Source organism: Dipodomys merriami, unplaced genomic scaffold, assembly GCF_024711535.1.
Source record: "Dipodomys merriami isolate MVZ:Mamm:240054 unplaced genomic scaffold, mDipMer1.0.p SCAF_14, whole genome shotgun sequence".
NCBI classification, from domain to species: Eukaryota; Metazoa; Chordata; class Mammalia; order Rodentia; family Heteromyidae; genus Dipodomys; species Dipodomys merriami.
The window spans coordinates 19,545,084-19,606,031 of NW_027202715.1; the positions used below are offsets into that span (position 1 = coordinate 19,545,084).

General features: G+C 49.6%; 1 protein-coding gene across 1 annotated transcript; it reads right to left on the reverse strand.

Annotated features, from left to right (window-relative positions):
• Window positions 1–8,193: 8,193 nt before the first annotated feature.
• On the reverse strand, window positions 8,194–48,445 carry Tspan15 (tetraspanin 15). Its single transcript, XM_070020937.1, has 8 exons — window positions 48,245–48,445; window positions 22,036–22,221; window positions 20,268–20,342; window positions 14,763–14,858; window positions 12,862–12,978; window positions 10,708–10,755; window positions 9,402–9,518; window positions 8,194–8,990 (listed from the first exon to the last, which is right to left on the reverse strand). Exons 1-8 carry the CDS (start codon window positions 48,338–48,340, stop codon window positions 8,841–8,843), a joined length of 885 nt encoding a protein of 294 aa, XP_069877038.1. The 5' UTR covers window positions 48,341–48,445; the 3' UTR covers window positions 8,194–8,840.
• Between the last annotated feature and the right edge of the window lie 12,503 nt (window positions 48,446–60,948).

A 60,948-nucleotide genomic window follows, 5' to 3' on the forward strand; every position in this document is an offset into this window, starting at 1 on the left:
TTTTTTGAGAGAGGCTAGAAAATCAAATTTGTAAGTAAGCAAGCTATATTAGCAATAAGTTGGGGAAAATATTTTGTTTCGATTAAAACACTGTTTAGACCAAAGTCCCAGTGTACTTTACATCATTCTCTGGTCTATGGACAGAGCCTATAAATTACGGCCAGAAGGAATCATTACAACGTGCTATCCAGGATATTCCTTTTAGATGGGCACACAGAGGCTGGAATGTGGAAAAGAGAGTGGTAACGGGGCAATGGTCACACAGAAAGGGGACCTCCTGGGTACAGAATTCTATTCCCCTGCCCCTTCTGTGCCTTTGCCATCGCTTTCCTAGCTGAGGGGCTAACAAGGACAGACTGAGCAGGGAGGCCAAGGAGGGGAAATGGAGGCAGTCTGCCTTGCCTGCTTCACTTGAGGTATCTGCCATCCCCTGTGAGCACAGGGGTCCTATTCAGAGCACTTGTAAATTCCTCCTCACCGTTCCTACCTTTGCTCCTCACCCCACTTCAGGAGCCCAGGCAACCCCAAGGCCAGCCCACAAAGTAAATGCATCCCCTTCCACCCCAGACTCCTGGATTCTCTTATCTGGAATTGACAGGCAAGCCTCAGGTAAGGGCAGGGGCAGGCGGAGAATCTTCATAAATGTTCATTTTTACTTTATTTATTTATTTATTGCCATCCTGGGGATCAAACCCAGGGCCTCACACATGCTAGGCAAGTACCCAGCCACTAAGCTACCCTTTCATCCCTATGAATACTAGCAGGGTTTTAATGTTTTGTTTTGTTTTTTAAGTTTAGAGCTTTGATTTATAGAAATGTGTTATTCATGCTACCATTCAACCCTTTAAAGTCAACCATGTACATAACACTTAAATATTTTCTCAAAACTGATCACCTTAAATGACAACCTACAACCACAGTATCTTACTTCTACATGGCAGTTTCTACATCTAAAAGAGCACAGAATCCTACCTGTGTCACAAAATCTCATCTCCATGCAAATTTAAGAAAAGCAAACTGAGCGGGTGCTGATGGCTCATGCCTATAATCCTAGCTACTCAGGAACTGAGATCTGAGGACTGAGGTTCAAAGCCAGACTAGGCAGGAAAGTCCAAGAGACTCTTATCTCCAATTAACCAGCAGAAAACAGGAAGTGGTACTGTGCCTCTAAGTGGTAGAGTGTTAGCTTTGAGCAAAAAGAGCTCAGTCCCTGAGTTCAAGTTCCACAACAGAAAGAAAGAAAGAAAGAAAAAGAAAAAGAGAGAGAGAGAGAGAAAGAAAGACACGGGCTGGGAAGGTGGCTCAGTGGTGGAGTGCTTGCCTTGCATGCATGAGGCCCTGGGTTCCATTCCTCAGCACCACATAAGCAGAAAAAGCCGGAAGTGGCACTGTAGCTCTAGTGGTAGAGTGCTAGCTAGCCTTGAGCTGAAGAACTGAGGGACAGCGCCCAAGCCCAGAGTTCAGGCCCCACAACTGGCAAAAAGAAAGAAAGACAGAAAGACAGAAAGAAAGAAAAAAAGAAAGAAAGAAAGAAAGAAAGAAAGAGAGAGAGAGAGGGAGGGAGAGAGGGAGGGAGGGAGAGAGAGAGATAGAGAGAGAGAGGGAGGGAGGGAAGGAAAGAGGGAGGAAGAGAGAGAGAAAGAAAGAAAGAAAGAAAGAAAGAAAGAAAGAAAGAAAGAAAGAAAGAAAGAAAGAAAGAAAGAAAGAAAGCTAAAGAATATTATCAGACTCTATCCCCTGTGCCACACTCTCAGCTCCAAATGGAAGCTTTAGGCCGGCCCCCACCCCCTGAGACATTTAGCAAAAGTGAGAAGGCTGAGGAAGGAATGTGTGCTAGGGGACATGGCTAAATTTAAGCCCTGGGCAACCAAGAAATCACCACTCTGTGCTCTGGAATCTTCTGCTCCCATTTGATTCTCTCCCCAAGCCCAGGCCTCACCATGTCATTTCTGCTTTCAATCCTGAGGGCCCCTAATCACATGCTTGGAAATGCCTTCTCCCCCAACTCCCACCTCCTGTCCAGAGATCTAAGCTGATGGTGGTCTGTTGCAGGCAGATGCAATCTAAGAGGTTTGGAGAAGGTGAACAGAAAATAAATCACAAGTAGTAAAGTAGACCTCCATTTCCTAAAAGCTGCCAATTGCCCAGAGCATTAAGTCTCCATACTGAATCTATAGCCTGAAGCAAGAGGCCTAGCGTTTGGGGCTGTCTCTGCCTGCCAGTCCAACCTGTAGGCCTTGGGCACTCAAGGGGCCAACATTGCGAGCGCTAGAAGAGCTTCTCCTTGCCTACCCATGATTCCTCTCTGTAGAGCAAATTCCTACCTGTGGCAAACGGGCCACAGCCAACTGATCGGTAATGTAACTACACACAAAAGAATGAAGTTGAATCCTTACTTTATGGCATATACAAAAAGGTTAATTCAGAAAGGATCAAAGGCCTAAGTAGGAGGGATTAGACTATAAACCTCTAAGAAGAAAACACATGACTTTGGATCTAGAAACGGTTTCTTGGACATGACACCAAAAGCACAGATGACAACAACAACAAACAATGCACCTCAGCAAGCTTAAAAATCTTCTGTTTATCAAAGACTGCCGTCAATGAATGAAAAGAAAGTCACTGGAAATGAGAAGGTATTTGCTAATCATGTACCAGATAAGGGAAGATGATCTTATGTGAAGAGCTCCTACAACTCAACAGTAACAACAGCAATAACAAAATCCAATGGAAAAGTGGGCAAAGGCTTAGACTGACATTTTTGTGGCCACTCAGCCATGAGGTAATCCCCAACACCTCCAGTCCTTAGGGAAAGGCAAATCAAATGTAAATCAGAAGTACTATTACAATACTATTAAGATAGCTACCAACAAGGAAGGAAAATAACAAAGTACAGGTGAAGATGTGGAGAAACTGGAATCCTTGTGCATTTCCTTTTTTTGGTCTGTTGCAGGGCTTTAACTCAGCACCTAGGCACTGTCCCTGAGCTCTTTTGCTCCAGGCTAGTACTCTACCACTTCAAGCCACAGCGACACTTTTGCTTTTCTGGTGGTTAATTGAAGATAAGAGTCACGAGAGCTTTCCTGCCCAGGGTGGCTTTAAAACTGATCCTCAGATCTCATCCTCTGGATTAGCTAGGATTACAGGCACAATCCACCAGCTCTGGGCTCTTGTGCATTTCTGAGTGAAAATGTAAAAGAAGATGGCTACTATGGAAGATGGATTGCTCTTCAAAAGGCGAAATTGGGCATTGGTGGCTCACAACTAATCCTATCTACTCAGATCCAGAGGAGCTTAATTTGAAGGCAGTCTGAGAAGCCAAGTCTGTGAGACTTCATCTCCAAAATAGCCAGCATATAGTGGGGCTGGAGGCTTGGGTTATATGGTAGGGCACCAGCCAAGAAAGCAAGCAAAGTGAGCACAAGAACTTGAGTATGAAACTTGGTACTGGGGAAAAAGAAAAAAGTAAGGAAAAGAGAAATGGGAGGGAGGCAAATGGCAGTTTAGAAGAATCTGTCATTTTCATTACATGAATGAGAAGACTCCTTTGACAGAGAAGAGACTAGAGTTTGGAGAAAGTGAGGAAGAGAAGCAGATACCACAAAGGAGATGACAAGAAGACAGAAAAGCACAGGGGGACACACAGAGGACAGGAGTGAGGAGTTTAAAGTCCATCCTAGCTCTTTGTAGAGACAGAGGAATCTAAAGATACCATTACACAGTGAAAGAGATGGCCCTGCTGGCCGACTGCCAGTCCTAGCTGCAGGAAAAGCCCACACACCCTACAAGCCTTGATTTCAGTACAGTGATTTGTGAGGCTGCACCTACTCCAGTGTGGAAGGCCAGCCTTGGTGAAGAAAACAAATTCTGATGAGGATGCTGGGAAAGGGAACCCTTGCATGCTGTTGGTGGGAATGTAAATTCCACTGTGGAACTTAGTATGGAGGTTCTTAAAAAAAAATAGCTGGGCACACACTTGTGGCTTACATCTGTAATCCTAGTTATTGAGGAAGCTGAGATCTGAAGATTATGGTTCAAGGCCTGTCTGGGCAGGAAAGTCTGTGAGACTCTTATCTCCAATTAACCACCAGAAAACCACAAGTGGCGCTGTGGCTCAATGTGGCAGAGCACTAGCCTTGAGCAAAAGAGCTCAGAGACAGTTCCCAGACCCAGTTCAAGCTCCATGACTACCTTTATGACCATGCCTTACCACTCTTTGGTGGTTATCCAAAGGAATGTGAATCAACAGATATGAAAGATCCATGTTTATTGCATGCACATCCATGTTTATTGCAGCTCTGTTCACCATGACCAAATGGTGGGATCAGCCAACATGCCCAACAAGCAATGAATGAAGAAAGAAAATATGAAATGCCCATACCATGGACTATTATTCAGCCATAAAGAAAAATGGAGTCATGCCATTTGTAGAGAAGGGTGGAGCTGGAGATCATCAAGTTGATTGAGGTAAACTGAGTCAAATACCACAAGTTTTCACTCATTTGAGTAATGTAGTCTTTAATAATATATAATTAATGATATAGAATTAAATGATATATAAGTAATGATATAAGGATACACATACACATGCTTATATATACATATATACACACATAACTGTGGGACTCTTAGGGGCATGAGAGGGGAGAGGGAGAGAATGATAGAAGGTGAATAATATCGAAATACAGTGCATCTATGTATGATGACAGTAAAAGGACCCTCACTAAAAGCTGTTGAACAGAGGTGGCAGGAACAGGGAAAGAGAGCAACAGAGGGGATTTTCTGATTAAAATATAATTTATGCATCTGTGAAATACTGTGGTGAGTCGGTACAATTAATATGCACTAAAAGAGAATGGATGACAGGAGAGTAAACCCGGTTCTGTTGCGGTGGGTACCAGAAGGAAGGGGAGATTGAGAGAGGATGAATATGGCTGAAGTATTTTATATGATGCTATGAAAATAGAACAGTGAAACCTATTGAAGTTGCGCTTAAAAGTGGGGAATGAGGAAGAATGGCAGATGGGCTGCAGCTGATAGAGTACACTTTATATTTGTGTATAGAAATACAATGATTGGGTCCACCCGCTGAGCCTCTGGGGGTGGAGTGTACCTCATGTCCATCATATAACACCTGTTATCATTGCTACCCAGGAGGGGAGCCCACTCTGTGTGGGTGTAGGGAGAGGTGGGTGCTGAGCTCTGGAAGGTACTGGGAACCTTCCAGGCCTGGTCTCATGTCACCTTGAGAGGGACTTGGCCAAGGAAGGCCATCCTGCTGTCATAGGTGAACCACCAGCCTTCAAAGCCCGGGCATCCTGGCCATCCTGGTCTGCATTCTTGCAGCCTCCTTGCAGGCTTCTGTGGTTGCTGAATGGTCAAGGGCACCCTCTGGTGGTCACATGATGCCACCACTAACGCAAGCTGGCTGAAGGACTTCAATCCAGGACGGGACAAGGAGGTAGCAAAGAACTTTAAAAAGATGGCCTTTGTAGTCACTCACATGCAGAGTGGCTGAAGTTCTGGTTCTTTCATTTGTTCTCCTAAAGATATTACTTAAGCAAGTCACCTGTGTTAAGCCCCTAGGTCCTCACCTGCAAAAATTGTAGCAAAGCTTCTGCCTCTGGCTGACAACTCAAGTTGATAAAGAATAAAATGTAGCTGGGCGCAGGTGGCTCACACTTGTAATCCTAGCTACTCAAGAGGCTGAGATCTGAGGATTGCAGTTTAAAGCCAGCCCAGGCAGGAAAGTCTGTGAGACGCTTATCTCTAATTAACCACCAGAAAATGGGAAGTGGCGTTGTGGCTCAAGTGGTAGAGTGCTTACCTTGAGCTGAATTGCTGAGACAGCACCTGGGCCCAGAGTTCAAGCCCCATGACCAATTAAAAAAAAAGAATAAAATGTGTTAAACAGTATCAGGCACAGAGTGACTGATAGTAACCAACAGGATGACCTTGTTTCCATTGCTGTCCATATTGGGACAGTGAGGATGGAAATGATTCACTGTATACTTCACAGAATGGTTTCATTTATCTATTTATTTATTCATTTTTTTCATTTATTTATTTATATTGCTTGGGGGGGCTTGAACTCTGGGCCTGGGCGCTGTTCCTCAGCTCTTCAAGGCTAGTGCTCTACCACTTGAGCTACAGTGCCACTTCTGGTTTTCTGGTGGTTTATTGGAGATAAGAGTTTCACAGACTTTCCTGCCTGGGCTGGCTTTGAACCATGATCCTCAGATCTCAGCCTCCTGAGTAGCTAGGATTACAGGGGTGAGCCACCAGCACCCTGCTCAGAATGGTCTTTCAGGCAACAGTCAGTTATTCAGCAACTATTCGATGTAGATGCCCACAGTCTTTTTTATTTTACTTTTGTGCTGGTGCTGTGGCTTGGTCTCAAGGCCTGGGTGTTGCCCCTTAGCTTTTTCTCCCAAGGCTGGTGCTCTACCACTTAAGCCAAAGCTCCACTTCTGTGGAGTTAACTGGAAATAAGAGTCTCAAGGACTTTCCTGCTCTGGCTGGCTTCAAACCTCTATCCTCAGATCTCATCCTGAATAACTAGGATTACAGGTATGAGCCATGGGCACCTGTGCTTACAGAATTTTTGACTCCCTCACCTTATAGTCAGTTCTCTATAGAGTTCCAGGTAGGAGATACACCCCAGCTGGTGCTCAGACTGAGGGAGCGGAGGCTGGCCTGTATCAGGCAGACAGCACCCACTAGTGTTCATATGCTGCCAGGTCACCCTCCTGCTCATTTCTTGTCTTCCTGGGTTTTCAGGTCTATGGTGTGGGAAGCCAGGATCCCAAGCCACAGACGTTTCCCAGAGCAAAGGATTAGAAAGACCAAGATTCTGGGATTTCTAGCAGCGTCTTTCGACATTCAACTGAATTAGTTGGTCTGGCTTCAGTTTCCATTTTCAAAATGGGTGATTATAAAATAAATTTCTCTGAATACACAGGTGAAGCCCAGAGGGGATGGGGAGGAAAATGTGAAAGGATTAGAGTTGGATAATTTCTGGTGAGATGTACCATAGGAGCTCAAAATGGAGTGGATCCATACAGGGAGCTGTGGACAGGAGCAGGAGTCCAGGATGAAGCTGCCGGGTTGGTACAGCAAACTCAGTCCCACACTCCCTCCCTCCCCCTGTGGGGACCTCAGCCACTTGATGCCCTCAAAGGCAGCTGTCCTCCCCACTCTAGGCACAGAGAGAATCCTGAGAGAATAGCCAAAGCCATCAACCAGGGCCTAAGGCTGGCCTTGTGTCCAGGTCAAAAAGGGAACCAGACAGGCTAATCAGCAGCTGTGATGGAATCCAGGCATGCCTGATCTTCCTCACCTAATAACATGGGTGTACACAAGACAATAGCGAGGGTAGAGAGTGCAGAGGCGCTCTGTGACCAGCCCTATGCTATGGTAAGTTGCTGAACCATCCCATGCCTCAGTTTCCCCATCAATAAAATGGAGAGAATAAGATTTGCATCAGCTGTGAGGATTAGAGGAATGAAAACCTATGCTAAAGGTTTGGATGGGTCCCGGACCCAAAATGTACTTGGTCTTTTTTGCCCTTGTAGCATTATCCCATTTTTTTTGAAATCCCATCCCTCTGTCCTTCCTAACACATTGCACTTAAGTGTGCACACAGGTCAGACCAGGCACCTGGACATTAACTTCTCGGAGTCAGGAAGTCCCATCTGAAGATTGAGTTCTTAGGCTTTGGGGCTCTTGTTATTTATTTCTATCATCTTGGCTACTAAGAATCTCAAGGAATATCTAGAAATCAAGTTCAGGAGCAAGGGAGCACAGGTAAACCAATTCCTGCAATGCCTATCATCTCCAGCAGAGGGCAGTCGGCACCAAGCTTGTCTGGGCACCAGCCTGGGTAGAAGCAGCGCACAGATGCTTTCTAAACTCACAGATGGAAGAATTTCTTGGCACAGCTCTTCCCTAGACCCTTGGCTCTCCTAATTGCTGGAAGTGGGATCTCATGCCACACATCCACCTCAGTTTTCTAAAATAGATATTATCATCTCTGCCCACAGCTCTGAGGTATTCCCTGCCTCAGTATCCCAAATTGTACCCTTTCATCCCAGGGTGATCCTTCAATCCTTGAGCCAATAAGGGGCTTTACAAGTCCAGTCGAGGCCTTGCTCACCCCTTCCCAACAAAGCAGCATGAATGGAAGACCAAAAATAAAAATCATCGCTTTATTGTTTAGTGAGCTGACTTGGAGGGACAGGCAGAAGTGGGGCATGGAGAGAAATGTCCAGTTTTGAGCCACCCCAAACTCCTGTTATTGTGTATAAAACATGAATGTTACAAAACTTGTATAGAAAATAGGTCATCAAAGCAGCAGCCCTGGAAAAGGGCTCAAGGCACCTGGGAGGCTGAGAAACGGCCCAACCTGGTCGCAGGTGTGGCTGGGGTTCTGGGGGGCCAGGGGCTGCACCCTGGCCTTCTGGACCCATGGGTCAAACACACTCTCCCCCCACCCCTACTTAATAAATCACTGCAAAACTGTCCCCAAAAGGAACACAACTACCAGTCAAGGCACTGCCAGAAAGAAAATGGGCTGAGCTGAGCCCTGAGCAACCCTTCCCTGTGGCCCAGGCCCGGGGAGCAGGGACACCCTTGTTTCCAAGGCCTTGCAGTGTGGACCCAAGAAGCATCCCTGTTGGGAGACTCAGACTGCCCTCTGTGGGTCATCTCACACAGGTGCATCCGGCCTGGGCTTTGGTCTGTGGTAGGGCAGAGGGGCCTCAGCGTGGTCCTGTCCAGCTGCAGTGGACTGGGAGGTGCTGTCCTTCCAGATCTTTCTGGAGCCACTGTTCCAGTCCATGCTAGCTGGGGTAGCACAAGCAGCATCCGGTGCCCGAGGCCTCCACACCAGGCTTGGCGCCAGGGCCCAGGAGCCCATCGGTGACAGAGTACTCCGTGATGATGTCCTCCACTCGGGTGATGTAGAGGAGTGTCAGCAGCACCCCCAGGAACTGAGAGGGAGCAGAATCAGTGAGGGCCTGCTGGGCGTTGGGGCAGCCCTCCTCAGGAGTCTCCAGCCCCTGGAAGCCCAAGCAGCCCAGCAGAGGGAGCCCTAGGAAGTCCCCACGGTGCAGACCACCTCTGCCCCTCCCAGGAGACCCCAGAGATCACCCCATATCCCACCAGCCAGGAGCCAGCCCCTAGAGTGGGACTCTGCTGCCACCTCAGCCTGTGATGGGACCTTGGGCAAGGCATTTTAGCTTGCCCAGCTTCAGTTTCTTCTTCTGTAAAATGGACATGATGACCACACTCACCTCATGGAGAAGATCAGAGATAGAGCCCATGAAGAAGGTAGTGATAAAAGCCAACAGTGCCCTTAGTCCTGTCCCTCCCGCCCTCAGCCCTCCAGGCCTTCTGCCCACCTGCGGGAGCAGGATGCCTAGCAGGAGGCCCGCCATGATGGTGTAGTTGTCCATGAACCAGATGAGCACGGCGTTGGTGCATCCGCGCACGTGGATCACGTTCTGCACACTGAGGCGCTGCACAGGAGGGCACTGTCAGCTCGCCGGGCTGTCACGGCCCTGCCCAGCCCCTCACCTGCACTGGCCGTCACCGCCCTGCCCAGCCCCTCACCTGCACTGGCCATCACCCGCCCTGCCCAGCCCCTCACCTGCACTGGCCGTCACCTGCCCTGCCCAGCCCCTCACCTGCACTGGCCGTCACCACCCTGCCCAGCCCCTCACATGCACTGACCGTCACCCGCCCTGTCCAGCCCCTCACCTGCACTGGCCGTCACCACCCTGCCCAGCCCCTCACCTGCACTGGCCGTCACCCGCCCTGCCCAGCCCCTCACCTGCACTGGCCGTCACCCGCCCTGCCCAGCCCCTCACCTGCACTAGGCCATCACCGCCCTGCCCAGCCCCTCACCTGCACTGGCCGTCACCGCCCTGCCCAGCCCCTCACCTGCACTGGGCCCTCTCATTGTATGGGGCCTGGGAAGATGGCCCTAGACCATGGTTCTTCTAACACTGCTCTTAGCGAGCACTGGTGACATGGATAAATAGAGCATTGAGGATTTATAGCACAAAACGGCTCCCATGGGTTGAGAATGGTGCTAGGCTAAATCTCAGAGCTGTAGCAAAGATCACCTACTGGGACCCAGCCCCCAGAGAGAGAGAGAGAGAAGAAAGGCCTTGAACTAACTGTGCATTTCTAATAAGGTCTGAGTGGGATGTAGGTAAGGCTGGACCACATTCGCAATTTTGTAAATCACAGCTCAGAGACATCTCAGACCACCATCATTTTAACTTTCTCCCCACCCTCCAACACCTTCAGGACTTTCTTTCCTCTGGAAACTGCAGGGTCCCAGGCAAAGAGAAGTGCATGCTTCTTTTTGGGGGGGAGGGTCCGGTCGTGGGCCTGAATTCTGGGCCTGGGCGCTGTCCCTCAGCTCTTCAGCTCAAAGCTAGCGCTCTACCACTTAAGCCACAGCGCCACTTCTGGCTTTTTTCTTTTTGCTTATGTGGTGCTGAGGAATCGAACCCAGGGCCTCAGGCATGCAAGGCAAGCGCTCTACCACTGAGCCACCTTCCCAGCCTACAGGCTTCTTAAGGACAAAATGAAGCTGGCACTGCACAGGGCTGACCACTGGTGGGCAGGCCCAGGGCTGGTGCCAGGCATACCCTGGCAGGTCTGCCCCTCCCTGGGGTTGGGGCAGGAAGACTTTACCTCCTTGTCAATGGTTTTGTAGCCACACATGGTGTTGATGACATCTGTCTGAAACAGAAATGCATCATTGCTGATTACCCGGTGAGCAGATGAGAACACTGAGGCCGCTGTGCACTGTGTGTCTGGTGTGGGTGCTGCCAAGCTTCCCACACAGGCAGCATTTGTTTTGTTGTTGTTGTTTTGTTGTTGTTGTTAGAGAATAAAACCCAGGTGAGTTTGCTTTTTTTTTTTTTTTTGGTCGGTCATGGGGCCTGAACTCTGGGCCTGGGCGCTGTCCCTCAGCTCTTCAGCTCAAGGCGAGTGCTCTACCACTTGAGCCACAGCACCACTGCTGGCTTTTTTCTGCTTATGTGGTGCTGAGGAATCAAACCCAGGGCCTCGTGCATGCAAGGCAAGCGCTCTACCCCAGAGCCACCTTTCCAGCCTGAGCCTGCCTTTGAGCAGGCTCTGAGAGCCGTGAGGCACCATGGGGAGGCAGTGGTCTAGGAACCCAGAGAAGTGGGCACTGCCAGCCTCTGGCTGGGACTCCCCCAAGCCCCCCCCCCGCTGCCTCCCCCTCCCCCTCCCCCACCCCCACCCCCACCCCCACCCCGAGCCATTCGCTCTCTGCTGACGTGGCTCCTGCCAGGGCTGGAGTGGACCGCTTTACTCCACTGGCTCTTAGGCAGGGTCCCAGATGTGGTTTACCTGATGGCACAGCTGGGCTCCTGGCCACACTTTCTGCCCCTGCCACAGTAGCCTGGCCATCAGGGGGAGCCAAGAAAGCTCCCTGGAGGGAGAGCTACAGGGCTGGGGAGGAGATTTGTGCTGTCATCTGCTGGTTATGTTAGTTCAGGCACAAGGACACCTGTGGCCGGGCCTAAACTCATCCCCAACAAGTCCCACCTCAGGTGGGAAAAGGCTAGCGGAGGCTCCTCCCATCTTTACCTGGGCCCTGTGAGGTAAGGTAAGGGTAGATTTAGGGTACAGCTTGTGATCCTTCAAAGCGAGTGAGGAATGAGGAGACCCAGGCAGGGCGTGGCATCGGGCATCGCTTCCCTTGCCACACAGAGCAGGGGGACAATGAAAGAAACGTCTCTGGTTCCTCATGCAAAGGCCTGGAATGAGCCCGCCTCATGGCAGCTTGGGACACAGTGCCGCAGTCACGTGTCACACATGTCAGCACATACTATGGCTGGGGTAACAAAGCTAACAGCCCCTGTCCCAGCCATGGGAAGAAAAGGAAGAGAAATGGAGGGGAAGGGCTTGGGCCATCACCGGGTTATTTAAATGTCAGGGCTTGGCGTGTGGAAGAACAACTTCCTCATTCCATTGGCCCTGGCCTCTTAGTTTGGTCCCTCCAGCACCTCAGCCCTAGGATCAGCCCCTGCAGACCTCTGGTAATCTGACTGTGCTGCAGCCCAGAGCACTCCCCTAAAACAGCAGCTGAGCTTGCACAGCCGCTCCGGCCCAGCACCCTGAGCTTGGCAGGGCTCCCGGCTCCAGGGCGAGGCCCCTGCCCACAGCTGCTCCACTTAGGTTTGGGCAGTGGGCAGGAGGGTGCAGACGTCAGAGACTCCATGACCGCTCCGGGCATGAACAATCACAAAGCTTCCTGCCCTGCCCCAACCCAGAGCCAGGCCATGTCTTCACACACTCGTTCCACACTCGGATGGGCAAACAATGAGCACACAGCCCAGCATGCCAAGTGACAGGGGAGGTGACCGTCAGGAGGCTGGTGCTGGGGAGAGGCGGAGGATGGCATTCACCTCATCAGATCCCTTCTTCCAAGCTGCAGATGCTCCCTGGGACTTCAAGGCCAAAGTCACCAGAGATGCCCCTAGCCCAGGCCGGGTTCTGCTTAGAGCTGATGCAGCCCCTCTGCTGGCTGGCCCAGGGCTCCAGACTGTGGCTCTGTACCAGCTGCCTGCTTTGCTACCAGCCCTGCCAACCATGGGCAAGACACCTGGTCAAGTGCCTCTGTTTCCTCATCTGTAAAGTGGGTACAGTTATAGCTCCTACCACATGGACCTGCTAAGGGCTGAGTTAACACAACCGTGCAGCCCGAGCTGGTTGCCCTTGGTGGGAGCCTTTCCTGAGCTCAGAAAGGCTTTGCCCCTGCCCACCCTGACCCCCACAGTCAACGTGGCCAGCAGTCCCCCCACCCCAAGCTACCTTGTTCCTGAGGCAGCAGGTGTAGGGCACCCCACAGGCCAGGGGTCCAGGGGCGCTGCAGTCATGGTACTGGTTTTTGCTCCAGTCTCGGTAGTCCTCCCCGCCGCAGCACTTGAACTAAGGAGGAAAACACGCAGGAGAGAGGAGCTGCTGCCACTGCCCAGGCCATGGCGGGCAGCGATGGTGCTTCTCTGACCACTGGAGCCCTCCTCTATCTCCTGACCCCTGGGATGGGGCAGCTGGGGAAAACAGACTTTACAGCCTCAGAGACCAGGTCCGGGGAGAGCTGATCACTGCTTTAGTCTGACCAGGGGACCCAGGCCCCTGCCCCAGGCTTTCTCATCTCTGCCCTCCACCCCTCCTTCCCGCCCCAGCTCCCGCTCCTGGGGGAGGGCGGCATGCAGCTCTGTGGAGGTGCTGATGCGTGTGGTGTGCTCCAGATGACAGGGGTGAGCAAAGGCAGCAGAGAGGCTAAGTACTTGATGAAAAGGCTTAGGAAGCTGGTACTGAGTCCCCAGACATGGAAAGAAGGAGAAAGCAATGGGGGCCTTTAGTTGGTGGGCCAGCAAAGACTGCTCTGGGGAGAGACCGTTTCATCTGACATCCAAATCAGAAAAAGCCAAACAGCCCGTGCGAGAGCCCTGTGTATTTCACCTGCCAGGTCAAGGGCAGCAGACACGTCTGGAGCAGAGTGAGCAAGAGTGGAGGCCTGAGGTAGGGAGGAAGCAGAGGAGTGTGTAAAGGTCCCAAGGCACAGGAAGTGGGGAACTGGGGTCAAACTCCAGGAGCAGCAAGTCCAGCAGGGACCGGAGGGGGCAGAAGCCACTCCCCTGAAGTCCCCACAGTGCCTTTTACCCATCAATGCCTTATGCACTCAAGGGGTATTTGCTCTGTTACCAGATAGACCCATGTTCAAATCCTCCTACCATACGCCCAGCTCAGTGCCAGCAGGCAAATGGATCAGCCTCTCCGGGCCTCACATGCTTATCTGTACAACAGGAGGAGCACTGGGCAGCTCTGCACGGCTGAGCCAGGATTACAAGGATGTGCAAACGTCCAGGGAGCATTAGTCACTTGTACCCCATCCCAAAGAAATGAAATCCCCCCTGCCAGCTAAAGGCTGTTTCCAATGAAAACATTTCTTCTGCTTTTCCAGCTGGAGTTGGCAGGCTGGCCCAGCACAAAGAGCCTTCCCCTGCTGCACCTGTTCTGCCCACAAGGCTGGGAGCCAAGGGCCATGAGGTGGTAAGAGCTGAGCCCCACCAAGGGCAGCACGGGGAGTCTGCTGAGTCCCCAGATCATGCCCCAGGACACGCTGCTTAGGATGACTGGGCCAACGGCCCAGACTGTCCTCACCCAGGAGAGTGCGAGACTACCCCACCCTGCCTGCCCTGCTTGAAGGGATCCCTTTTAAAAACCTCAGGGCAATGCCGGGGGAAGGGCTGGTACCCGCCCCGATACAGCTGGAGCCAGACCCTAAGCCTCAAACTCATGGCTGTGGAAGAACATGGGGGACTGAAGCAGCTCCTGGCACCTAGGGCCAGGCAATGCAGACTTGGGACTGAGGAAGGCCAGCCTGTCCCAGGCAGAGGACCCTGGCAACCTGGGGCCCAGCCCTTGCTCTCGGTGGGCTTGAGAGGGGGACTGTAACCTGGACAGGAAAGGTAGGGGCAAGTAAGGTAAGGCCGGGAACAGGAAAAGGACAGAGATCGGCTGTGAATTTGGGTCTGGGATTCCCCATTGTGCCAGATCAGCCATGACCCACCCTAACTCCCAGCCAGGCCAGCCACCTGCTTCCTGACCCTTTGCCCCCAGCCTCAAGCAGAGTCCTGATGACAGACTAAGGTCCTGTAGGCATAAGGCCCACCCCAAACCCAACCCCCCACCCCCATGCTTCTCACCTGCTTCTGAACGAAGTCCATGATGTTTTTGAAGTCCAGATCATCATAGTAGTTCTCGATTCCTCTTCGAATGTTCTCATTGAGGAAGTCAATGGTCTATTGAGGAGAAATCAGAGGCCACCTAGAGATGGCTGGCAGTCCACGCTGCTGCTGCACGCTCACCTGCACGTGGCCTCTCTCTCCACTCTCTACCCTGAACCTGAACACAGGACCTGCTCACATACCTCCCGGGCCTCCAATGCGCAGCACACACTGGCATCCTGCTGCGGGGTCCCAGCAGCAGCAACTCGGTCCCTCCCCCTTCCCCTTCACGGCCCAGGCCCTGCCTAGGGCCCCTGGCTCAAAGGCAGCTCCCCTCCGGGTTCCTGGCCTGTGTTCTCTCCCCACCCCCAGGGACAGACGTGAGTTGGAATCTTCCCTTTTGTGCTCCAGACCACTCTTCCCCCATTACTCTTCCACCATCTAACCCCCCCACCCCACCCCTGCATCCCCCCCACCCCCCTCACGCTCCCTGTTTTGAGGACACTGAGATTTGAACTCAAGGTCTCATGCTTGCTAGGCAGTTTTACCACTTGAGTCATCCCCCCTTCCCCTGCACAGATCCTTTTGCTTATTTTTCAAGTAGAGTTTCATTTTTGCCTAGGGCTAGCCTTGGAGCTAGGCCTTATGTTTGCCTTCCATGTAGTTGGGATTACAGGTATACACCACCAGACCTGGCTTGTTTTGTAGATAGGGTCTCACTAATTTATTTAATCTAGCTTGGCCTGCAACCATGATCCTCCCATCTCTACCTCCTTATAGCTGGGATTATAGGTATGCACCACCAGACCCGGCCTTCCAACCTTTATTTATGGAAGAGAAAACTGAGGGCCGAGGGGAAGGGGACCTGTAGAGCCTGGAGTAAGGGGCAGGGCAGGAAAGGCAGATGCCTGGCAGGCCAGGAATTCAGCCTGAAACCCTGCATGGACCACTCTCTCCAGCTCAGTGCCCTGACCCGCAGGCCAGGGGCAGGGATGAGCCCCACTGGGAAGAGCACTGGCCCCTGCCTCTCGCAGTCACACTGGCCTTTCTGGATCAACAGCCCGGCTGTTGTGCTGAGATGAGGCGCAGCGGGAAGGCGGGGGTGGCAGAGCAGGCTGCCCAGCTCCAGGCGCACAGGGACAATTGGAGCTTTCAGAGCAGAGGCCAAGGACCGGCAGAGCCTGGGGACAAAGGGACATTCTTGGCCCTGGTGCCAGAGAGAGGGGGCAGACAGGGCCCAGGGCAAGCGCCGTGGGTGCACTGGGATGGCAGCCCCCACCCCTTCCAGGCCCTTCGCCTCCCTCTGAGCCTCTATTCCCCACATGTCAAACAGCTCTGGAGACTTGCTAGATTGGAGGATCAAAGGCTGAGAGAGGTGAGAAGCCTCCAGGTCAAGGACAAACTCTCACAGCCACCAGGCCACCTGCAAAACCAAGAGGCTCTGTCTCACCGAGGTGTCACTTGAGGCTCAAGCCAATTGAAGTTACAAAAGTGTTTAGCCAAGTCCAGGCCTAGTCACTTGCATATTTAATCCCAGATTCTAGGAAGTTTGAGGCCAGCCTGGAGGAAGAATTAGTGAGACCTCCATCTCAACCAACAAGCCAGACATGATGGCTCGTATCTGTCAGCTCAGCCACACAGGAGGTTGAAGGTAGAGAGATCAAAACCTCAAGGCTCCTACGAGAACCTACCCACGCAATAACTAAAGCACCTCCAGGAGGCACACTGCTTGAAGCTTGATGATGTGGGAACAGCGTGGCACCAAAAGGAAGACCCTGGCTGAGGTGCCCACATGGGCTCCATGGGGCGCTCAGAGCTCACTGGGCACAGCCCTGCCTGGGCCTGGCCCCAGACACCAGGGTGGCGCTGTGGGAAGCTGCTGCCTGCCAGTCACACGGCCTGGGCAGAGCCAGGGGCTGCCTGGCCTCAGGCCTGCGTCCCCAGCAGCTGCAGGCCATTCCCAAGCTTGGATGCCTGCGCCTCTGGGTGATGAAGGGGCCAGCCCGCTGACCGGGGTGCGGCTGGGACACCAGGGCGGGGTCAGGCCTGCCACCGAGGAGGGGCAGAGAATGAGCTAAGCGCTCTGAGGGAGGTCGCCCAGGGCCACAGTCCCGCCCCACTCCCGACCCTCCCTGGGTCACCCGAGAGGGCGGCCCTGCCACCCCTGAGGCTCCCCAGCCTCTCCCCACCACAGAGTCCTCAAGACGTGCCAGGGGCAGGTACGGACTCCAGGGGAGGCCTGGGTGGGAGTTGTCCTTACTGCTAGAGGCCGGGAGCCTCTCAGAACCCACTGAGGAAAAGACACAGCCCCGGGCCATGGGCAGCAGCTGCTTTAGGGGGAGCCCATGGGTTGCACTGACCCATAGGAGTATGACACACAGGAGTGTGTACATTATGTACATGCACGTGTGTTGTGTGTGCACACGTGTGTTTCTAGGGAAGACAAGCAGGACACCGGTGGCTCCTGAGCTCTGATGCTGAGCTCTGAAGGGGGCAGTGCTGAGTGACAAAGTCCTGCGAGGTGTCCAGGCTGTGCCATTTGCTAACTGTGATGTATCTGCTAGCATCACCCTGTCCAGTTCCCCGCAGGGGGTGCGGGGGGGGCCCGTGAGAGGCACAGCGGGAAGAAGGAACGGCTGTAAGCCAGGTCACGCTGGGAGAGGCCGCTCCCGAGCGGCCCAGAATACCACCAGGCACCAGTGCTGGCCAGGCCTGGGATGATCACGTGGCCATGCTGAGTTCAGGAAGCCATGAGCAAGCACACAGCAAAGCCACAGGGCTGGCAGCACACTCTCAGCCTGCAGAAAGTGCAGAGCACGCCATTCGACTCTGCTTTTAGAAGATCTCATTTTTCCCACTTTGAGGCCCCTCAGGGAGGTCTTGGAAGTTGGCAGTGGATGAGGACTTGAAGAAGGGGGACTCCCATAGGCTAGGGGTAGACAGGGGAAGTCCTCTGGGGATGGAGGCATCCTGGGGCCCCTGACAGCTGCTCAAAGATCTCCATCGCTTCCCGGGCAGCCTGAGACGCTGGCTTGGCAAGCCAAGCCTCTGGCAGCTCAGCTGTCCCCCAGTCCAGTGGACCCCCTCGGAGGAGAGTGTCCAGCAGGGCCTCCTTCCTTCCTTGTGCCATGTGGTTGCTCATCCTATAGCAAGTAGGGAACTTGTCCTCATGGGCCTAGCCCTGAGAGAGGTGAAGAGAATCCGGGAGTCACCGCAGAAAGGCCCCTTGGAAATACTTTCCAGAGCAGAGCCTTTTTCCTACTAGGCCAATGCCTGCGGAGGGTCCCAGGAGCTTGAGGCTACCACCCTCCGTCCCCAGCAGCTCCACACAGAGGGCACACCTGGCGGTCCTGCTAGGCCAGTACAGAAGCTTCTCTACATGAGCGCCACTGGCAGCCTGGTTCCAGGGAAAGATGGATGTGTGCAGGTGCTCAGACAAGACAGCTAAGGTGCCACATGTTGTCTCCTGACCTCCAGATGGGCCCAGAACCAGCAAGAGCCAGAGCCAGGGGAGGATACCAGGCTGGGGCTCAGGACTGTGACTTCCTCCTGAGACTGACGAGAGAGGCCGCCCTGTCCCACCTGTCCTGCTGGTGGAGGCGGAGGGAAGGAGGCTCAGAAGACAGGATGGACGGATGGAGCAGCTTTAGCCCCGTGTCCACTGGGGTCCCTGCCCAGATGTACCTACCTCTAACACCCCTCATAGTCTCACAAGAACCCCCCAGATGAGAGCAGGATGGCAGCAGGGGTCGGGAGGTACAGGACAGGTGTGGGTTGCTCAGGTCCTCCTCACAGTCATGTCGTCCCCCCCACTCCTTGCTCTCTGATCTAGGTGGTGCCCCACCCCTGCCCCACAGCAAACTCTGCTCCCCGACATGCTCAGACTTAGAAAAGGCACTTCACCCAACCACTGGAAGGTTCCTCCTCAGCATGGTCTGGCTTTTCTGCTTAAGGCTAGTGCTCTACCACTTGAACTTTTCGGTGGTTAATTGGACTTTTCTGCTTGCGCTGGCTTCAAACTTCAATCCTAGGTAGGACTCCATTGATATGACAGGAACTGCCCCTCCCCTTGGGCTCACCCAATAGGAAGCAGACCCTGGGTCTCAGGGGTGTAACTACCTATGATTAGGTCTCACTACTGGAGGGCCCAGAAAAGCAGGCACTGTCCTTGCTTCCACCTGCTCGCACCCATGAAGAGTGGGGCAGGGACCAGACCCCACGCTGTTTGATGGCTCTGTCCAACCCAGGGACTGGGACGGCTATACTGCCTTAGACTCTACTTGCAAGAAGAAGGATGAGCTGCCCATAAATAACCCAGATGCCCAGTCCCCAAAGCAACTGCAAGGATAGGAGCCACACTGGCTAGGTGCATGGGTAGGTACGGGATCGGGGCAGGGGTGTATGTGGGGGGAACAGAAGCCTGGACTTCAGCACTGAGTCCCTGCCCAATACTCACCACTAACACCAAAGCAGAAGAAGACAAGGATAACAAGAAATGATGGAGTCCAGTGGAAAGTCAACCCCACCCCAATACTGGCTTCTATGGAAGCTTGGGCTAGGCCAGCCCTCTGCTATTTGAGTCATAATTCCCAGTCCTTTTTTGTTGTTGTTGTTGTTTGTTTGTTTGTTTTAGTGGATAGTGTACTAACTTTGCCAGGGCTGACCTTGGACTTTGAGCCTCCTATGTCCACTTTCCAAGTAGCTAGGGCCACTGATATGTACCATCAATACCCAATACATCTTTGACTTTTTGCCCAGGCTGGCCTTGAAATGATGCGATCTTCCTATCTCCACCTCCTGACTAGCTGGATTACAGGCATGAGCCACTGCAGCTGGATACAGAGTCATTACTTTAGACAATCTTCACCCAAACTCCATGAACTAGGAATCATGATCCTTGTAGACTATAAAATTGCCAAAACAGTGCCCTCTCATCCTCTCTCTTCCCTCACTCCTGTACCCAGCACACAGCTTAAGATGTATACCAAATCCTACCATCTCTACCCAGGCGGCCCCCCAAGCCACTGTCCCCTCCTCCCTGATCACCACCTCCTCCCAGCTGCCCTCCTAGGTTGCCCCTGCTCCCCTACCACCTGCACAGAATGAAGTGCACATGGGGTCATACCCTTTCCCCACACAGACCTTTCCATAGGCTTCTACTGTCCCCAAAAGCACCCTGAGCTCCTAACGAGCAGATTCGAGAAATGAAATGAATCCTGGGTCAGTCAATCAACCCATCTTCCGTCTCCTTCCCCATCATATACGCACACTGTCATCTACCAGCTCAGTCCTGCTCAGTGGTCCCTTCTGCCTACAGCCTGGCTGGCTGGATCTTTTACTATCCTTTACCATCCTCAAGGTCATCCTGCTTCACTGTCTCATTTGCTGGTTTAGTTGATCAGTGCAAGGTGCAAGCCCCAGGGGCACTGTCCACCTGCTCACACAGTGGGTGCCCAGTGCACAAGTAGCTGATGATGAACTCACCTGGTTCCGAAAGATCAAGGCCACTACGCCACCAATGAGTTCCATTATGAGGCAGATGCCAAGGACGTACATAAACTGGAAAACAAAATTCGGAGATTGGCCTGGAGAGAGTCAAGGAGGATGGCGGGGGGGGGGGGGGGGGGGTGTGTCATGTGCACAGGTCAGGAATGATAGGGAGAGTGGCTTCTATGGCTGGCTCCAGGCCAGCTGCTTTTCCTTCTTGAGGATACAGGACATGGACAGCTGTGTCCCAGAAGGCCTGTCTCTGGAACCAAGGGGCACGTTTGTCCCAGGGGCCCTCACCAAGGCCTGGGTATCTAAGCTATCTAAGCTGCCCTTCCTCCACCAGCAACTGGAGAACTGGGCCTGCTCCAGTGCAGCCTGGCTGGCAGTGTTCCAACACATGCAGAAATGGCTTTGCAGGCAGCCCCGAATGTGGGATGGGCACATCTAAGCTTAGCGATACGGCCAGTCCTTTATCAAAGAGCAAGCATCAGCTGGCCACCAATGGCTCATTCCTGTAACCCTAGCTACTTCGGAGGCTGAGATCTGAGAGATCCCTTCTGGGTTAAGGTCTTCCACCACAGGAAGTCAAGAGGGTAACCAAGGCTACTAAGCTGAAGTTTGAGAGTCATGGAACAGCCCAGCACTGATGGCTCATGCCTGTAAGCCTAGCTACTCAGAAGGCTGAGATCTGAGGATTAAGGTTTGAAGCCAACTTGGGCAAGAAAGTCTCGAAGACTCTCATCTCCAATTAACTGCTGACAAACTGGAAGTAGGGCTGTGGTAGAGCGGTAGAGAACTAGTCTTGCACAACAAAGCTCAGAGATAGTGCCCAGGCCTTGAGTCCAAACCCCAGGACACACTTTCTCTCCCTCCCTCCCTCCCTCCCTCCCTCCCTCCCTCCTTCCCTTCTTCCTTCCTTCCTTCCTTCTCTCTCTCTCTGTCTCTCTCTCTGTCTCTCTCTCTGTCTCTCTGTCTCTCTGTCTCTGTCTCTGTCTCTGTCTCTGTCTCTGTCTCTCTCTCTCTCTCTCTCTCTCTCTCTCTCTCTCTCTCTCTCTCTCTCTCTCTCTCTCTCTCACACACACACACACACACACACACACACACACACACACAGACTAAGCATCATCCATACTAATTCTGAGGCTGGAAGCTGGACTATGGGTTAGACTCTAAGGGTTTCTTGTATGAAGAGAGACAAGAAAGGCAGAACACACAGGAGAATGAAATGGATCTGGGCACCTGGCACCCCAATACAGGGGTACAAATTGGAGTGACTGTACCCTCTGACCCCAGGATGGATGCAAGCCTGGCCAGGCCCAGAGGGCCCTGAGCATGGCCAACACTTCCAGAAAATATGCCTTAAGATTAAAAGTATTAAAGAGACCTAGGATGGAGGTCTGTGGGAAGCACTCTCCTAGCAGCCCAGCATTGCAAGGCATGAGCACCATCAAGAAAGATGACCCAGCCTTGTCCAGCGGGCACTGTCTGAACCCATAGGTTTGCTGGCAGCAGGAGCTGATGGTTGCTCTCCTGAGTGTGGTTTCTCCTAAGGCAGCCAGCCAGAAGCCCAGATGAACAGTAATGGTAAGACAAGCAATATTCAAATTAGCTTGCATATGCAAATGTAGCTGTGTTCCCTCCACCATCTACAAAACACTCCACAGGGGTGTGAGAAAGAGTTCAGGACCCAAGCTGCCCAGGGCCCAGGGGCCCCACAGCCACCTCCCTCCTCCCAGCAGAGGGGTAGGCAGCCCTGACTCACCGCTTGGAGAAGACACAGGTTGTCCCGGAGGGAAGCCAGCACCCCAATAAAGGAGACGATGAACATGACGACTCCAAGGAGGATGAGGATGATGGCCGGAGCCAGGAAGGCACTTTCCAGTGTTTTGTACTTCTGTCGCTCAACCTCCGCGTAGATCCCCACAGATAGGACCAAACCCCCGATCAGCTACAGCAGAGGGCAGCGAGTGAGACAAGGGGTGGCAGGTCACCACTGATCTTCCTCAACGAGTTCATCTAGCCAGGCATGGTGGCTTTGTAATCCTGCTAGTCAGGAGGCAGAGATCTGGAGGACAGTGGTTTGAGTACAGGCTGGACAAAAAGTTAGCAAGATCCCATCTCATCAGCAAGCTGGACCTGGTGGCATATACCTGTCATTCCAGCCGTGAGTGGCATCATACAGGGGGGAGGAATGAGTAGGAGGATACTGATCCAGGCCAGCTTAGGCAAAAATAAATAAATAATATACAATAAAATAATATAAATAATAATAAAATAAATAATATAAAATATACACACATGAGTAATATATGTGTATACATATATGTGTATACACATATATGTGTGCGTCTGTGTGTATACATGACCCTATCTGAAAAAATAACTACAGAAAAGGGGGCTGGGAGTGTGACTTAAGTAGCAGAGCACCTGCCTAGTAAGCACAAGGCAATAAATTTAAACCCCAGGACCACACACACACACACACACACACACACACACACACACACACACACACACACACACACCATCTAGGACTCTGGCACCTGCCATGGGAGGCTCCCCCTGGGATCTATGCATGAGGGACTGTGTCATGGGCTGAACTGTGTTCTGCAAAAATCCTCTGCTAAATCCTAACCCTCCAGTACCTCAAAATGCGACTCTGGAGCTGGGGCCTTTAAAGTGGTAGTTAAGTTAAAATGAGGTCATTGAGGTGGCCCTGATCCAATGAAGCTGGTGTTCTTATAAGAAGAAACACATGAAGACCTGGGAGAAGATACCATGTACCAGCCAAGGGGAGAGGCCTCAGAAGAGACCAGCTATCAGCACCTTGAACTTGGACTTGAACTGTGAGCAAATGAAAGCCTGTTCTGTGGCCTAAGCCTCTCCATTCGTGGCACTTTGTATTACTGCAGCATTGATACAGACCCATGTCTCCTCTCACTTTAGAGGACAGCAGGCAGGGAAAAGGCCCAAGACCAGCGTTTGAATCCCAGCTCTGCCATATGCCTTGGTCTTGGGAAAGGCACTGACCACATGAGTCTGTGTTCTCATCTGAAAATGGGGGTGACCTTGCCCACTTCTGTCCTGCTCACCCCACAGTCTAAGGCTCTGCTTTGTCAAAGCTGAGAATGTCACATACCCCAATGTTCGGGTCACACAGGCAGGTCAGCTGAGGAAGCCGCAGGGAGGGGGAGAGACATTCACATGGCATGTACACAGGAACTGACTTTCAGTATGACATTAGGGAGGCTAAAAGTAGAACAGGAAGAACTGAAATGGAATTTTAGAAGAATTTCCTCATTATCAACTTTTCTACTAGCAAAAACACAGTATACAGCCAGGGTTGCTGGTGGCTCACACCTGTAATCCTAGCTACTTAGGAAGCTGACATCTAAGGATCGAGGTTTGAAGCCAGCCTGGCCAAAAAAATCCATGAGACTCTTATCTCCAATTAACCACCAAAAAGTCAGAAGTGGAGCTGTGATTCAAGTGATAGAGTGTTAGCCTTGAACAGAAAGCTCAGGGACAGTGCCCAGGAGCTGAGTTCAAGTCCTAAGACTGGCGTGCACGCACACACATGTGCACACGTGCACACACACACACACACACACACACACACACACACACACACACCAAAACAAACAAAACCAACATACACAGTTGTGTATGAAGAACCTGGGTTCTTCATAAACCCATGCACCACATGTGTTCACCCCAGGACGTTTGCATTCCCACTACTCAGATTCACTACTGACATCCAAATGGCTCACTCCTCTACCACCTTCTGTCTTTGCCCAATGGAGCTTTCTGGGGCCACCTTATTTAAAGTGTATTATTTAAGGGAGGCAGAGGCAGGAGGATCTGAATTGGAGACCAGCCTGGGCTGCATAGGGTAACACTGTCTCAAGTGTGAGTAGAGGGTGAGAAAGGGGGAGAAGGGAGAGTTGCTCCCAGTGAAATGCCTCAGTTCTTTTTCCTGTTTGATTTTCCTCCTTTGCATTTGTATTTTATTTATTTATTTATTTATTTATTTATTTATTTATTTATTTGCTGGCCCTGGGCTTGAGCTTGGGCTGGGTGCTGTCCCTGAGTTTCTTTTGCTCAAGACTAGGACTCAACCACTTGAGCCATAGCATCATTTCCAACTTTTTCTGAATAGCTTATGGGAGATAAGAGTCGAAGTCCGGATGGCTTCAAACTTCAGTCCTCAGATCTCAGCCTCCTGAGTAGCTAAGATGATAGGCATGAGCCACAGGCACCTTGCTCTCCTTGGCATTTCTGAGCATTTAGCATTTTACTTAATTGTTGGGATTTGGTTGTCTTCCCCCTGGGCAGCTCAGCTCCAGGCCCAGAGAGCTTTCCGGCTGTGCCGGGCATCCCCAGCACCTGGCAGTCCTGGCGCTGGGGAAGCACAGTGTTTACAGTCTGATAACAAACACGGGCTGGGCTTCCCACAGACCCCCGGGTTTGAGTCAGATGCTCTTTCCCTATTCTCTTGCCAGCAGCCTAAGGATTCCAGCTTTCCGGAAGGTGGGGAAGGTCATTCAATCACTGGACTTCACTGAGCTGAAGGCAGCACGGAGAGTATCCAAAAGTCCATGATGGGCTAAGGCCTAGTGGGGGATACGTGGGGGGGATGGGGTTGGCAAGGTGTGCCAGGGGCATGTGTTCTAGGTCCCCCACTGGGGACAGAGAGGCCACCTCACTTGGATCCCTCCCCAAGCATTCCACCGACCCTAACAGGCTCCCAGGAGCAGGTCTCCTTGCAAATCCTCTAGGCTTCTACAGAGAGCCAAGGAGGGCTGAAGAGCTGAAAACCACAGTGTCTGCTTCCTCCTGAGCACTGACAAGTGATAGGGAAAGTCACAAACAGAGCCCATGGCACACACTGACAGGATTACCAAGAAGCCGGCTCTCCTGCGTGCAGTGCCAGCTGTATGTCAAGGCTGTGCTGTTCTTCTGTGGGAAAAGATCATTCCCCTAGCTTTAAAAAGTTCATGGAGGTCTGGGAAGGTGGCTCAGTGGTAGAGTGCTTGCCTTGCATGCATGAGGCCCTAGATTTGATTCCTCGGCACACATAAGCAGAAAGAAAAAAGCCGGAAGTGGCACTGTGGCTCAAGTGGTAGAGCGCTAGCCTTGAGCTGCAGAGCTGAGGGACAGTGCCCAGGCCCAGAGTTCAGGCCCCACAACCGGAAAAAAAAAAAAAGTTCATGGAGCCCCATTCCCCACAGACTAGAAGGAACGCCTCTGTACACCTGTGGGCGGGGATGAGTAAGGGCGCCACAGACTCGGCTGCCAGCCACATGTTCACAAGCTGGCCATATTGGGGAAACTACAAGGGGAGGCATGGTAACAGAATTACCCACTTGGTGCATTTAAAAATGTGAGACAGTACATGTACATGTGCGTATGCACGCATGTGCACGGGCACACCCACACACATAGAAAAATACCTTACTCAGTAAACAGCAACCTCAAAAAAAAATCTACCTTTGAGAGAGAAGATTAACCAGAGGCTGATAAAATCATTGTTAAAATCTAACTTCATCTGTGATCTCCAGAACTGTGGGGAATCAGCCTTTAAAATGTCAACAGGATATAGTGGTGCATGCCTATAATCCTAGCACTCAGGAAACGGAGGCAGAGGACTGATGCCACATCGGAATTAATCCACCTGCCAGGAATTGCAAACTAACTAAACCCAAACCCTGAACAAAAGCCAGAGAGCCCTCCAGTTCAGACTAAAGATGACCTAAGGAGGTCTTAGTAATCTAAGATGCCTGGAGGCACAGAAGTCAGAGCCCAGGCCTGGAGTGAAGACAACACTCGAAGACTCAGCAGCTGGTGGGCAGCAGAGATGGTATTTCACACTTTTGCAAGTTCTCATGCCACCACTGATCTCAAACAGCTATTCCATCTTAGTATTTTCAGAGTTGATTCCCTGCGCTCTGGAGAGTTTGAGGTCTCCTGTAGTTGGAGGAGTCCTCTTCCCTGTATGTACGGACAGAGCCCCAACATGTCCCCCACCCTCCCTCCTTCCTGCACTATGATGCTCAGCTTTGGAAATCATGATTCCCCAAGCCCTGGAGCTGTCACTAGCTCCATCAGTTCAGTTGGCACAGAATGGCTCTCTGCAGCAAGGAAAGAGGTGGCTTCTCTTTCTGTAGGCTCCCCAGAGCCTTGGGACCACCACAGGACCAGCTCTTGGCAGAAAACCAAACTTCCCTGGGTCTGATCTCATTTCCCCCATTAGAAGGCATTGCCATTTCCTTGTTATGCAACCTAGTGACATTTCTAGGCCACAAAAACCATGAAAAAGGCACACAGGAGCCATGGTAGCTACTCCCCACCACTGTGGGCCATGTTGTCCTATCAGCCAAAGGTGCTATCACTCACCTTCCTCACACATGACTCTGCACACAGCACAGGCTGATCTGGGTTCCCTGTTCAAGTGTTCGGAGGGGCCATGGGCACAGGGAGTGCTGGCACGAACCTTCCCAAGAACGAACTTCAAACTTTCCAAATGGTATTTACATCTCTGATGACATCAGTTTATCCATCTGAGTAGAAGACTATCTATCAATGCCAATGTGCAGCCCCATCCACTCCTCTCTCTCTGCTAATTATAGCCCTTCCTTGGGCAGCAGGCCACCCAGCCCCAGCCCCAGTGCAGGAAGCAAATGGTCCATTTGTCAAGCAGGACAGCTTCAGCTAAACAGGCCTGGAAGCAGGGGCACATGCCACGCCCTTGTGAGGCCACAGAGAGAAAGAGTGTGCTGCTGGCATCCTGTGCCAGGCGCCAGAGCCCAGGCTTTGCAACCAGGCAGAGGAGCCCTGTCCACCCAAGCATGACCCAGGTTCCCTCAGAGTTCTGCAGCCTGGAACTCAACTCCCTCCTGGACAGGGTCAGGTCCAGCTCCTCAGTACTGCTAGGAAATGGAGGCCCTGTGTCAAACACCAGCACCTATGCATCCTTCAAAAAGCACCCAGCAAAGGCAAGTGTACACTTCACAGAGACCCAAAAGGTCTATTTTCACCCCGCCAGTCTCTTATTGTGTATTAACTACAGGGTCACCACAAGACTGGATATGGGGCAAGACGTGGGGAGGGCAGAAGAAGAGCCAGAAATGTCCATCAGGAGCCTTTGAGTTGGGATGGAAGAAAAGGCCACATCTTTCCTCTACCTTTACTACCTTTACTGTACCCTTACTGTAGTTGGATATCAAGTGCTCTCCAAAAGTCCACGTAGTAAAGGCTTACTCCCCAAAGTGGTGTTTATTGGGAGGCAGTAGCTCCTGTGGAAGGTGGGGCCTAGCGGGAGGAACTTAGGTCATTGGGAGTGTGCTCTTGAGGGAGAGAGGGGACCCTAGTTCCTTCTTGTTTCCACGCAGGTTGTGTTTATTCCTCCATGTGCCATTTACATGATATGGTACCTCACCAAATAACTGGGCCACTATCTACCAATAAACCTTTCCTCTTCATATGTTGATTGTCTCAGGCACATTACAGGAATAGAAAGCTGACTAACATAACTTGTAACTGAAGTGAGGGCCTGCATCTGTTTCTAGCTCTTCATGTCTTCTATTGGTCCTTCTGTCTGTCTCTAACAAACCTTCCTACTGTTGAGGATATAACCTTGTAACACATCCTGGCATCTGCCACTCACATCCCCCCTTCCTGTCTTCTTTGCAAGTCTCCTGCACAGTCCTGGATCTGGATTCTTCCATGTCTAGTTTCGAATCACCTTATCATCCTTCGTGAAAAACAAAACACTGAGGTTTGCTTGGGACCATATTGAATCTAGATTCAGCTGGAGAGAATTGACAGATCTTAATCAAATCTTCTGTCCTGTGAGCATAGGTTGGGGTTAGCCCTTTTGATGTATTACCTTTCTAATATACCTTTAAAAAAAGTGTGGGGGGGTCCTCACTAGTAGCCAAGGATGGCCTCAAATCCATGATGCACCTGTCTCAGCCTCCTGAGTGCTAGGATTTCAGACATGTTTCTTTGTCTTCCTTAATAACATGGCTCTCTACCTCCCTCAAGCTATCTTATGTAGTCTGGCAGCTAGAAAAAGCCTCCTAGAAGTGTTCTGTGGCTGTCTGAGAAGGCCTTGAGGTAGGCCCCTGTGTGGGAGCATGGCCTTTGGAAAACAAGCCTCTCTAGGAAGCAGAGTGGGCCTTCCATCTGCTTTCAACCCCTCCTGTGGGCAGAGACTCACACATACAGCACATTCCAGGCTGTGAGGGAGCTGTGCTGGGAGGTTTACAAGCCTGGGTCATCCAGTCTAGCCAGAGCAGATAGGAATTTCTAATCAGGAGCAACCACAACCCAGGGAGCACTAGGGCTGTGTGCTGAGCTGCTAGAATCCCTGCTTGGACAGAATGTGGGCAACCAGGTGGGACTAGCATAAAAGATAAAAGATCGGGATGTGGAGGCAAGATACAGAGCCATTATGTCCTTCGGGGAGACCAGGGCAGAACCATTTAGTGAGCCTGACAGAGGCGTGGGGTCTGGCTGTGCACCTGGGCCCCTGTATGTGACTGGTGGAATGAGCTGGAGGAATGACATAGCTTCAGAGGCTGCTAAGCCCAAAGAAGGAGCTCTGCGGGATCCCATTCTGGCACAGAGCCCTGGAAGCATAAGAACAGAGTGACTCATGTTCAATGTAAAAACCATGGAAACCGAGCTGGGAAGAAGAGGAGTTAAGAGCAAAATCACCTCCACCCAATGCCCTCTTCTCCCAGGTTTCCCCTCCATCGCTCTCCAGACTCTGTCTCCCTTGCCACCCATGAGTTTGAACCATGACCCACTGAGCCTGCCTCCCTCACGGGAGGCCCAAGACCCTCATGGGTCTTGGTGTCAGCTAACTATATTCTCAGCCTTGGCCTTGGTGAGGGTTCTTGCACCTAGCCTGTGGGTAGGCTGATGGGTGTGGCTTAGGACACCCAACAAGAGGGGAATGGTTACTTCCTCCTAGGAGACAAGGGAGAACCATTTGAATAAGTCTGGAAGGATGCATCAAGTTTGACTTCATGAGCCTGTTTTATAAGACCCACACACAGAACATCCAAGGTACTTAGGTATAGTAGATCTGTGGGAAAAAACCAAAATGTTAGCCTTGGGATGGAGGTTAGACTTGGGTATAGGGGCCATGTAAGGGTGAATCTCCTATGGACTGGATCATAAGGATTTGGGAGGTAGTCAGGCATGTTGGGCATGCCTATAACCTAGCATCAGAGGAAGAGGCAGGAGGACCTACTGAGAAGCTAGCCTGGATTTTATAGCAAGTCTAAGGCCAAATAGTGAGACTCTGTCTCAAAACCAACCAAACAACAACAACAACAACAACAAAACTTTAAGTAACTGACAAGTATCATCTATAAAAACAAGAGCTCTAGAGTTCCCCCAGTTTTTATGCTCTCAAATCTCCTTTCAGTCTTTTCCAGGAAAAAAAAATCCAGGAACAGTGGTATATGTCTGTAATTCCAGCTACTCAGGAAGGAAAGGTCAGGAGGACTTTAGTTTGAGGCCAGGGTAAAACATTTGTGAGAACTCCCTCCATTTCAATCAGTAGCTAGGGGTGCTGGTATTCACTTTTCATCTCAGTTATGGGAAGTATAAGTAGGAAGATCTTTGTCCAGGCCACCAACCAGAGCACAAAAGACAAGACTCTACTTCAAAAAATAACCAGAGCTGGGCTGGAGACTCAAGTGGTAGATTACCTGCCTAGAAAGCTCAAAGCCTTGAATGCAAACCTAAGTGTCACACATACACACAAAAATAATAAATACTAAATAAGTAAAGGTAATAAGAAGAGGAAGGGCTGAAGGGGAGGGCAGGGTATCATGTCACTAGCTCTCAAGTGACAGTGTCATTAGTGAGGCCAGCTGCACTCTCCGTCAGCATCCCACCAATCTAGTGCCAAATCAAAGTCTCCACACCACTCTCCACCATGTGCGCTGAGAGATGGATGGTGGGTAAGTGTTATTGTACCTAGGAGAGTGATCTTCAGCTCATGGGACCCCAGAAAGGAGCCCCACAGCTCCTTGGACTCCATTTTAAAGCTGCAGTTTTCAGAACCAAAGACATAGCAAAACAGAATCCATGAAAGTTCTGGCTCTGGTGGGGCGCACATTCTACTCAGGAGGAAGTACATAAATAAAAACATACAATGTATTATAAATGCGCCAGTGGAAAACCAAGAAGGCGGCCAGGGCTGCTAGGATCATGGCCAAGAAAGGTGCTACTTAGGTGAAGAGGGGCCCAAGGCACATTGTTAATAGGAATTAACATCTGAGCAGGTCCTCAGGGCTTGGAATGGGCTGGTCCATTTGAGGAATAGCAGGAGGAGAGGGTTAATAGAAAGGGGGAGCATTGAAGATGGGGTGCAGGTTAGGTGACACTTTGGGGCAATAGGGAATATCGGCTTTTGCTCTAGAAGGTGGTAGGCACTGGGGTCTGTATGAAGTCAGCTGATGCAATTAGGATTCTTTTTCTAGTGACAGTTCTGGGTCTTGAACTCAGGGCCTGGTCACTCTCTCTTAGGCTTTTTCACTGAAGGCTGGCTGGTGCTTTGCCATTTGAGCCACACCTCTACTTCCAGTTTTCTGGTGCTTAGTTGGAGATAAGAGTCTCAGAGACTTTTCTGGCTTAGCTAGCTTCCAACTGTAATCCTCGTTCCCCAGCCTCCCTAGTAGTTAGGATTACAGGCATGAGCCACAGCAGCTGGCACAAATTTTGACTGTAAAATGAAGTGCTTAGTCTAGAGGACAGAGGTACAGAAAGAAGACAGTTGGAAGCTTCTGTGTCATCACCCACATGCAAGGTGGTGGCAGCTGAGACAGAGGATGGGAACAGATAAACTGTTACACTTTGAGGTTGGAATAGGGAGAGAACTGAAGTCATATGGTCAGGGAATCAGGCACTCAGATGTTTGGTCACCAACAGAATATCCACACGGCCCTATGTCACCCTCAGCCTATGCATTCACTATCCTGGAAAAGGTACCCACATGAGGTAGAGAGCTGATGTTCAGGGTACCCTGGCCAGGCTGCATCTGGCTTCAAATGTGATGCCCTACCTCCTTCTGCACCCCTGGGGAGATGCTTTTGCTGGAAACCAACAGCCTGGGCCTAATTAGCAGAAACCCACACAGCAAATCCAGATGGTTTACATACATGGAGGCTTCAAAGGACTCAGAGGAAGTGGAGCAGGACTAGATGTGGGGAGATTAAAGGGATGCAGAACAACTAAAAGTGATTTGAGAACTTTCCCCTGTGTCCCCTAGCAGGTAAAGTACAAAAGCGAATGTGGGGAATACCACCTATGCCAACACCCAAGTCTGACTCTGGCCATAGCTGGCTGGCCCACAGGTAAACTCCATTCTCATTCTGTCTTCCTAGAGTTAGCATCAGATCCTGAAAGTTCAAGGGTTCAGTACCACAAGATGGCCCCACCTTGAACTACCAGTCATAAGTCCAGGTCTCAAAGTTCAACCCTGAACCAATCCTATAAACCCTGGTTCCCATGACCTCATGTTCATTTCTCCCATGCCAGCTTGACTTTGAAACTATTGGCTGGGAGAGTTCTTGCGCAACTTGGAGTCTATCTAGTAGGAAAGAAGGGGCCCAACCCACATAGGCATCAGAGGCGCAGAACAAGGAGAGGCTGCCTTATACACCAGTAGTGCCCTGGCATGGCCTGGCATGGCCATGTCTGTGCGCAGGCAGCCGGCAGTAGCCCTGGGTCCTGAAGCTCTTGGGTATATCTCCTCCCAGCGTCCCGATTAGGGCCCAGCATGAACAGTTGAACCTGCAGTCCAGGACAATGGGCTTCCATTGGGAGCGGCGGCCCATGGGGGCCCAAGCTCCATAGGGCTTTCAGGGCCTAGGAAGCCTTTCCGTATATGCTGTCTTCCTGTCCCTCCACAAGAGGAGGACAAGACCTAGCAGGTCTTATCAGATGAGGCATAATGCAGGTAGGGACCATGATACAGTCCCCGCAGGAATCTGAACCTTTGACATCTGGGGCTCCTTCTGTCAAAAGGAAACTGGCTGTAGTGAAAAGACTGTGATACTCTTTTCTAATGCACAAGAGACATTTGGGGATAACTGAAGCACTTTTACTAAACTGGCCATTTTCTTAGGCATAAAAATGGTGTGGTCATATCCAAGAACATTTTGGGTTGTTGTTGTTAAGAAACATATCTTTAAGAAACATATCTTGAGATATGTTTCTTTAAAGAAAGATACTTTTGTAAGAAATATACTATGCCAGGCACCAGTGGCTCATGTCTATAATCCTCGCTACTTGGGAGGCTGAGATCTGAGGATTGTGGTTTGAAGCCAGCCTAGGCAAGAAAGTCTATAAGCATCTTATCTTCAATAAACTACCCCCATCATAAAAAGCCCAAAGTGGAAGTGTGGCTCAAGTGGAAGAATACTAGCCTGGAGAAAAAGAAGCTCAAGTACAGACAACCCCCCAGACCCTGAGTTCATGCCCCAGGACTGGCACACACAAAAAAAGCAAAAAAAAAAAAAAAAAAAATGAAGAAAGAAACATATCTTAAGATATGAGGTGAATTGTTCTAGTATCTTCTCCTTCCTCTGTGATGGCCAGAGTTGACTCCAGATGGTAATGAACTGGTCCAGAGCATCATTCTTTTGCCTTTTCCATTAGAGTGTTTCACAAGCAAGGTAAGAAAGCAAGTCTGAGCCTGTAATCCTAGCTACTTAGGAGGCTGAGATCTGAGGATCATGGTTCAAAGTCAGCCCCCCCACCCCTCCACAGGAAAGGCCATGAGACTATTATCTCCAATAAACCACTCAGAAAACTAGAAGTGGTGCTATGGCTTGCCTTGAGCTGAAGAGCTGAAGGACAGCGCCCAGGCCCACGACCAGCAACAACAAAAAAAGAAAGTCTGGTGTTTCCCAACAAGCCAGGTTATAGCTGAGCTGTCTTCCTGTTAGTGGCTGGCAGAGAGGTGTGGGAGGCCTAAGCTGGGTGTCCTTGCCTGGCCTGGCATTAATATCCAAACCAGGTATTTCACCAACTGCTAACGGGAGTTAAATATGAGCTACAATGGGAACCTACCTATTATACATCCAAGTGAAGTACTAGGAAACAGGATGCCCAGAGTTTTAGAACATGTGCCTTATTATGCAAGGGAAGACACAGAGAATACTAGGGGAAGAGGGGTGGGGAGGATGGCAGGGGAGGATGGCAGAGGAGGATGGCTTAGCCTCTTAGATCTTTCCTTCTCTGCATTAAGAAAATTAGGATGCGGGCATTGCTGACTCATGCCTGTAATCCTAGCAATGCAGGAGGCTGAGATCTGAGGATCACGGTTCAAAGCCATCCTGGGCATGCATGAAACTCTGTGAGACTCATCTCCAATATAAATCACCCAAAATCTGGAAGTGGTGCTGTGGCTCAAGTGGTAGAATGCTAGCCTTGAGCAAAAGAAGCTCAGGGACAGCGCCCAGGTCCAGAGTTCAAGCCCCAGGACCAGGACCAAACCAAAAGAAAAAAATTAGGATGAGAACACACATACAACAAACCAACATGATGGTGAAACCCCAATGCTGAGAGAAGAGGGAAAGACCCTGGTGTGTCCACCTGAGGGCTGGGTCGTTGTGACAATGCAAAGAGGGTGGCTAGCTGGAAACACTCCATCACTTAAAAGCTGTACAATGCTAGGCAGCCCTTGACCCTCTCCATTGACATCCAGGAAATGCATGGTCAATTTTTTCAGTCAGCAGAGCATAGATTGTGGCCCAAATACCCTAGATAAGATGGAGGCACACCCACTGGTAACATCCATATATCTCTTCACATATCTCAGTGTGGGCCAGCTACCTGTACCATTATTGACCTGATAGTTTTCTTTGTTGTTGTTGTTGTTGGTCATGGGGCTTGAACTCTGGGCCTGGACACTGTCCCTCAGCTCTTCAGCTCAAGGCCCTTCCACTTGAGCCATAGTGCCACTTCCGGTTTTCTGAGTGGTTTATTGAGATAAGAGCCTCACGGCCTTTCCTGCCCAGGCTGGCTTTGAACCATAATCCTCAGATCTCAGCCTCCTAAGTAGCTAGGGTTACAGGCGTGAGCCACCTGCGCCTGGCCTGATAGTTTTCTTTAAATGACTTTTTTGAAAATAAATATGCTTCTGCCCTAACCAAATATATAATATGTATACTATACTTAATATACACATACTTGAATTTAATGTTCTCCATCTATCAGGAATAAGGAGTCGATAGAAGCTGATCTGTCCCAACCCCCTCAGCTTGCAGATGGAACTGTGCTGCCCAGAGAGAGGCTGTTGGTCATTCCCCAAGGTCTCACAGTGAATTAGCCACTGAATAGCAGCTGTGACCCAGTTCTCCAGCCTCTCAGGCCAATGCTGTCTCCACTAGAACCCCCATCCTCTCATCAGGAAGGAGAGTTCTCACGCCCTGCCTATCCTCTCCAAAAGAAAAGAGAAAGAAAAGAACATCTTCTGCAGGACAGTGACGCCGGCTCCATTTCCTCCTTCCTGCATCTTCAGGGAGTTCAAGAGGACCTGGGCCAAGGGGCCTCTGACTCTTGGCGTTGGGAAACCCCTTCCTTTCCCACACTGGCAGCAGTCAGCCCACTTCCTGGAGGGGGTGGGGTAGGGAGTGAGGGGTGGCTCCTCTCCAGCAGAACCTGAGGGGATCAGAGGGCCTCAGATGCCAAGAAAGTGATTGACAAATGACTGAAAAACTAGATTAACAAGCAAACAACTCCTCTAAAAAGGAAAATTTCTCAGGCTGAGTGTAGGGGCATATACCTGTAATTTCAACACCTAGAAGGTCCAAGAAGAATGGTACTGGTGATGCCTATAATCCTAGCTACTCAGGAAGCTGAGAGCCAGAGGATTGTGGTTCAAAGCGATACCTGGCAGAAAAGTCTGCAAGACTCCATCTTAAAAATAATAGGCAAAAACTCAGGCTGGAGGCCTAGCTCAAGTGTACAGAGGTAAGCCTTGAATTACCCTGATATTGGCAAGAAGAAGAAGAAAGCAAAGGAGAAGAAGAAGCAGGAAGAAGCAGCAGCAAGAGGAGGATCATCACGGGTCACATCATGAGACTCTTTCACATACACACAAAATTTTAAATTAAAAATACAATTAAAATTAAATAAGGGAAGAAGGAACAAAGGAATGAAGAAGAGAGGGGAGGGGAATAGAACAGAAAAGGAAGTGGGGGAAGAACAGAGAAGAAGAAAGGAATGGAAAAGGAAAGAGAAAGGAAGAAAATGGAATGGAATGGAATTTTTTTTCTGCAGAAGAACAACATCCCACCCCACCCCTGCAGCAGACCCTGGAGTCACCTCACCGATCTGAGCCTCTTCCTCAGGGCAATGCGGCAATGGCAGGGCCACCACCCACAAATGTCTAGAAAGAAGCTCAGCCCAGAGGAAAGACTCTTCATTGTTAGCTTTAAAAAGAAAATTGAGGAGGATGCAGAAGGCCGGGAAGGTCCAGCAGAGCACACAGGACACAGGACACCACAGGAGGGTTTTACAGCTGCAAAGTCATGTCAAATTCAATGCTATGTGAGGCCAGCACCCAGAGGAGACCTCAGTGGAGGAGAGCAATGGACTGATAGAAACTGGTCTCAGCCTGTCTCAGGTCTATGGTCCCAGAACCAGCCCTGTGCTCACCTTGCTCCTGCTCTGATTTATTGTAAGCCCATTTCTCACTCCAACAGAGGGCTGACAGCACCCCCCCCTACACACACACCCTTGGGAACCCTGAGCCAAATTCTGCCAAGTATCCCCACCAGGGCCTCCCAGGAGCCATTGACCAAGCCTAGATCACCCCAGCTTGCAGCTGTCTGAGTACTCTTCCAGAGCTCAGCCAGCTCCACTTTCAAGGGATAGGGCAAATCTGGTTCATCTGGTATCATGACCCATCCCAGGGCCAGGCAAACAGCAGCCACTCCAGGTCAGAGGCCAGGCAAAAACCAAGCAGAGGCATGAGCTGGGCTCCTGCTGCTTGATGACTGGCCCTACTGGGAACATACTTCTTCATGCTCTGGAAGTCACAGAAGCAGTACCATTGACATCCTTGCTGCAAAGTCAGCACTGGCAGACAGCTGAGGGTGCTCACAGGGCCATGGAGGGCTGGAAGCTGTCTGTTGGCCAGGGTTCTAGAACCAAGGCTACTTACTTTGTGGCCTTGGGCTCACTTTCCACTTCTCCACAGCAGGGGCAGACTAGAGACCAACTACAAGTCCAGGCCTCATCTTAAACCCCTCTACCTGACCATCATATAATAAGCTGACACTGATTATGAAGGTTATTAGAGAACCCCAGGTATCCCACAGCCTGTTTGTCAAATGGTTTCCACTCGGTTGCTTTCACAGCCAGTCAGTCCTTTCTAAGGGCTAACATGCCTTCCCTCCCCTGTTAGAACTCCTTTCTATCAAACATGCCATGTAGAGGAGAAACCCTGACGAAGGCTGTTGTACAGCATGATCACCAGGCCTGCTTACGAGGCCTACGTGGGTGGGGCTATGGGAGTATTGGCAGGCTACAGGCCTCTCTCCTGTCACCCATGCTCTTCTCCTCCTCAGTGTTCAGAGCAGGGCAGGAAGGGAGAGAGACACTCAGGACCCTGTTCAACCAGGCCCCTCCCTAGTGAAGCAACCTGGCAGAGAAGAAAAGGCTCAGGTGACTTATAACAAGAGCCTCATTCTCCCTGGACTCCGGGAGTCTGAGAAGGCATGGGCCAACTCCCCCACCACCCTCTACCCAAGGCTCCAGGGATCACCCTTCCTTGTGCCTTTCAGTTTCTCTTGGCTCCTGGAGATTCCTGCCTTGTCTGTCCCTTCTTCCACATAGCTTTCTTCTCTGTGCCTGATTGCTACAGACAGCTGTAGCCTTACATCCCTAAAGATGCTTGTTGGATTTAGAGCATACTCAGGTAATACATGATATCACCTCCACAGCTTGACCTTAATTCTATCTATTAAAGATCCTTTTCTCAATTAAAGTCACATTCACAGGTTTGGAGACATAGGCAGGTGCTTGAGGTTGGGACCCACCATTCACACCAGTATAGTGCTGAGAGATTAGAGTTAGAGATGAGTCTCACCCTCCCACTAACTAGTCAGTCCCTGGAGGTCAGGACACATTGCCATGACCCCAAGCCAACTCCCACCTAGCAAGTGAGATTGGAGCCCACCTTGTGCATGGCTCCTACATGGTAAGACCTGGAAGTGTTGGCACTAGTGAGACCCAGCCGGCTTCCAGTATGACACCCTTGTGTCATACTAAGACATCATTTAAAGGGAGAGAAATAATCACAGGTCCCTCCTGAAGTCTGTGACTCAACCTCAGTCTATGGAAACTTCTCCAAGTCACAGACTATACAGAAACACTGTCTTTAGAGCAAATGAAAGACCATTTTAAAGATAAGCAACAGGAAAACAAAATTATAGAACTCCTGCTTCCCAGCACCCACACTTCCAGCTCCTCTAGAAGCCCAGCCTTCCCAGCACCTCCCACATCCCTGCGAGGCTGTGGGCCACAGACATCACCAGACCTTCCTCAGCTGGATGAGCCCCTGACTCCCCATGTACCTCCAACTCCACTCCTCTTCCACCGCTGGTGGAATGTTCTCTCATTTTCGGGTCCTCCCCTGATTATTCACGTGCTCTCTCCACCTTTTCTAGACCAGAGAAACTGTCCAGAACATCGTGGGGAGGGGGAGGAAAAGGTTCTGCATACCATTTCAGGACCCAGCTGCAGAGACAAAAATTCCCTCTCAAGCTAGCAATACCATGGCTATGGCCACCACTGTGTCCCCTGGGGAGGAAGCTGACAGTTCACAGGGGCCTTGGCTGAATGCCAGGCCCACTGAGTCAGCAGCTCTAACAAAAAAGACATAATTGTGTGTCCTTGTGACACTTCCCAGCACAGGAGGCCTTCAGCCCTGAATCAAATCCCACTGGCCTAGAAATTCTTTTAGTTTCAGAAGTTCAGAAGCCTCAGAAGCCAACATCCTACTCCACTGCCCCTAGGGGACAGTTTCAATCTATGATCTATGTGACCAGGAGCTCCCATCCCTGTACCTGGCACTTGGCACGGCACAGATGTGATGCCCGGCCAGCAACTCCCAAGGGCTCCCACAGTGCACCTAGCAGCACCTTGCAGCAGGGGAGAAGAAGATAGGAAGCAGTAAAGGGTGGGGAAGTGGAAAGGCCTGGGATCATCTTGGGAGGGCCAGCCAGATACCGGGCGGTGATGGTTCCAGTTCTCCTAGGCAGGAAGCAGGAAGGCTCTGAACATGGAAAAACAAGCCTGACTGAGCCAAAGCTGTTTTCCTCCTGCTCACCAGGCAAATATTTGCTTTCCTGCAGGCTAAGATGTGAATGTCACCCTTATAAGAAAAAACAAAACAAAACACCAACCCTCTGTTCTCACAGTTAAGTAGCTCTTATGTCAGAGACAGGCAAATGGTGGCCTCAAACAAGTCACTCCCTCTCAGGGCCTCAGTCCCTGTATCTGTAAAATAGGACAAAGTCCTCATCCTGTCAGTTCACAGGGTGGTTTTGAGGATCCCAGGTGGCAACCCTCCTGGCATCTGCCATCCTGGTACCACATGAGACCCTTGGTCCAGAGCCCAGCAGGCTAGGCCTTACTCCTGTAGGAAGCACAATGCTTATTCCCTTTTACAAGAAAATTTGAGATGGGGAGTTCTTCCAGACTTGTTCCTAGCCTCTTGGCTATCTGAATTTGCTTTCTTCCTCCTCACCAGTTGTTTCTTCTGGTGGCCACCCTGGGTGGGCCCTCCTGGGCTTGGCCTGCCCAGCCCCCAGCCTGCAAGGTTCTACCCCTCACCTGATCCCAGCTCAGGCCTCCATCTTCCCGGGGCTTCTGGAAGCCATGGCTGGCAGCCTAGCTCACACTGGCCATTGCTGTCCAATTTCAACTTGTCTCCCCAAGGGGCTGACCCTTTAGGGTCAGGGATGGTGACATCTTAGGCTTCCCTGTGGCACCTCAGCTGGCCCGGGGGCATGGCTTGGAGCTGAGCAGATGTGCTTGTATTGACATCAGCCTGCACCACGGGCATGGCAGACTCCGTTGCCTGGGCTTTCAGAAGTGCTTCACAGCATAAGTCTCAGAGAGCCTGCCGGGGTCCACGTAACCACTATGTGCCCACAGCCTCTGCGGCTGAACTAACATCCTCCCAGCCCCCTAGAGACTAAGGAGCAGGAAGGGCCCAAGTCCTGGAGAAAGTCCTATGTACCCCAAGGGGTCAGACTTAAGCTTGAGGGCACAGCTACCACCTTGTGCTCTGGACAGGCAGAACGTGTCCTGTGGAAAGTCTCTCCTATGACAAAGTGAGTTCCAGAGGCCCCACCACATTTATGTTCCTAGGTCTCCTGAGCAGTAGGAAAATCTCTCTCCCCACCAGGTATATGGTGCAGGAGAGGGTCCTGTGCTTTTGTTCCTCTCATCTTACAGGAGCTTCCCACGGTCCTCTGGGGTATCCACACATGAGGGGACTAGGTGACTCAGATAAGTGTCCTCCATACAGGCCACACCGAGCAGCTAGCACTGGCTCTGCAGCCAGTCCTCTCAGGCACTAAGACCTCAACTCTTCATACGCCAGGACCCTGCTGCCCTTTCTACCCACATGTAGTGCCTCACACTTCTCATCCGCTCCAGCCTTGCTTGCCTGCCTACCTCAGGGCTCTTATTGTCCCCTCCACCTGGGATATTCTCAGCTGACCTTTGCTATGGTGCATTCCTTGTCTTTCAGCATCTCAGCTGCCAGCTCCTTATTAAGGCCTTCCCTGACCACTCCATTTAAAGTAGGAACTCAAAGCTCTCCCTACTTCCTCCCTCCCTGATCACCTTCTTAGCAGGAAATCTTCCCTTCCTGTCACTGGTTTGTCTGTAAACCTGCTTTTCATAGTTGTTTCCTGTACTACCACAGTATCTGATAATCCAACAGGCATCCAACAACTACTGGTTGACTGAATGAATAACCGAGCCATCCTACCCACCCCGAAAATATAGCTGCCTCTGAACAAGACATGGATTCAAACCCATTCAACATCTAGAGTTCTCTCTGGAAAGGGTGTGTGTGTGTGTGTGTGTGTGTGTGTGTGTGTGTGTGTGTGTGTGTGTGTGTGTGTGTGTGTGTGTGTGTGTGTGTGTGTGTGTGTGTGTGTGTGTGTGTGTGTGTGTGTGTGTGTGTGTGTGTGTGTAAAGGGTGTGTGTGTGTGTGTGTGTGTGTGTGTGTGTGTGTGTGTGTGTTCCAATGCACTCTGTCCTGACTCACCCAGAGGACAAGTAAAGCCAGCTGGTACAGAAATTTATGATCAAGCTCTTATCTGGTTACCTGAGAGCCCCACCCAAGGGTGGCATGATGAGTCACTTAGAGAGAAGAACTTGGGAGGTTGTACAGGAGGGCAGGTGGTTCTGTCTGCTTCTCCAGGGCCAAAAGCCCCAGATGCAGGCCCAGTCCTGCAGGCCAAGGTAGTCACTTCTTCGCAAAAAAAGAGAGAGAGAGAGAGAGAGAGAGAGAGAGAGAGAGAGAGAGAGAGAGAGAGAGAGAGAAGGGTTTGTGCCTAGAAATACAGGCAAAGTGCAAGGAAATTATCGCTGTGCTTATTTTACTCTGTCACAAATCAAGTCATGGGCAGGGAAGAGGGCGGGAAGAGGGCTCTCCAGCCCCCTTGTCTGGTTGTTATTGTGTCCTAGGCAGAAGAAGCCCCTCTGTGTGCCTCAGGCCCACACCTGGCCCTGGACTGCAGACCCCTGCACAGTGCATTAGGTGCAGCTGGCTGCTTTAGGTCACCCCACTTGTAGCTGGAATTTCACTCTTCTCTTTGAAGTGCCTGCCTAGAACAAGATGATGGCCCTTCCCAAGGAACCAAGGGGAAAAAAATGGAAACAAAACATCTACACACACCTACAAGATGTCTGGAAGATGTTTACAAACAGGTAGCTGTAATTCTCTCCAAGTGACAGACCAAAGGTGGCTTACTGTCTTCACCGTGACTTCTTAAATTGCTTTTTTTTTTTCTTAACCAAGTGCCTGTATTATTTTCTACAAGACTGAGCTCTTTTTCTAAAAGGAAAAAAAAATCTGCCAGAAACAAAATCTATTTCCTTTGCTGACTTTTATTACCTTGTACTATGCAGGGCACTTGGCTCCTTTCAGAGAAGGCACCTCCTCCCCTTACCCCACATGTGAAGGAAGAGCTGGGGGCTAGGAAGGTCACAGGCAGACACCTGGGTTCTCCTCTTGATCTATCATTGACTGGTCTGGGGCTCTCAGGCAAACCTTCCCTTTCTCTCAGGTAATCTAAGTGGGCTGCCTGGAGGTGTCTTAAAGAACCTGTCTTGTTCTCCTGTAAGGCTCTTCAACATTTGGCACAGAAGGGGAGAAAGGAGAATGCCAGCGTTTTAAGTAGTAGAGTGTTTGCTTGGTGCCAGGCACAGCTCTGAGCAGACTCAGTATCTATTTTACTGATAAAGCAGGGCAGGCATATGCAAGTCAGTGCCTAAGTTGCTTGGCCTAGAAGCGCTCCTATTACTATTTCAACTCAGGCTTCCTGGTACAGAGTCTACACTCTAACCACTAAACTGCTACAGCTTACAAAAAGACCCTTCCATGAAGAGGACAAAAGAGTTCCTGTCACCTTTGACCCTCACAACCTGCAGCACCTATTCTGTCCCCCCTTTCCTCCTCACCCACCCCATCCCTACCCTTACTCAGTTCTTCTCTTCCTCATTAATCAATACTCCCAGCCCTGGTACCATTCCCAGACTGGAAACCCTACTCATTGTGAAGGTAGCAGCCTTAGGCATCCTTGAGAGCAAGTGGCTGTGATATATGCCAGCCCCCAAAGCTTCAGTAAAGCTGCCCACCAATGCTGCACACCCAACTCAGCCCAGGTCGGATCCCTGCCTTGTTGGTGTAGGTGAGATTCCACCAGCCTCATGCAAACAGCCCTCCTCAAGCACCCATTTGGTATCCAGATCCAAGCTTGGTCTTCAGAGAATAAGAATGAGCCACATCCCTGACCTCCAGGAGCCCAGAGACCAGCAAAGGAAAAGCAGTTAAGTAAACGGATCCCTAGGACACCCTGGGCAGGGCTAAAATTAGAGGTGTATCCCTGAGGCCTGAAGGCTCCAGGGTCAGAATGATTCACCCTGCAAGTGGGAAGAGGCGGCTCTTGGTACTACTGGGTGCCGAGAGCTTGAAAGGACCAGGAGCACTGGACCAAGGAGGAGGAGCCCAGGCCAGCTCCACGGAATGACCCTGAACATGTCCACTCCAGGCCTCCTAAATGGGATGGGATATCACTGCAAGGGGCTTGATTCACAGATGGATATTCATTCCCTTGTTTCATTCCCTTCCAGCCTCTCCCCTTCCTGATCCACAAAGGAGCCAGCCTCGGATGTGCTTCCAGGTTGTCTGGAAGCCACTTAAGCACTGGCCAATCTGCCCCTTGAACAGAAAGGGCAGGTGTCTGGGTCACCAGCATCAGCACCCACAGCAGCTAACCACAACTACATATTCACTTGTTTTCTCTTATGTCTATGATGAGGGGTGCTGCTTTCCCATTGGTAGCAGTGTTAGAACACCTTTTTCTTCATTCTTTTTAATTAGCATACAGTATTCCTACAAAGGGGTTCTGTTGTTACACTGTATACATACACATACATACAATGTACCCTGACCAACCCTACCCTCTCTGTCCCATTCCTTTATCCCACTCTCCCTGGTTAAAATAATTCCAACAGGTTTCATTGTTCTATTTCCATCCATGCAAATAAACCACATCAACCATATTTATCCCCATTCACACTCTGCTAGCCCTCCCCCTCCTGCTAGTGTCCATTCACTCCCTCCCCTCCCCGTCCCTCCTGTTTTACTTTCCAGTTAAAATGCTTTCTTTTAAAAATAATTTAAAGCTTGGAAGATAAGACAGTTTAAAGAAAAACATTGTTTAACATCAAATTCAGTGGCTCACACCTGTAATCCTAGGTACTCAGGAGGTTGAGAACTGAGGATTGTAGTTCAAAGCCAGCTGGGGCAGGAAAATCCATGAGACTCTTATCTCCAATAAACCACTTAGAAAATGCTGGAAGTGGTGCTGTGACTCAAGTGGCAGACTAGCCTTGAGCAAAAGAAGCTCAGAGACAGTGTCTAGGCCCTGAGTTCAAGCCTCAGGCCTGCCCACCCCAAGAGAAAATAGAGGTCTAGCGGTCCATATGTCTCAATGGAAACTCTGTCAGATGCTGGGTTTGATCTCCAGCACAGCAAAGAAAAAGAAAGCTTAAATATCCTGGCAAAAATAAGCAATGCTATTTTATATTGCTTGCCTTGCAGGGAAGGGGTTGTAACTGAAGAGGGCAGGAAGGCTGACCTGGGGGCTGACTGCACAGGTGTACAGTTCACTTTTCCAAATCCCATCCAGCTACACAGACCTATGTTAAGTATATTTCTGCCTGTTTTGTACACCTATACACCCCTTAAATTAATGATTACACATCTAGGAATAACCCTAGAGACATATATACATATGCAAATGACACATTCAAAGATTCCACTGTATCATGGATAGTATCAAAAGATTCAACAACAGTGCAGAATCGCCCAGCAGGGGCAGGGCTAAATAAACTTTGACCTAGCCTCCAGTGAAGTCTAGATAGCCATCAAATGGAAAGAGGTGCCCTTTAGCAAACACCCAACTCTACAAGGACTTAAATTTAAGCAAAAAGCAAGGGGCTCTGCATATATTACGCTACATTCTGTGGGGGGGGGGGGTGGTCAGGGGGAACCAGAATATATACACCTGAGGAACCTAAGCAACTCCATTTCACTTAAGACCCCCATCTCAGTTCTGCAACTTAACCCTAGACCCACTTCAGCCCCAATGCCTGGAATTACGATATCTGAAACTCCAGAACAGCCCCTCCTAGGGTCTGATGGCCATTATCTAAACCAGACACCCTGCAGTATAGCACCTATCCTCTTGAGACTCCCCTGTGGTGCAAGCCAACCAGTTTAAAATACATCAACCCCCTTGATCTAACCAACAACTTGTTTCTGATCCTTTCCTGCTTTATAGTGTGCCAATCATACTATAGAGTTGTTTCATGACTTTCCCATGGTTTGTAGTCATTTGTTACAAGAAGTTATGATGTATGCAAAGCCCCTGCCTTCCCTAAAAAAGTGAATAAAAAGTGCTGTAACCCTGGGCTCGGGGCCTCTCAGTGTCATGGGCTGCTGCCATGTACACGGGAGGGGTGGCGGGGGGGAGGGGGGGAGACCAAGCTCAAGCTTGCAATAAAGACTCCTTTGCTTTTACATTGGTGATGGTCTCTGGTGGTCTTTTGGGTAAGGATTTCCAAATTCGGCTTTACACACCACATGTACATATCTGTGCCTACGACATCCTTGGCCTAGGATTGCTCGGGAAAGGATCACATGAAACTGGTAAGAGATCGCCCCTAAACAGGACAAACAGGAAAGTAGGAAAGGAAGGTTGTCACTGCTTCTTCCCCCTTCTCACTCCTGCCTTTTTCTTTCTTTAAACATCTTGCTATGTAGCACCGATTGACCTTGAACTTGAGACCCTCCTGGCTCAGCCTCTTGAGTGCTAGGATTACAGGTATGCCTCACCATGCCTAGCTCCTTTTCTCCTTACAAATTGTGTGTTATTGCATATATTTCCTATTAGTAGTCATTTCCACATGTGTATCTACCAGTTATGGGGTTTGAAATCAGGGCCTGGGTGCTGTCCCTAAGCTTCTTGATTCAAGAATAGTGCTCTACCATTTAAGGCACAATTTCATTTCTAGATTTTTTTTGGGGGGGGGCAGTTAATTGGAGATAAGACTCTCAAGGACTTTGCTGTCTGGGTGACTTCTAACCTGATCCTCAGATCTCAGCTTCCTGAGTAGTTAGGGTTACAGGCACGAGTCACCAGCATTCAACTTCAACAGTATTTTTAAAGAAAAATGGCCTTACTTAGAATACATGGCTATGGTAAATTTTAAGGCCCCTCCAGTGTTAAAGCAGGCTTATAAAGCAAATGACCTAACCCTGGCCTCCACCCCATTGCTTGCCAGAGGCTAGAAATGACACCAAGATAAATGGGCTTTTCTGCAAATGGCTTCTAATTAACAGCAAACCTCATCCAGAACAAATTACTTTCCTCCGACTCCACCCTGTAGACAAACCCTGACACCTGGAGCTGCCCTGGCAGAATTGACAGATGGCTGAGTTCCTGGCATGAGCCAAGAGATTTGTAAGCAGAAATACTTTCAGGAACGGAAATAAGGAAACCTTATTTGACTAAGGAGAAAGGATTCCAAATTCTGAGTCCTATTTTTCTTCAAGAGAAGCAAAGCCAAAGAGTAGTCTTCTTTGGGGGCTGCAAAAGGCAAGTTTGGTGTATTTAGCTTCATAATTTCCTTTGAAAGCACTTTGCCTGTTCACTCTCTCCCATATGATTACTTTTTAAATTTATTTTTCATGCCAGTTCTAGGGCTTGAACTCAAGGCCAAGGTGCTGTCCCTGAGTTTTTATGCTCAAGGCTAGTGCTCTACTACTTTTAGGTACTTAATTGAGGATAAAAGTCTCATAGACTTCCATGCCTGTACTGGCTTCAAACTGAGATCCTCAGATCTCAGATTCCTGAGTAGCTAAGATGACAGGCATGAGCCATCAAAGCCCAGCTCCGTGTGGTTACTTTAAAACCAGTCAGTGAGGTGTAAGCAGAGGGTAGGGACCTCTCACATCTCCATTTTACAGATGAGAAGTAAGGATGAGGGGAGAGAGATGAAGAGTCTGGCCAGTGGTTACACTTCCCCAAAGGTAAGCAGTGCAACCACACATCAAGTGTGGCCTTTCCTTTCAACTCCGCCTTTTCTTTTAATTCTGACCTACAGGAAGAACATATCAGCCAGATCAAACCAGCAAAGAATCCTGTGGGCTGAAAAGACCTATGAGGACATCAGGGGTAAGCATTTTCAAGAAAATACACATACCTAGGCCACACCAGGAATCTGTAGTATTTTTTTTATAGAAATTCTTTGGTTGGTTCTGATGCAACTTTTGAGTGAGAACCACTAAATTACAACTCATATTGCCCACCCTATCCCCACATCCAACCACCTGCCATCTTCCAGCCCCAAAATGTATTGCTCACTTCTCATCTATGTTACCTGAACTATGTTATAAGCTGACCTGAGCTTAACTAGACTTTGCTAGATGGAAACATTGGTGCAGAGTTTTGAGATCTCTGAGAATACACATGACTTGCCTAAGATAGCCCAGTGAGTCTGCAACAGAGCAGGACTAAAATCAGGATCAACGGATTACCAGCACGGTCACCCCACAAAGAGGTTTTCCACAAACTTAGTTCTGTGGAAACTCCTGAAACTCCTGCTTGCTTAAAAGATCCAGTGAGGGGTTGAGGAAAAACATGCTCCCCCCCCCTCACCTGTCCACATACACACACAAGGGGAGGGGATTGTTTCAGAGGGAATAAGGGCCAGTGACCCTCTTTGGGCGCTGCACAAAACTACCCTTGTGATATACTGGAGCAAAGGCCACTCTAAAGTGGCAGAGGGAAGCCCACCAACAGAAAGATGTCCTCATTTCTTGGGAGGAAGACTGAACAAATGTAATCATGATATTCAGTATCTGTTTTGTGGAATATGAACTATACAACTTGTAGGCAGGGATGGGAGGGGAAAGCTGGGGAAAAGTGAAGGAAGGGTGACATTGTCCAAAAAGAAATGTACTCACTACCTGATTAATGAAAAGGTAGTCCCTCTATACAACACATTAATAATAACAATAAAATTACATTTTAAAAAATAACCAAAAAAAAGATATCCTCAGTGTTTTGAGGCAGCTTATACCACTCATACTCCTATGAATGGCTACCACCTGAGCACTCTGCCTTCCTGAGCAAAATATTGTATTCAGCCTGCTCCATTTCATCTCTACATGAATCCTAAAAAATGGAAAATAGGGGCTGGGAAGGTGGCTCAGGGGTAGAGCTCTTGCCTTGCATGCATGAGGCCCTGGGTTGGATTCCTCAGCACCACAGAAGCAGAAAAAGCCGGAAGTGGCGCTGTGGCTCAAGTGGTAGAGGGCTCGCCTTGAGCTGAAGAGCTGAGGGACAGCGTCCAGGCCCAGAGTTCAAGCCCCACAACCGACAAAAAAAAAAAAAAAGTGAAAAATAATTACTGTGCATTTGCAGATAAGGAAACGGTGGTCCAGAGAGATGAAGTGATTTCCTCCAGATCACTCAGCTGGAAAGGGATAGCGGCAAAATTCAAAGCCTGGTTGATGTGGGACCCCTTGCCCTCAACCACCTCTGCTCCTCCACCAGATGAAGATGGGGGAAGAGCCCAGTGACAACAAAAATAGTAACTGGCCGCCTCGGAGGACGCGAGACAGGTCCAGTGCCTCGCACGCCGCACCCAGGGCGCGCGTGGCCTCCTTCCGCCACGGTGCGCGCGCATCTTCCCCCGGGACCGTGGAAAAGTAAGAACCCGGACCAGACCTGGAACGCAGGGGACCCCAGCCACAGAGCCCGACCACTTTACAGACGGATGCGGAGATAAACTCCCCGGGTATGGTGGGTGCCGCCAACACGGAACCACAGCCTACCCAGCCTCGGGCCGAGGAGCAGCGGGCTCCGCTGGCACACCCAACCACCCGGCAGGTGCGCCACCGACTCTTCGGCTGGAATCCGCGCGCACCTGAAGCCGCCAGAACGTCCCGGATTCCCAGAGAGCCGGGCGAGGAGCGCGCACCCGCTCTCCGCGCCCTCGCGGGGCGGCCAGACCAGGACCCGACCCAGGGCCTGGCATCCGGGCACTCGAGGGAGCTTTACCCCCCGCCCCCGCCCACCGCACCCCCTCCCCCACCCGCGGGCCCCGCCGAGGTCACTCACCCAGAACACGGTGGAGTAGATGATGAGTGAGAACTTGAGCCACAGATAAGAGAAGTGCGCGCAATAGCGCACCTGTTCCGAGTCCCCGCCCGGCATCCTGGCGGCTCCCGGCGTGGAGCTTCTCGGCTGGGTCCCGCCGCCGCCGCTGCCGCTCCAGGCCCCACCTGCGGCTGCAGGGCGGCCCGCCCGGCCACCAGCGCTCCCCTCTCGGACTGACACTGGCGCGCCGCAATCACGGCCCCAGCCCCGGAGACGGCGCGTCCGGATGGCCAATGGGAGCGAAGCGCCGGCCCGGCCTCCGGCAGGGGGCGGGGCGTGGGCGGGGCCAAGGCTGGAGACCCCTGCTGAGACCCGGCCGGGCAGAGGGGCGAGATTGGCAAAAGAGTTCGCGTGAGGCTCCGCAATCAGGGCGCAGAGAGGAGCAGAGATGGACATGGGAACGTGAGGACTGGAGGGGCGACCGGGACCGAGCGAGAGAGTGTATTGCGAGTACCGGGAAAGCAGACTTTCGAGTAAAGCCGTACTCTAACAATAGCAGTAGTAATAGTAATAGTAATTAGTAATGATATTAATAAAAGAAGAAGGAGAAAGAGCTGGGGGAGAGGAGGAGGAGGCAGGCTTTTTATTGTTGTCGAGACGGAAGAGTATGGAGATAAGGGTTGGAATTAACAGCGGAAGGCATTAAAAATGTAAATGCAAGAAGTGAATAAGGAAGAGGAGTTGCCCAACCTCGGGCGATCGGAGTGCGGCGTGCTGGGCAGGTGAGCTGTCCCGGGTGGGGCTCAGACCCCCGCCTCCCCCAGCTGCTGGCTCCTCCCGGAAGGAGACTGCTTAGTCCTGTTCCCTGAAGGTCGTGGAGTCCCATCCTTGGCACCTGGTGTGCCCCCAGAGCTTCTTCCTCCCGGGCAGCCCACGCCCATGCCCCTGCTCATGTTCATGCTCAAGCCAGACACACTCTCAGCCCCCTATTCTGACTGGGCTTCTTCCGGCCCCTCCTTTTCCAGGCCTGGCACCACAGGTGGCTGTGATTCTGTCTTCCTTTTTGAATGGTCCCAGCTTTACTCAAGCTTGTTTTTTCCTCTCTCAGGATAGAGTTTGGGAACTAGGAATTTGTGTTTGTGGCAGTCAGTAATTAAATGCCTGGCCTAGGAGTGGTGAGCTCAGGCAGTGCTGGGTAGGGCCCCTAGTGGTGGTTCTGGGTATAGCATCCGTACAGTAGGTTGCCAGACCAGGGCTCCCAGGCCTTCTGAACACAGGCTCTCAGAGAGACAGGTAGCGTGGTGACTAGGTTAGACCCAGTCCTGGGAGCGCTACAACAACCCTTCCTCCCCCAAAATTAATACTGGGTGTGAAGGAGGCAGTGTGCTACCTGGAAGGGTAAAGAGGAAGCCATTTTCCTGGTAGAAAGGCAACTAGATCTGCCAAGGTGTTTGTTGAGGAAAGAGAAAGGCGCTAGGAACCAGTGCAAGTTTTTCTCCATCCTGAGAACCAGAAAGACATCTTCTTAATGTTGAAAGTTATTATCTGTGTCCTTGAAAAGGAAAGGGGACTTTTACAACTCCCTGAGGACTAGAGCCTCTCCCACCTCTGTAGAGTGTTACTTTCTTCCCACCTGTGAGGTTACAGGTTCTGGTCCTTTCCCTAAAAGCTTAAAGCCCTGTCCATTCCCTAAAGGGCTGGTTTATCCCCCTGCAATCCCAGAAGCTGGCCTTCAAGTCTCCTTCCCCCTGACCCAGATATCCATGCTCCTCCCCCATCCCAGCCTTCCTTCCTGCTGTACTTTTCCTCATCTTTCAAATATCCAGTGGTGGACTGGGAATGTGGCTTAGTGGTAGAGTGCTTGCCTAGCATGCATGAAGCCCTGGGTTCAATTCCTCAGTACCACATAAACAGAAAAGGCCAGAAGTGCTGTGGCTCAAGTGGTAGAGCACTAGCCTTGAGCACAGAAAGGCTCAGGGACAATGCCCAGGCCCTGAGTTCAAGCCCCAGGACTAACAAAAACAGAACAAAACAAAACAAAACTCAAATATCTAATAGTGATACTCCATTTCTGAGCTAGCCCACTCAGCTGGCTCTCTCAGTAAGAGCAAAAGATACCAGAAAGTCAGAAAAAGAAAGAAAGAAAAATTGATTGGGGGTGGATGAAAGCTGTTTCTGATTTCCATTGTGTCAATATTTCTACCACATCTAACTGTAAGTCACCGCCTCAAAGTTGATGAACTTCTGAATCTAGAAGAGCCATGCATGGGCAGTTTGGCAGATTGGTGTCCTATACAGTATATACAACTCAGTCTACTCCAGGATATACTGGTTAGGAGAAAGAATGCACTAGTGAAATCTTTAGTAATTAGCAGAACATGAATTAGAGATTATCTTTCCTTTGGTGAAATTAATAGCTTTCAAGATCCATAGACTGATATACACAATGGAATTCTATGCTTCCATCAGAAAGAATGACATTGCCCCATTTGTTAGGAAATGGAAAGACTTAGAAAAAATTATATTAAGTGAAGTAAGCCAGTCCCAAAGAAACATAGGTCCCATGGTTTCCCTTATTTGCAATAACTAGTATATGTCTGAGTCAAGCAGAAAAGATCAGATAAGTTGATGTTAGGGAAATGAACCCTAAGATATGTATTCAAATGTTTTTTTTCTTTCATGTGATTGTTTCTAACACATTTATAAGATTATTTCTTTGTTGCTTTGTATGTCCCTCCCCCATGGTATAACCCCTGCTTTCACTGTATTTGCTGTCGGTATAATTTGTGGAGGGGAAGGGAAAAAACAAATTGTTTAAATAGAGATACAGGTCCATTGCAACAATGAGATGTACAAGTCATTATGTGGAAAACGAACTTTACAACTTTGGTGGGGGGGGAGGATTGGGTGGGGGGACAGGGGTAGGATGAGAGAGGTTGGGAAGGGGAAACAAAGGAGGAGGCTACAATGCTTGATAAGAAATGTACTCATTATCTTGCCCATGTAATTGTAACCCCTCTGTACAGTATTTTCACAATAAAAAAAAGATCCATAGAATGGCTAAAATGGTTTAGATACCTTCCATTTGTTGTTCAAACATAGTTTTTTAAAAACCTAGTAGCAGCTGCTTTCTACTTGGTATATGGAGGAGGCTAGCCATAGTGACCTATACTAATCCCAGCAACCGAGGAGGTGGAGACAGAAGGACGTGGTGTGAGGCCAAAACAGGCAAAAGTTAGTGAGATAGAGATCTCAAAACCCCTTGATATAGGGATCTCAAGCCAAATTCGATAATGTCCAAGTATGGTCCCAGTTCAAAATGATGGGGCTCCCATAAAGCTTTGAGTTCAATCCTCAGTAACCACACATACACACACACACACACACATACACGTGTGCACACACATGTACACATATGCACATGTATACACAGGTGGTGCACTGGGCTAAATCCTTGATGGGGACCTCTCTCCCATGGTTATAACCATCAGACTATTTGAATTCTGCCTCTAGAATGTTCTGTTTTCCCTGAGCAGACTTAACCTGCAAGGTGGTAGAGCTCTCTAAAAGGCCAGAGAGATAGGCTTGCATTGACTTCCTAAAGAAATTCTAGACACTGGATTTGTGTTCACTTGTTCATAAGGTTTGTTGCGTGGATGCTTGAGTGGGTGGTAGAATGTGTGCTGAGATCTGTCACCATGATAACTTGGCAGAGACATTTAGGAGAAGCAAACCCTTTCCTTTAAAGGCCACTATGGCTGGTGGGAAAGAACCTGAGTATCATGCATCATTGATTTTGCATCCATATAGCTGGGCTCTCTCCTCTGGGTGCCTCCGTTTCCCTACATGGGAAACAATGAGGTGGGCTGTTTCTAGTCCAGCTCTGGTGATCTCAACCAGAATTCTCAGCCAAGAAATCAGTTAATTGACAAATGAATACTGAGCTTTCTCAGAGTCAATTTCTGCCTGGCTGTGAGATACAGCTTAAACAACAGAGATAAGCTGCTGTCCTATTCTGTAGGGGTAGAGGAGCCCAGGTGGCATGCAATGCAGGAAAACACACATCAGGAAGGATAACTACAAGCTAAAGATCAGAGTCCCAGAAGAGGAAACAGCAAATGGGAAGGCCATGAGACAGGAGAGCCTTGGAGAGATTCCTGTGGCTGATGTGGGGCTAAAGAAGAATAGAAGGAAGGAGGCTCAGACAGAAAGAAAGCCAGTAGCCTTACTAAGCAAGTGTGGCTGTCTCCAGTTTCAGTGTAGGCCACTGGCCAGGTTCAAGCAGGGAAACGATACGAAATCTGACAGTGCTTTAGAATGTTTGCTGTGGACAAGGAGTGGGAGGAATGGGTTGAGTGGCAGCAGGACTGGACAGGAGGCCTAGGCAGCCATCCAGGCAAATCCCAGTGCTAGAAGACTTGAGCTTAGACCAGGGTTATAACATGGAAGCAAGGACAAGCATATGAGGGCTATGGATTAGAGGTAGCAGGGTTAAGTGATGACCTGGATGTAGAATGTGGACCCCAGGGTGGGGGGTTCTTTTTCTTCTTTTTTAGCTTCAGCAACTAGATAGATTAGATAGATGTTAACTGTCATTTGCAAACATGAAAAATATCAGGAAACTGGTCACAGGCCCTGAGTTCAAGTCCCATGACTGACACAAAAAGGAAGGAAGGAAGGAAGGAAGGAAGGAAGGAAGGAAGGAAGGAAGGAAGGAAGGAAGGAAGGAAGGAAGGAAGGAAGGAAGGAAGGAAGGAAAAGAAGGAAGGAAGGAAGGAAAAGAAGGAAGGAAGGAAGGAAGGAAGGAAGGAGAAAGAAAGAAAGAAAGAAAGAAAGAAAGAAAGAAAGAAAGAAAGAAAGAAGGAAAGAAGGAAAAAAAAAGAAAAGAAAGAGCCAGATTAATTGCATTTTGACTCATACTGCTTCTTCTGCTCTTCTTGATCTTGTTTTGTTTTGTTTTTTGTTTCTTTTTCTGTGCTGGTCCTGGGGTTTGAACTCTGGCCCTGGGTGCTGTCTCGGAGCTTTTGTGCTCAAGACTAGCATACTACTACTTGAACTGCAGCTCCACTTCAAATTCCTTGGCAGTTAATTGGAGATAAGAGTCTCACAGACTTCCTTGTTGACTCTGGCTTCGACCTGCAAATTCTCAGATCTTAGACTCCTGAATAGCTAGGATTACAGGCATGAGCCACCAGTGCCTGGCTAATCTGGCCTTTTCAAAATGTTTTTATTGGTGTTGGGAAGGTGGCTAAGTGGTACAGTGCTTGTGTCACATGCATGAGGCCCTAGGTTCCATTCCTCAGCACCACATAAACAGAAAAAGCTGGAAGTGGCACTGTGGCTCAAGTGGTAGAGCACTAGCCTTGAGCTGAGGGCTGAGGGACAGCGCCTTGGCCCAGAGTTCAAGCCCCACAACCAACAAAAATAAATTCAAAATGTTTTTATTCTGCATTGCTAAAGATTGAACTGAGGCCTTCATGCATACTAGGCAAATGCTCTACCATTGAGGTGTGCCTCCAGCCCTAACTTATTTCTTTTTAAAAATTTAACCCACATGGAGTTGTATAGGAAGCTCAGAGGTGAAGGATGGGTTGAACAGTATGCATTTGAGTGTGCTCAGAGGAATGTGAACTTCATCTGATATGAGATTATGTAGGGAGATAAAGGGAGATAGACCAGAGCCTGGAGGAAGAGGGACCAGCAAACAGACAGCCAACCCGATGTGATAATGTGAAGTTGCTTGGAGAAGGGGAGACAGAGAAGGAGGTAGAGAGTAGGAAAGAAAGAGGGAGAAAGGGAGAGACAGAGACAGAGAGAGCTGGAACTAGTATGGGAACTTTCCTTCCCACACATGCCTCTGACCTGTCCAGAGAAGTCAGGAGCAGGGAAGGAATAGACTCAGCCATTGCGTTTGCCAGATGTGGCTCTCTGGGGACTTTCACAAGAGCTCTTTGACTCTTTATATTCATTCCTGAGAAGGATTTCTAAGCTTTCTGGAGGAGCCTTCTTTTTCCTGGCTCAGATTCTAAGTCACTTCTTAAAATGATCTTTACGAACCTTATTTTAGAATCTGGTCTTAGATAGGTGATCTTCCTGCCTCAGCCTCCTAAGTGCTGTGCTTATGATCATGTACCTCCATACCCCATCTAAAATGTTTTTATAAAGAAAAATAGTCTGTACTCATTTTCCTTTCCTTGGTGATTAGTGAGACTGATTGTTTTAATGCCAGTCCTGGGGCTTGAACTCACCACCTGGGTGCTGTCCCTGAGCTTTTTAGCTCAAGGCTAGCCCTCTACCACTTGAGCCACAGATCTACTTCCAGCTTTTTGGTGTTTACTTGGAGATAAGAGTCTGACAGGCTTTCCTGTCAGGGCTGGCTTCAAACCTTGATTTTCAGATCTCAACCTTCTGGGCAACGAGGATTACAGGTGTGAGCCATGAGTACCCAACTTCTAAGTCTATTTTAATATGTTCTAGTTCTGTAAATTTCCAATGTTTATTCATTGCACATTTTTCAATTAAGTAACTGATTGTTTCAAGGAGCAATGCCAAGGGCTGGCAGACTGAGAAAATGCCATTTGCTTCTCATGGCACAGAGGCCTTTCTAAGCTGAAGAGACTCCACACTGCTTTGGCAGAAAAGGGTCTCAGAAGCACCACCAGCCTGGGTTGGCCTTGTTGGGGCCTGGCCAGGCATTCTGGGAGAGAAACCTAAGAGTACTGCCTGGTAGAACACTGAGTTAGGCCTATGTGACTCACATGTGCTGTGGCTGGGGCCTAGAGCACCTGTCATTTGGAGATGCAGCAGGACAACTGCTTCCAGGAAACCTGGGTGTTGTTGTGTGAGGAGAGTGCTGGGGGAGCCAGCGCTGTATTCTGCTGCTATCACTAAATAACAGAGTTCAGCTAATGTGTAAAGAACTGGAGTTTATTTACCTCAAGGTTCTGGAAGCTGAGAAGTCCTTGAGTATGGAGCTAGCTTCTGCTCACATCTGGCAAGGTCTTTCTGAACCTTAACCTGGCAGAGGAAAGCATATGGTAAGACTCTTCTTGTAAAGCCACTAATGCCATCATGGGGTTCACCCTCATGACCTCATCCAATCCTGATTGCTCCCAAATACTATGACTCCACGTGACTGGGGATTCAGTTTTCAATTCATGAATTCTGGGGAACAAACATTTAAATAGTAACCAGTACCAAGAATGGGAGACTGGAATATATGGAAGTGGAGTCTGAGCTTGCTCCTGAAGCTACAGAGAAATGGAAGACATGTATAGACCTGCTGGCCTGGACCAGGGAAGGTCACAAATCACAGTGTTCTGCCACATGCTGGGTGCTGTGGGACCCCTCCCTTCCCAGCAGGCTTCAGGGTGGAATTTACACCATGTATTAGGGCCCTGACCACTTCCAGATTTCATTGGCTAGTGTCCCCTTCCTACTAGCTTGTTGGAACCATGAGGTGGAAAGGACCATCTTTTCAGCAGATGCCAACATGGGGTCTGGGTGTCTGGTGGGATGCTGAGATGCTACCCAACCACAGTGCTTTGGGCCAGGCCATCTGACTACAGACAGAGTGTGGTTCTTCATCAGACTTCTACCAAAAATCTGGTAGGCCAGGAATTTGGTGAGAAGCCCAGGGAGTCCTCCGGAGGCCTGTCCTCTGTTCCCATACCTGATGACTCCCTTTTCCTGCTTCCTCTCTTTCTGCTCATCATTCAGCTTCCTCTTTCTTGGATCAGCAGTAGCCCTCCTTGCTGTCTCCTAAACCTCAGCTCCCCTAAGTCCTGCCGAAAAAACAAAAGATCCTCAGTCAGCAAAATGCCATTGTCTGTCACCAACACTCTCCCTGTTTTACTCAGGACACTCAGGCTCCAAGTGTGTGCACACATTCCTGCAGCCCATGTTCTCTCCAAACCCTAGATCGCTGCTCTGTTGTCCTCTGCCAGAGCAAATGGCCTGAACAGCTCAGAGTGATTGCTCAATCCCAGTGTGGAAGTCCTGGGGGCTGAAGGCAAGGTAGGGAGGGGCTCACTGTGAATGTGCTGTTAGCCTGTTATGTAGAAGATAGTTACAGTGAATGCCATGAAGGGACCTGCTAATTAAAGTTAACTACAAGCTCGTGCTGGTGGTTCATGCCTGTAATCCTAGATATGTGTGTGACTGAGATCTGAAGATCAAGATACAAAACTAGCTCTGGCAAGAAAGTCCATGAGACTCCTATCTCCAATTAACCAGCTGGAAGTAATTGTGCGGCTCAAGGGGTAGAACACCATCCTTGAGCAGACAAAGCTCAGGGACAGCGCCCAGGCCCTGAACTCAAGCCCCAGAACTGGCACAAACAAAATATAACAAAAGAAAGAGAGAAAGAAGGAGGGAAGGAAGGAAAAGGAGAAGGAAGAAAGGAAAAGGGAAACAAAAAGGGGAAGGAAAGCCAGGCACTGGTGGCTCACGCCTGTAATCCTAGCTACTGAGGAGGCTGAGATCTGAGGATCATGGTTCAAAGCCAGCCTGGGCAGAAAAGTCCATGAGACTCTTATCTCCAATAAATCACTAGAAAACCGGAAGTGGTGCTGTGGCTCAATAGGTAGAGCATTCGCCTTGAACTGAAGAGCGCAGGGACAGCACCCAAGCCCATAGTTTAAGCCCCATGACTGACCAAAAAAGAAAGAAAGAAAGAAAAGGGGAAAGAAGGAAGGAAGGAAGGAAGGAAGAAAGAAGGAAGGAAGGAAGGAAGGAAGGAAGGAAGGAAGGAAAAACAAGTCCGAGATAAAACCTTTTTCCCCTATGTGTTTGTTTTGCCTTATTTGTTTTGTTGAGACAGGGTCTCCTTATATCTTCCAAATTGTTCTTGAACTCAGCCTCTGAAGTAGAAGTACAGGCATGTGCCACCACACCCAGTTTAAGATGAAACTCAGTGGAGCAAAGTAGCTCATGCCTATAATCCCAACTATGAGAGAGATGAAGGTGGTTTGGCTGAAGGCCACAAAGTTAACAAGACTCCATCTCAAAGCAAGGCAGGCTGTGATGACACATATCTGTGGTTTCTACTACATAGGAGACAGAGAGAAAAGTCTCCTAGCCTCATTCCAGGCAGAAAGCATGAGCCCCTATCAGAAAAATCAGACAAAGCAGAGGGGCCGGAGTCATGCCTCAAGCAGTAGAGTGTTTGCCTAGCAAGCTCCCTAAATAAACCTAGTACCTCTTCTCTCAACTGAAATCATCAAAAAATACCTAGCATATTTTTTTCTTGAAAGTAATAAAGCTTCAACTAACCTCTAGGAGTCACAATAAAACTGAATTCCACAGAAATGGAATAACTTTAAATTCATTTTTACTTTCAATGGCAGACTAAAAAATGTATTACTTTATACAACTGAAGAAATTATAGAAAAAAAAAAGAGCAGCTACACATATTCCTCTATCCAAAAAAAAAAAGTAATAGCTACTCAAGAGCTGAGCTCTGAGGATCACGGTTCGAAGCCAGCTCTGGCAGGTAAGTTTTTTTTTTTTTTTCAGCCAAGCCCTGTGCCTTGAACTCTGGGCTTGAGCACTGTCCCTAACCAGCTGTTGCTCAAGGCTAGCACTCTACCACTTGAGCTACGGCACCACTTTCAGCTTTTTCTGTGATTAATTGGAGACAAGTCTCATAGCCTTTCCTTTCAAACTGCAATCCTCAGATCTCAGCCTCCTGAGTAGCTAGGATTACAGGCATGAGCCACCAGTGCCTTGCATGTGAGAAAACAGAAAGTAGAGCTGTGGCTCAAAGTGGTAGAGTGCTAGCTAGTGTAAGCACTTTTTTGAGACAGCTTCCAGGTCCTGAGTTTAAGCCCATGACTGATTTTTTAAAAAGACTAAAATAACTTAAATTCATAAATCAAGAAATAGTCATGTCATTATGTTAAGAGATATGAATACAAATTCCAGAAAAGTAGCTACAAGAATTGAAATCAGTTGCAGCTGGGGGCACTATTTATAGCCTTGTGGTATGATCTTTTTTTATTAACATATACTAGATTTTCAAAAGAGGTTTCATTATGACATTCCCACACATGTAAACAATGGATCTAGATCAACCTCACCCCTCTGAACCTCCCCTTCATCCCATTTTCTCTTCTCAAAGCAATATCAGTGTTTCATTGTTGTATTTTTATACACACAAAGAAATTACCTAGACCATATTCATCCTCATTCTTCATCTTCCTTAGCCCCACCCCTCCCACCCATGCCCCCACCCAAAGCCCATTTCACTTTCCTATCATTCTTCTTTTTGTGTGTGTGTATGTGTATCAATTACACCAAGAGATTTCACCATGCTATTTCAGGTATGGTTTTCAGGCTTTGCTCAGTATAACCCTCTCTGTTGCTTTCTCTTCCTTTCCCCCGCAGGTCCTTTTTGATTAATAGCTTTCATTGGGGCTCCTTATGCTGTATTTATACAGTTGCCCTATTTTTTTATTACAATTTCTTACTCTCCGTCTTTTTCCTTCTTCTTTTCCCCTCATCCTCCTATCTAGTCACATAGGTAGACTCATGTTCTATGTGCATACATATATGATATATATTTATGTTTGTAGGTGTGTGTATATATACATGCTCATGAATGTGTATGTTTTAAGTATTACACATATGGGCAGAATCATACAGTATTTAGCCTCTGTGTGTGTCTATATGTGTGTCTGTGAGAGAGACAGAGACAGAGAAAGAGAGAGTATATGAGCTGGTACTGGGGCTTGAATTCAGGGCCTGGACACTGTCCCTCAGCTTTTCACTCTACCATTTGAATTATAGGTCTACTTTCAGCTTTTTCTAGTTAACTGGAGATAAGAGTTTCACAGGCATAGGGCTGGGAAGATGGCTCAGTGGTAGAGCACTTGCCTTGCATGCCTGAGGCCCTGGGTTCGATTTCTCAGCACCACATAAGCAAAATGAAAAAAGCCGGAAGTGGTGCTGTGGCTCAAGTGGTAGAGCGCTAGCCTTGAGCTGAAGAGCTGAGGGACAGCGCCGAGGCCCAGAGTTCAGGCCCCATGACCGGGCCAAAAAAAAAAGAGTTTCACAGGCTTTCCTGCCTGTGCTGGCTTTGAACCATGATCTTCACATCTCAGCCTCCTGAATAGCTTAGAGTTGCATGAGCCACCAGCATCCAGCTAATAGGCCTTTGAGCTTGGTTTATTTCACTCAACGTGACAGTTTCCAATTACACTATATGACTTATTACTTTGATAAAAAAAAAAATTAAGTGAAAAACTTTAAAGAGTGAAGAGCAAGTACTTCTGGAATTTTGTTTCACCCTGATTCAGCAGAAAGACTAGAGATCTTCAGTTTGAATTTTCCCTCTACCTGCTCATTGTAGACATAGGACTTCAGACATTTTGTTTAGTCATTGAGTCCAAGTTTCTCCTTATTGAATGCCAGTGATGGACGGACAGGCCCCAGCCTGGGGAGACAGACCAATAGCACTTCCCACAGCTTTCCCAGTGCTAACAGGAACTCAGTATGCATGCTCCTGCTCCTCCTACTCTCACCGCCTGGTTAATTGTAGTTTGGGTTTCTTAGAGGTCTTTCCTTCTCATAAAACACAGCCATTTGTGGTGTTCTCCATAGTTTTAAGGTCCCACTGCTTTGAAATTTCAAGATATATATATATATATATATATATATCATACATATAGAGGGAGAGTATTAAAAACAGGAGCCTTAATGTATCAAGAGAAATAAATTGTTTTAAGCATTTAGCCCTGTTAATAGTTAAACTGCAAAAATAAGAATTTAGAGTAAGATTCAACATTGCCAGGAATAAAACTTAGCTTTTGTGATACTTTGCTCCATTTCTCTCTCACAGAAAGAGAGAGAGAGAGAGAGAGAGAGAGAGAGAGAGAGAGAGAGAGAGAGAGAGAGAGAGAGAGAGAGAGAGAGAGGCGGAGGGGGGGCACAGGGAAACATTTGGAAAAGCAATGTGCAGTAAGTGTGACAACACAGTGATCCACAGATTGGCTTTCCAGGAAAGCTGTGCCAGATTATTGGGAGTTGCCCCAAATAAAAGTTATCTCAGACCAGGGAGAGAACCATGATTAATCTTGACTGCAAAGTGGGAACTGCTTTGGATTCCTTAAAAAGTCCTGCAGCCTGGCTCCCATCCCAGACATCCGGATTCCACTGATCGCAGGTGGGGACGCATAGGCATCTGGAAGTCCCCAAGCTCCCAGGGGATTTTAATGTTCAGCAAAGTTCTGGAACCACCGGCCTGTATCACAGGACAAGGGCCTATGGCCCTTGGTAAAATAGGAGGGGAGAGGAAGGATGAAGAGCAGACATGGAGAGAAGTTGGTGAGTTAAGATCAAGGCTGTAGCCTGGACAACAGGAAGCAATAGTGAAGGAGAAGCTGATGGCCATGCCTAGCTTTCAGGCTTTGGTAACTGGGTGGATGTGATCCATTTCTTGATATTCCAAATACAGACAGAAAGGGGGATATGCCTTGGAAGACCAGCTGACTAGAGATGATGCATACTTAGTACAAAGCAGTTGGACTTCATAAACAGCCTTTGCTACCAAAGTCATCTGATGAAGACTCCTTGAAGTCCTCTGGTTGAGGGTATTCAAGCGATGAGGTTGCCCTCTGGTGTCAGCATTTGTGTATTACAGGCATGCCAGCTACAGACCACACACCTCTGCAGAGATGAGGAGGTTGTGCCCACCAAGGAGCAAGGATGGAAGGGAGTATCCTGTT

Coding starts and splice junctions, on each gene's coding strand:
- Tspan15 (XM_070020937.1), bottom strand. CDS start 48,340: ATGCCGGGCGGGGACTCGGAACAGGTGCGCTATTGCGCGCACTTCTCT. Junction 14,859..20,267: donor CCTTGATCTTTCGGAACCAG/GTGAGTTCATCA, acceptor TCTCCTCAATAG/ACCATTGACTTCCTCAATGA. Junction 10,756..12,861: donor CCTGCTGCCTCAGGAACAAG/GTAGCTTGGGGT, acceptor TTTCTGTTTCAG/ACAGATGTCATCAACACCAT.